Source organism: Hyperolius riggenbachi, chromosome 1 (genome assembly GCF_040937935.1).
Source record: "Hyperolius riggenbachi isolate aHypRig1 chromosome 1, aHypRig1.pri, whole genome shotgun sequence".
Taxonomy (NCBI): domain Eukaryota; kingdom Metazoa; phylum Chordata; class Amphibia; order Anura; family Hyperoliidae; genus Hyperolius; species Hyperolius riggenbachi.
In genome coordinates, this window is record NC_090646.1 from 7287698 (window position 1) to 7359786 (window position 72089).

A 72089-nucleotide genomic window follows, 5' to 3' on the forward strand; every position below is an offset into this window, starting at 1 on the left:
GCAGCAGGAGGAGGGAGATGCAGCTATTGTAGTGGTGTAATAGCTGGTGGCAGTGGCAGATTGGCAGCAGAAGATATAGTTCTGTGTGGACCCTGGTGGTGGTGGGTACCACAGACAGGAGCAGGAGGAGGAGTAGGTAGATGCAGCTATTGTAGTGGTGTAATAGCTGGTGGCACTGGCAGCAGAAGATATAGTTCTGTGTGGACCCTGGTGGTGTGGTGGGTAACACAGACAGGAGCAGCAGGAGGAGTAGGTGGATGCAGCTATTGTAGTGGTGTAATAGCTGGTGGCAGTGGCAGACTGGCAGCAGAAGATATAGTTCTGTGTGGACCTTGGTGGTGGTGGGTAACACAGACAGCAGCAGCAGGAGGAGTAGTTAGATGCAGCTATTGTAGTGGTGTAATAGCTGGTGGCAGACTGGCAGCAGAAGATATAGTTCTGTGTGGACCCTGGCGGTGGTGGGTAACACAGACAGCAGCAGCAGCAGCAGGAGGAGGGAGATGCAGCTATTGTAGTGGCGTAATAGCCAGTGGCAGTCTGGCAGCAGAAGATATAGTTCTGTGTAGACCCTGATGGTGGTGGGTAACACAGACAGGAGCAGCAGGAGGAGTAGGTAGATGCAGCTATTGTAGTGGTGTAATAGCTGGTGGCAGTGGCAGACTGGCAGTGGCAGCAGAAGATATAGTTCTGTGTGGACCCTGGTGGTGTGGTGGGTACCACAGACACGAACGAACTTCAATACACTACTGTCTGCTAGACATATAAACTTTATTAAATTACTGTATACACAACATACCCTAAACCCATTAAAAAGAGCAGTACTGCGGTGATCTGCCTAAGCTATCCACAGCCGGCTGTGTCACATACACCGATCTCCACTGCATACAAGCACCCATACACATATACTGGTCATAGTACTCCCGGGAGTTTTGTATGAAAAGTCTGCATGCAGCAAGCTTAAGTCAAGTGACTCCAGGTATGTCCATTGTTATTCATGCGGGGGCTGTAAGCGGATTGTTAGTGCAGCAGTTTCCCATAGACAGCGGGTGAATGCCCCATGAATGTGTTCATGCAGCGTTAATGGTGCTAGACAAAAGACGCCTCAAGTGCATATAGCATAGTATGGGTTGCCACTGAGGGCTCTCACCACCTCCTGTGCAATGTCCCACTTCGCTTGTGTCTGCTGTACAGTCCTCTGTTGTGCGCTCTGCGTCCTGCTCTGCCCACTCCGCGTTCATGGGCATCCATATGGCGGCATGTTCGCACTGTACTGTACGCATCTGACGAAGGCCGGTGGGCGGCCGATACTAGTGATGCGGAGAGCAGAGCGGTGACATCACATCCGGGTCTCGAGCGGCGTGACTCTACACTAGCAAGAAGGGATCCCTACAGTACAAACATGCCGACATATGGATGCCCATGAACGCGGAGTGGGCAGAGCAGGACGCAGAGCTCTTCGTGCGCCACGGCGAAAGGAGTGGGCGGGTCATGACTAGGCATGGTCGGAAAATTCCACGGAATTATTAATTCCGATTTTATTAGTCGAAACGGAATTTCTATATATATCTCAAACGGAATTCCGCGGAAATTTTATAATTCTCTAATTTTATAATCTCTCTCTCTCTCTCTCTCTCTCTCTCTCTCTCTCTCTCTCTCTCTCTCTCTCTCTCTCTCTCTCTCTCTCTCTCTCTCTCTCTCTCTCTCTCTCTCTCTCTCTCTCTCTCTCTCTCTCTCTCTCTCTCTCTCTCTCTCTCATCACCCAGTAGGGAATTGCAGATTTTCAAAACAGCTTATATACCAAAGCTGGGATTTGAACCCAAGATGCAGTGTGTAGTAGGTATCTGTCTTAACCTCTAGACCATGAACCACACTACATGGTAAAGCTGGCCTAGCATAAACCATACTACCATTATGATCAATTCAATAGAAAAAGTAGCATGATTAAGGATTGGTACTTTTTGAAAAGCACCAATCAAAAAGTACCAATCCTTAATCATGCTACTTTTTCTATTGAATTGATCATAATGGTAGTATGGTTTATGCTAGGACAGCTTTACCATGTAGTGCGGTTCATGGTCTAGAGGTTAAGACAGATACCTACTAGCTACTACACACTGCATAGTGGGTTCAAATCCCAGCTATGGTATATAAGCATGCTTTTCAAAAAGTACCAATCCTTAATCATGCTACTTTTTCTATTGAATTGAGCATAATGGTAGTATGGTTTATGCTAGGCCAGCTTTACCATGTAGTGTGGTTCATGGTCTAAAGGTTAAGGGCCGGTTCACACTTGCGGTTCCCTGCCAAACGGACCGGATCCGGATCGGAACCGTATGGTTCTGATCCGGATCCGATCTGGATCCGGTCAGGTTGCATCAGGTGTTCATCAGGATGCGATCCGGATCCGTTTGGCAAAAGATAGTAGAAACCGAATAAAAATGTTGGGGTCTGGGAGGTCAGCAGAAGGTGGACCTGTGGAATCAGGCCCTCCGCTGTTTAGCACTCACCTCCACCTCCGACATACTGCCAACATCTCCAGCACGTTTAAAGTCACTGCTGCTCCACTCCAAAATGCTTGCCCATGTGTCCCCATCCAAAATCGCCGCTACAATACGCATAGGAAGTGGGGTAGAACATCCAGATTTTTAGCCAGTGTGTTGTGCGCTCTCCGGTTCTCATTGGTTTGTATTGGCCAGATGGTGCAGTCCGGCTCCGCTCCGGATACGGCTGCCGGAGGAGCCGGACCAAAAAATAGCGCATGTTGGGTCTTATGCCGGAGTCCGGATCCGGTTCGGATCCGGTCCGGACGAAACGGACGCATGTGAACGGATGCATAGGCTTTCATTGCTATGCCGTGCGTCCGTTCCATCCGTTCTGCATGCGGTCCGGCTCCGGCACGGCGATTCTGGACGGCGACCGCTAATGTGAACCGGGCCTAAGACAGATACCTACTAGCTACTACACACTGCATACTGGGTTCAAATCCCAGCTATGGTATATAAGCATGCTTTTCAAAAAGTACCAATCCTTAATCATGCTACTTTTTCTATTGAATTGATCATAATGGTAGTATGGTTTATGCTAGGACAGCTTTACCAGGTAGTGTGGTTCATGGTCTACAGGTTAAGACAGATACCTATTAGCTACTACACACTGCATCCTGGGTTCAAATCCCAGCTATGGTATATAAGCATGCTTTTCAAAAAGTACCAATCCTTAATCATGCTACTTTTTCTATTGAATTGATCATAATGGTAGTATGGTTTATGCTAGGACAGCTTTACCATGTAGTGTGGTTCATGGTCTAGAGGTTAAGACAGATACCTACTACACACTGCATCTTAGGTTCAAATCCCAGCTATGGTATATAAGCTGTTTTGAAAATCTGCAATTCCCTACTGGATGATATAAGAGGATGGATGGATAGGAGGAGGAGGAGAGAGATTAAAAATTTTCTGACGGAATTCCGTATATCTCGGAATTCCGCGGAACAGCTTAGGAATTCTGTCGGAATGAAACGGTAGCGGAATTTCGGTAGTGGCGGTATGCGGAATTACCACGGAATCGGAAATTGGCTCTTCCGACCATGCCTGGTCATGACATCATGTGGGTGGGGCTAACTGTAATGTAGTTGTACCAGCTAATGTAGTTACATAAAACAAAAATATGAAGTAAATGCACATAATGACTGACAGCCTTTCACCAGTAAATGCATGGAATGAGAGACAGCCTTTCAATAGTAAATGCACATAATGAGAAACAGCGTTTCACTAGTAAATGCACGTAATGACAGACAGCCTTTCACCAGTAAATGCACGTAATGAGAGACAGCCTTTTAATAGTAAATGCACGTAATTAGAGACAGCGTTTCACCAGTAAATGCACGTAATGAGAGACAGCGTTTCCCCACTAAATGCACATAAGAGACAGCCTTTCACCAGTAAATGCATGTAATGAGAGACAGCCTTTTACCAGTAAATGCACATAAGAGACAGCTTTTCACCAGTAAATGCATGTAATGACAGACAGCCTTTCACCAGTAAATGCATGTAATGAGAGACAGCGTTTCCCCACTAAATGCACATAAGAGACAGCCTTTCACCAGTAAATGCATGTAATGAGAGACAGCGTTTCCCCACTAAATGCACATAAGAGACAGCCTTTCACCAGTAAATGCATGTAATGAGAGACAGCCTTTTACCAGTAAATGCACATAAGAGACAGCTTTTCACCAGTAAATGCATGTAATGACAGACAGCCTTTCACCAGTAAATGCATGTAATGAGAGACAGCGTTTCCCCACTAAATGCACATAAGAGACAGCCTTTCACCAGTAAATGCATGTAATGAGAGACAGCGTTTCCCCACTAAATGCACATAAGAGACAGCTTTTCATCAGTAAATGCACGTAATGACAGACAGCCTTTCACCAGTAAATGCATGTAATGAGAGACAGCATTTCACCACTAAATGCACATAAGAGACAGCCTTTCACCAGTAAATGCACGTAATGAGAGACAGCATTTCACCACTAAATGCACATAAGAGACAGCCTTTCACCAGTAAATGCATGTAATGAGACAGCGTTTCCCCAGTAAATGCATGTAATAATATAGATGCCCCCAGTATATGTAGCCAGGGGTATGTATGCCCAGTATATGTAGCCAGGGGTATATGTCCTAAATAGATGTAGCCAGGGGTATATGTCCTCAGTATATATAGCCAGGGGTATGTGTGCCCAATAAATGTAGCCAGGGGTATATGTCCCAGTATATGTAGCCAGGGGTATATGTCCCAGTATATGTAGCCAGGGGTATATGTCCCAGTATATGTACCCAGGGGTATATGTGCCCAGTATATGTAGCCAGATGTATATGTGCCCAGTATATGTAGCCAGGGGTATATGTCCTCAGTATATATAGCCAGGGGTATGTGTGCCCAATAAATGTAGCCAGGGGTATATGTCCCAGTATATGTAGCAAGGGGTATATGTCCCAGTATATGTAGCCAGGGGTATATGTCCCAGTATATGTAGCCAGGGGTATATGTCCCAGTTTCACCGTGCCTCACCAACCACACCACTGCTGATCCTCGCTGGCTGCTCAACTGCTGAACTCCCCACCAACTGATCCATCGCCGTCCTCCAGACAAGTTACGTCATTACCAACCAGACACCCCATCTACCAATCACACACAGCTGGATTTTTTTTTTTTTTTGCCATCATTGATGTTCTGCCAACTTCACTGCTGATCTCCTGTGGACTGCTCCTTACCAGATTGATTATTCATGCAACTTTGCTGAACCACTTCAGCCACATCATTGGTGACATGTATCTCATCTTGGTCTAACTGCTGTCCCCCTGTCTATGCTTCCACTCTCCACACCCCATCCTACCTTATCCCTTCAGTGAAAAATGTACCCCTTCCCTCCTATTCACTCCCTGACCCCTCCACAATTTCTCAGCTATCTCCCTCCCCATCTCACTCTCCCCCATCACCACATGCTCTACCTCCACCTCCTTCTACACCTTGTCCCCCTTCTGTTTCCCCGCACCCTCTCCCCTTCTGTCCTTAGACTCCCTTTTGGCCCTCAACCCCCATGCACCTCCCTTCCCTCCCCCCACACTCTACCCACACACCCCCTCGGCATAACCTTATTCCTATCCACCCTACCCCTAGGCATTCGCTCCCTGTTTCCTGTAGCCTCTGGAATGCCAGGTCCACCCACAATAAGCTGCTCTCTGGAACTCGCTCCCTCCAGCCACCAGACTTGCCCCAACCTTTAATACCTTCACACAAGCTCTCAAGACTCACCCTTTCATGCTCGCATAACCCCCCTACACCACCACCATAATATGTTCTGTTAGACACCCTCTCAACAGATGCACCTATTGTCTCCACCCCCACCCTTTAGATTGTAAGCCTCTGGCAGGGCCCTCCTCCCTTAGTGTTTCCAGCTTGATTATGCAATCTTACTGACAATCACCCCTTTTGTGGACTAGAACAATCTCTATTTTGACCTATGACACTGTATTATCAAATCATTTGCATGGTCTTGTTTTGTTGTGAGTTTCCTGTATGTCCTACCTTGTATGTTAACCCTTTTATCTATTGTGCAGCGCTGCTTAATATGTTGGCACTTTATAAATACAATAAATAATAATAATAACATGTAGCCAGGGGTATATGTCCCAGTATATGTAGCCGGGGTATATGTCCCAGTATATGTAGCCAGGGGTATATGTCCCAGTATATGTAGCCGGGGTATATGTCCCAGTATATGTAGCCGGGGTATATGTCCCAGTATATGTAGCCAGGGGTATATGTCCCAGTATATGTAGCCGGGGTATATGTCCCAGTATTTGTAGCCGGGGTATATGTCCCAGTATATGTAGCCAGGGGTATAGTTATCCCCAGTATATGTAGGTAGGACTTACCATGTCAGTATAGCCAGGTGTATAGATGTCTCCAGGAGGGCTGGAAGCAGAGAGAAGAGGAAGCCGTGTGGACAGCAGCGGAGAAAGGGGGCCGTCTCCCCCCACTCCCCTCACCTTGGGGCTCCCACTCTCAGCCTCGCTTCCCCCTCCAGATATCAGTGGCTAGCATCAGAAGACTTTCTCTCTTCCCAGCGCGGGAGAGAGAGATTGATCTGTGCACCGCTACTCTGGCCTAGACTAGACCAGAGCAGTGGCACACAGATCAGCCGCGCTGGGAAGAAACAAAGTCTTCTGCCGCAAGACGCTGATATCTGGAGGGGGGAACGAGGCAGAGAGTGGGAGCTCCAAGGTGAGGGGAGTGGGGGGAGACGGCCCCCCTTCTCCGCTGCTGTCCACCCGGCTTCCTCTTCTCTCCGCTTCCACCCCTCCTGCTGCCTCTGTTCAACCAGATGTTACAATATGGCCTGCGTGGAATTCCAGCATGTTGGAACGTGCCGTGGGTGGTTCAGCTCCAGCTGCATGGCTTACAGGAGTGCTGTAGCACCACCGAGCAGTGAAAATGACCCACAGGTTGCCTTGTCGCTCCCAAAAAAGTGTTCATCCCCTGGTAGGTGCACAGGAATTTCTGCACCACCAGGTTAAGAACGTGGGCCAGAAAGGGGATGTGGGTGAGGTTTCCCCAGTGGATGGGGGCAATCAGGTTGGCCCCATTGTCAGAGATCACCTCTCCGACTCTCAGGCCTCTGGGGGTCAGCCAACTCCTCTCTTGCTCTCGGATTTTGGCCAGGACGTGGTCTGCCGTCAGTTTATGCTTCCCCAGGCTGACCATCTCCAGCAGCGCTTGGCAGTGGCTGGCCTTCACACTGCTGCTGAGGCGGGGGTGTTTGGTGGCGGATTTGCCAGAGGGTGGAACCGAATCAGAGGAACTAGCTGCACTTCCCCTGGCCCTGCTGTGGGGTGGCACCGCCCACTGTATTGCTGCTGTGCCCAATGCTGCTGTCCTCTCCTCACCCCCTTCCACCAAACTCACCTAGTGCGCAGTTAAAGAGAGGTACCGGCCTGTCCCAAACCGGCTAGACCAGGGGCCTGATTCACAAAGTGGTGCTAACAATTAGCACGCTAGTGAAAAGCCCTTTATCACGCCTAAACTCTGTTTAGGCATGATAAGTTTAGGTGTGATAAGTTTAGGTGTGATAAGTTTAGGCATGATAAGTTTAGGTGTGATAAGTTTTTAGGCATGATAAGTTTAAGCACCAACTGGGTTAGCACCGCAGTGCACAGCTGATCAAAAGTTTTGCGCCAGCAAAGTCTGGTGCACTTTGCATATAGTTTAATGGCGCTGCTTTGCGTGCGGGACTTTGCGCGCAATATAAACTTATCATGCCTAAACTTATCATGCCTAAACTTATCATGCCTAAACTTATCATGCCTAAACTGAGTTTAGGCATGATAAAAATGGTTATCACGCCTAAAGTCTTTAACTGGGTTATCACTGCTTTGTGAATTGAGCCCCATGAGTCCGTGGTCACATGGACCTGCTCACCCACCGCATGGTCTAGGCCATGTTGCACATTGGCCATCGCAAAGCGGTGCAGTGCTGGGCAAAATAGTGCCGCATGGGAACAGGCCAATCCGGCGCTGCGCACTACAGGAGCGCAGGCATGTCACTCCCCTGCTGCACAAATGAGTACGAGAGTAGCTGGGAGGACATGGCCCATGCAAGCAGGCCGTTGAGCTGTCGGATGCGATGGCTGCTGGGAGGCTGAGCCCTGACAATAAAGAACTCGCTCAGCAGGGTCTGGTGTTGCTTTTGGCTTGCACGGGATGAGGTGGAGGGAGTAGAGGAGACACTGAGGATTGGCTGCCTGAACAGGACTCAGTATCAGCAGCAGTGGCAAAGGGGGTTCTGGTGGGGATTTTTGTCTGACCACTGCCAGCGCCAGCTTCCTTCAGCCTCTTGAACTCCTCAAGCTCCTTGTAATGTTTTTGGCCAGATGGTTGATGAAGCTGCAGGTGCCGTAGTTGGAGGGGTTACAACCTCTGCTCAGCTTCACCTGGCACACATTACAAGTCACAAACTGGCTGTCCACTGAGGGAAACTCCTCTTCTGCTGACACATCAGGCAAGGACCCCCTCCCCCAAAAATCACCGTCACTATCTCTGACTCCTCCAAATACCCCATTGTGCCCAGAGTATCCTTCTCGAAGTCAGTGGTAAGTTAACAGCCCTGATTGTGCTCGCAGTGCTTGGAGAAAAGAGCGCACTGACTGACGGTAGGCTGCCCGCTGGGGTCGACATTATGACTGACGAGCCCCCATGCACTGCTGGGCGGCTGCTGCTGCTCCTGCGAACAGGAGTGGTGGTGGAGGTCTCTGTAGAGATAGTGGTGGTGGTTTGCTCATCCACCATCAGCTGCATCACAGGCTCGACGTCTTTCTTCTCCAATTTGCGCCGCCGACACGCTGCTGCGCCTCTGCAGCATGACTCCCCTTAACAGCTGGGCGCCCATTGCATCCATGGCCAGTGGCTAGCAGCGAAATGGACACTGACGTGGCAGAACTGCTGACAGTGCCAGCAATGTTCCCTCTCTTATTGGCCTTGCTGCCCTTCCCCCGGATGTCAGTGCCCGCAGACATAGTACAAGTTAGTGTGATGATGATGATGTCACCAGATGGATGTGGGGTACTTCTACTTTATTAAGATGGGTGTTGGACTTTAATGAATCAGCACAGAGTGACAGACAGCAAAGTAGTGCACACTAACGGTCTGTCTGTCACACGGAGCAAAGCAGCACTGCAGTAATATGAGTAGTAAGGGTTAGACATGTCACATCAAACCGCCCACTTCCGGCAAAGTGACAGGTACCCCGCCCCTTTTCACACCTTTTCCCCGCCCCTTCCGGTATGTGTCCCCACCCCCTAATGTCCTTAGTGATGCTGTGTCCCGCCCTTTGCTGCCCACAGTGAAACACCGCCCACTTCCAGTCTTGGACCCGCCCCCAGTGACTCACGCCCCCATACAGGCCACCCCCACCCTTTGTTAGCCCAAAGTCATTTATTTGACGTGCATAAAAGGTTGGTTGTAAACCCAAAAATACATTGAATATGACTGACATGAAAACCACAAGCAGGCAAATGCACTCTACCAAAGAAATTTTGAGAAAGCATTATTATAATTTAAAAGCCGCCGGTTCTTATGGAGGTGTCGACAGCCTGCATAGAGTTGTTCGGAAGTATGGATTGAGCAGGAAAGCTGTCAAAAACTGGCTTAATAGACAAGACACATATACTTTGTTTAAACCTATTAAGAGAAAATGTAAAACTAACAAAATTGTTGTCTCAGATATAGACGCACAATGGCAGGCGGATCTGGCGTCTATGATAGATTTTTCAAGTTACAACGACGGTGCAAAATATATTTTATCGGTCATAGATGTTTTATCTAAATATGCATGGTGTATCGGTCTGTGCAATAAGTCTGGGAAAGCAGTTGCTAAGGCTTTTGAGCACATATTTCGCAGTAGTGATCGAATACCGAGAAAACTACAAACCGACCGCGGTCGAGAATTTATGAATAAACCGATGAAAAAGCTTTGTGCAGAGCGTGAAATAAAGCATTTTTTTACTACAAACATGGTCAAGGCAGCCATCGTAGAACGTTTTAATCGCACTTTGAAAACCAAGCTATGGCGCTATCTTACACACCAAAATACATACCGTTACAGTTATAATAACACATACCACTCCTCTATACGATGCAAACCTTCTTCCATTACAAAAAAATCAATTCTTTGTTAATCTGGAAAAACCTGTACCAAGATTATACGTGTGTTAAAAAGATTAAGCCCGCGCTTGCAGTTGGCGACCACGTGAGAATTTCCTGTTATAAAAGTGTATTTACAAAAGGTTATGAGCAAACCTACACGGAAGAGATCTTCACAATACAATCTATCAACACCAGGGGTCTTAGGCCTCTTTATAAGTTGAGAGATCTAGCTGGGGACGCCATTGAGGGGTCATTCTATGATGATGAACTACAAAAAGTGCCGCTTCATAAAAACAAAATTTATTAGATAGAAAAAATTATAAGAAAGAAACGTGTGAAGGGGAACACTTTGTACCTAGTTAAGTGGCTCGGATACCCTGAAAAATTCAGCGAGTGGATTCAGGAAAACCAGCCGATCGATATATAAAATATGCAGACCGAATCCCTTTATATTACCTTACCGTGCAACGCCTCATCAAAAATTTACCCAGAGAATACAATTTAAAACTATACAACCAAATTGGCTAAATCTGTGGAACTTCGCGGCTCGTGGGAAGTAGCGCTCACCGAAATACAGTATCCGCATTCATGGTATACCTTTGAAGGACCTGAGGGTATTTTTCACGCCGGGAAACATGGAGAACCGTTAGGAGATTATTATGTTAGAGCCGGGTATTATCACGCTATTGACGATCTTATCAAAGGCGTTAATCATAGACTCGAAAAAGCAAAGTTACCTCAAGACCAGATTAAATTGACGTATGATGAGGCTGAAAGAACCGTTAGTCTGTATAATTCACCCACACACATTTTCATACCGGGTAAAAAATTGGGACATATATTAGGTTTACCTGTACCAACATCTGAACAACTGAAACAGCTAAAAGCAGGTTACCATCCTTACTACCCACCAGATCTGAGTCAAACACCCCAAAACACCAAAATATTCTACCCTGATATCAGAGCGGGGTTTTATACTCTGTTTGTGTACACGAATATAATAGAACATCAGCTTGTAGGGGATGCCTATGTTCAATTATTGAGAACCGTTGAAGTCGGTGGTAGAGGCGGTGGGATAAACACACAAAGATACAAAAATATATTTCACACCGTCGTTGTAAGTAACTTGAAAAATCTATCATAGACACCAGGTCTGCCTGCCATTGTGCGTCTATATCTGAGACAACAATTTTGTTAGTTTTAATTTTTTTCTTAATAGGTTTAAACAAAGTACCGTATATACTTGCAAGCAAGCCGACTCGCATATAAGCTGACCCCTCAACTTTTACCTGAAAAAGCAGGAAAAATGATTGACCCTCATATAAGCCGGGGGGTAGGAAATGCTGGCCGCGTGATCCCCCCCTGTGTGTCCCAGTATAGCTAGTATAGTGCCCAGTATGGGTAGGTAGTGCCCTAGTATAGCTAGTATAGTTCCCAGTATAGCTAGTAAAGTGCCCAGTATAGCTAGTATAGTGCCCAGTATAGCTAGTATAGTGACCAGTATGGGTAGGTAGTGCCCCAGTATAGCTAGAATAGTGCCCAGTATAGCTAGTATAGTGCCCCAGTATAGCCAGTATAGTGCCCAGTATAGCTAGTATAGTGCCCCAGTATAGCTAGTATAGTGCCCAGTATGGGTAGGTAGTGCCCCAGTATAGGTAGTATAGTGCCCAGTATGGGTAGGTAGTGCCCCAGTTTAGCTAGTATAGTGCCCTGTATAGCTAGTATAGTGCCTAGTATAGGTAGGTAGTGCCCAGTATAGCGCCCAGTATAGCTAGTATAGTGTCCAGTATAGGTAGGTGGTGCCCAGTATAGCGCCCAGTATAGCTAGTAAAGTGCCCAGTATAGGTAGGTAGTGCCCAGTATAGTGCCCAGTATAGTGCCCCAGTATAGCTAGTACAGTGCCCAGTATAGGTAGTGCCCCCTCCTCTCCCCCGCCCCGCGGTCTTCTATTATTCTCCTCTCCGCTCGTAAAGTAATCCACAGCAGCGCGCCCCACGGGGCTGCTGTGTGATGACGAGGCAGGAAGCCATAGAGAGAAAGTGGTTCCAATAGTTACAGGAAGCCGCTCTCTCTCTATGGCTTCCTGCCTCGTCATCACAGCAGCCGCCGTGGGGCGCGCTGCTGGGAATTACTTTACGAGCGGAGAGGAGAATAATAGAAGATGCTGCGCCAGCTCAGGTGATAGCGGCGACCGCGGGGCAGGGGAGCGGGGGGAGCGGACCACAGGTGACTCGCAAGCAAGCCGACCCCCCAAGTTTTGACCCCCTTTTTGGGGTCAAAAATTCGGCTTGCTTGCTACGGTATATGTGTCTTGTCTATTAAGCCAGTTTTTGACAGCTTTCCTGCTCAATCCATACTTCCGAACAACTCTATGCAGGCTGTCGACACCGCCATAAGAACCGGCGGCTTTTAAATTATAATAATGCTTTCTCAAAATTTCTTTGGTAGAGGGCATTTGCTTGCTTGTGGTTTGCCTGTCAGTCATATTCAATGTATTTTTGGGTTAACAACCAACCTTTTATGCACGTCAAATAAATGACTTTGGGCTAACAAAGGGTGGGGGCGGCCTGTATGGGGGCGTGAGTCATTGGGGGCGGGTCCAAGACCAGACGTGGGCGGTGTTTCACTGTGGGCAGCAAGGGGCGGGACACAGCATCACTAAGGACATTAGGGGGCGGGGACACATACCGGAAGGGGCGGGGAAAGGTGTGGAAAGGTGTGGAAAAGGGGGCGGGGACATGGTGTGAAAAAGGGGTGGGGCACATGTCACTTTGCCGGAAGTGGGTGGTTTGATGTGACATGTCTAACCCTTACTACTAATATGTAGTAAGATAACACAGTACTACTCTAACAACTAACTAGCACTGCAGTAATCCTATCCCCTAACCTATACTGTAGCTATGGCTATTGGCTAATAGCAGGCCTGGTCTGTGTGTACAACAGCACACACAGACACAGACAGGACCTAACTAGCAGAGCTGCTGCAGCAGAGACTGTCACACACACTAACTAAAATCAAAACACAAGCTGGCTAACTAAACAACAAAAAAAGAGTGGTATAGTGCAGGAGTTTATGTGCAAAAACGCTAGATTTTATCACAGTATAAAGCACTTGCTTAGCCAAACAGCACCGGAGATGTCTCTCAGTGTGCAGTCCGACCGGATATCCGACCAGAATCCGGATTGCGGAAAAGTATCCGCATAGCACTATTCAGATTTCCGCAGATATCCCGAATCCAAGTTCGGAAAGTGGAAAAAGTTTGGATTATCCGGGTAGTTCAGATATCCGGAATTCGGATGAGCACCACTGATGGCAAGCGCTGGTTACAGCAGGGAGATAAAATAAAACAAAACTCCAAGGCAGAGAGCAGGAGGAAACAGGGGAGGAAAATGGATCCTTCCACCGTCTTTCATAGACTCTTCGAAGGAGACGCATCAGGGAAAGTAAAATCTGTTACTGCACCCCCCAGATGCTGCACCCGGGGACAGATGTATCCCTTGCCCCCCCCCCCATAGCTACTCCTCTGACCTGGCAACGCTCTCTGGAATGTTTCACTCCTTAGAAGAATTATTCATTTTCTAAAATTTTTCTTTTAATTTCTTTTGGTGAATCAGGTCATTTTGGTTCCCGTTGCTCAGTGCGCACCCACAGCAGTAGTGTCATGTTGCTCAGTGCGCACCCACAGCAGTAGTGTCATGCTGCTCAGTGGTCACCCACAGCAGTAGTGTCATGTTGCTCAGTGGGCACCCACAGCAGTAGTGTCATGTTGCTCAGTGCTCACCCACAGCAGTAGTGTCATGTTGCTCAGTGCTCACCCACAGCAGTAGTGTCATGTTGCTCAGTGCGCACCCACAGCAGTAGTGTCATGTTGCTCAGTGCGCACCCACAGCAGTAGTGTCATGCTGCTCAGTGGTCACCCACAGCAGTAGTGTCATGTTGCTCAGTGCGCACCCACAGCAGTAGAGTCATGCTGCTCAGTGGTCAACCACAGCAGTAGTGTCATGTTGCTCAGTGCTCACCCACAGCAGTAGTGTCATGTTGCTCAGTGCGCACCCACAGCAGTAGTGTCATGTTGCTCAGTGCTCACCCACAGCAGTAGTGTCATGTTGCTCAGTGCGCACCCACAGCAGTAGTGTCATGTTGCTCAGTGCTCACCCACAGCAGTAGTGTCATGTTGCTCAGTGCGCACCCACAGCAGTAGTGTCATGCTGCTCAGTGCGCACCCACAGCAGTAGTGTCATGTTGCTCAGTGCGCACCCACAGCAGTAGTGTCATGTTGCTCAGTGCTCACCCACAGCAGTAGTGTCATGTTGCTCAGTGCTCACCCACAGCAGTAGTGTCATGTTGCTCAGTGCGCACCCACAGCAGTAGTGTCATGCTGCTCAGTGGTCACCCACAGCAGTAGTGTCATGTTGCTCAGTGCGCACCCACAGCAGTAGTGTCATGTTGCTCAGTGCTCACCCACAGCAGTAGTGTCATGTTGCTCAGTGCGCACCCACAGCAGTAGTGTCATGCTGCTCAGTGGTCACCCACAGCAGTAGTGTCATGTTGCTCAGTGCGCACCCACAGCAGTAGTGTCATGTTGCTCAGTGGGCACCCACAGCAGTAGTGTCATGTTGCTCAGTGCGCACCCACAGCAGTAGTGTCATGTTGCTCAGTGCGCACCCACAGCAGTAGTGTCATGTTGCTCAGTGTGCACCCACAGCAGTAGTGTCATGTTGCTCAGTGCGCACCCACAGCAGTAGTGTCATGTTGCTCAGTGCCCACCCACAGCAGTAGTGTCATGTTGCTCAGTGCGCACCCACAGCAGTAGTGTCATGTTGCTCAGTGGGCACCCACAGCAGTAGTGTCATGTTGCTCAGTGCCCACCCACATCAGTAGTTTCATGTTCTTCAGTGCGCACCCACAGCAGTAGTGTCATGCTGCTCAGTGCGCACCCACGGCAGTAGTGTCATGTTGCTCAGTGCGCACCCACAGCAGTAGTGTCATGTTGCTCAGTGCGCACCCACGGCAGTAGTGTCATGTTGCTCAGTGCGCACCCACAGCAGTAGTGTCATGTTGCTCAGTGCGCACCCACAGCAGTAGTGTCATGTTGCTCAGTGGCCACCCACAGCAGTAGTGTCATGTTGCTCAGTGCGCACCCACAGTAGTAGTGTCGTGCTGCTCAGTGCGCACCCACGGCAGTAGTGTCATGTTGCTCAGTGCGCACCCACGGCATTAGTGTCATGTTGTTCAGTGCGCACCCACAGCAGTAGTGTCATGCTGCTCAGTGCGCACCCACGGCAGTAGTGTCATGTTGCTAAGTGCGCACCCACGGCAGTAGTGTCATGTTGCTCAGTGCTCACCCACAGCAGTAGTGTCATGTTGCTCAGTGTGCACCCACAACAGTAGTGTCATGTTTCTCAGTGCGCACCTACGGCAGTAGTGTCATGTTGCTCAGTGCGCACCCACAGCAGTAGTGTCATGTTGCTCAGTGCACACCCACAGCAGTAGTGTCATGTTGCTCAGTGCGCACCCACAGCAGTAGTGTCATGTTGCTCAGTGTGCACCCACAGCAGTAGTGTCATGTTGCTCAGTGCCCACCCACAGCAGTAGTGTCATGTTGCTCAGTGCGCACCCACAGCAGTAGTGTCATGTTACTCAGTGGGCACCCACAGCAGTAGTGTCTTGTTGCTCAGTGCCCACCCACAGCATAGTGTCATGTTGCTCAGTGCGCACCCACAGCAGTAGTGTCATGTTGCTCAGTGGCCACCCACAGCAGTAGTGTCATGTTGCTCAGTGGCCACCCACAGCAGTAGTGTCATGTTGCTCAGTGGCCACCCACAGCAGTAGTGTCATGCTGCTCAGTGTGCACCCATGGCAGTAGTGTCATGTTGCTCAGTGCGCACCCACGGCAGTAGTGTCATGTTCTTCAGTGCGCACCCACAGCAGTAGTGTCATGCTGCTCAGTGCGCACCCACGGCAGTAGTGTCATGTTGCTCAGTGCGCACCCACAGCAGTAGTGTCATGTTGCTCAGTGCGCACCCACGGCAGTAGTGTCATGTTGCTCAGTGCGCACTAGTGATGGGCGAACACCTGGATGTTCGGGTTCGGGCAATGCAAGTCAATGGGGACCCGAACATGCCGCAATATGGCCCCCCTATGGGGTCGCAGGCATAAGGGGGGAGCATGCCCCGATCGCGGAGGGGGGTCGGAAATTCCCCCCACCCCCTCCGCTAGCGCTCCCCCCTCTGCCCGCTTCCCCATAACAAAGTTGGCGTAAAGTTAAATATTACCGGTGGTGGCTGCTGCAGTGGCTGGCTGGCAGTGGTGTGAGTGAGGACTAGGAGGAGGAGTCCGAGTATGACGCGTTGAGGCCAGGCAGCGGGCGGTTCAGCGGTAGTACCCTTGTGGTACTTCCGCCCTTTCTCTGACCTCACGTCCTCTACGTGATGACGCATACGATGGTACGCGTGACGTATGATACCATAGTGTCATGTTGCTCAGTGGTCACCCACAGCAGTAGTGTCATGTTGCTCAGTGCCCACCCACAGCAGTAGTGTCATGTTGCTCAGTGCGCACCCACAGCAGTAGTGTCATGTTGCTCAGTGGGCACCCACAGCAGTAGTGTCATGTTGCTCAGTGCCCACCCACAGCATAGTGTCATGTTGCTCAGTGCGCACCCACAGCAGTAGTGTCATGTTGCTCAGTGGCCACCCACAGCAGTAGTGTCATGTTGCTCCGTGCGCACCCACAGCAGTAGTGTCATGCTGCTCAGTGCGCACCCACGGCAGTAGTGTCATGTTGCTCAGTGCGCACCCACGGCAGTAGTGTCATGTTCTTCAGTGCGCACCCACAGCAGTAGTGTCATGCTGCTCAGTGCGCACCCACGGCAGTAGTGTCATGTTGCTCAGTGCGCACCCACAGCAGTAGTGTCATGTTGCTCAGTGCGCACCCACGGCAGTAGTGTCATGTTGCTCAGTGCGCACCCACGGCAGTAGTGTCATGTTGCTCAGTGCTCACCCACGGCAGTAGTTTCATGTTGCTCAGTGCGCACCCACAGCAGTAGTGTCATGTTGCTCAGTGCGCACCCACAGCAGTAGTGTCATGTTGCTCAGTGCGCACCCACAGCAGTAGTGTCATGTTGCTCAGTGCGCACCCACAGCAGTAGTGTCATGTTGCTCAGTGGGCACCCACAGCAGTAGTGTCATGTTGCTCAGTGCGCACCCACAGCAGTAGTGTCATGTTGCTCAGTGCGCACCCACAGCAGTAGTGTCATGTTGCTCAGTGGGCACCCACAGCAGTAGTGTCATGTTGCTCAGTGCGCACCCACAGCAGTAGTGTCATGTTGCTCAGTGCGCACCCACAGCAGTAGTGTCATGTTGCTCAGTGGCCACCCACAGCAGTAGTGTCATGTTGCTCAGTGGGCACCCACAGTAGTAGTGTCATGTTGCTCAGTGCGCACCCACAGCAGTAGTGTCATGTTGTTCAGTGCGCACCCACAGCAGTAGTGTCATGTTGCTCAGTGCGCACCCACAGCAGTAGTGTCATGTTGCTCAGTGGGCACCCACAGCAGTAGTGTCATGTTGCTCAGTGCGCACCCACAGCAGTAGTGTCATGTTGCTCAGTGGGCACCCACAGCAGTAGTGTCATGTTGCTCAGTGCACACCCACAGCAGTAGTGTCATGTTGCTCAGAGCGCACCCACAGCAGTAGTGTCATGTTGCTCAGTGGGCACCCACGGCAGCAGTGTCATGTTGCTCAGTGCTCACCCACAGCAGTAGTGTCATGTTGCTCAGTGCCCACCCACAGCAGTAGTGTCATGTTGCTCAGTGCGCACCCACAGCAGTAGTGTCATGTTGCTCAGTGGGCACCCACAGCAGTAGTGTCATGTTGCTCAGTGCCCACCCACAGCATAGTGTCATGTTGCTCAGTGCGCACCCACAGCAGTAGTGTCATGTTGCTCAGTGGCCACCCACAGCAGTAGTGTCATGTTGCTCAGTGCGCACCCACAGCAGTAGTGTCGTGCTGCTCAGTGCGCACCCACGGCAGTAGTGTCATGCTGCTCAGTGCGCACCCACGGCAGTAGTGTCATGTTGCTCAGTGCTCACCCACAGCAGTAGTGTCATGTTGCTCAGTGTGCACCCACAGCAGTAGTGTCATGTTTCTCAGTGCGCACCCACAGCAGTAGTGTCATGTTGCTCAGTGGCCACCCACAGCAGTAGTGTCATGTTGCTCAGTGCGCACCCACGGCAGTAGTGTCATGTTGATCAGTGCGCACCCACAGCAGTAGTGTCATGTTGTTCAGTGCGCACTCACAGCAGTAGTGTCATGCTGCTCAGTGCGCACCCACGGCAGTAGTGTCATGTTGCTCAGTGCTCACCCACAGCAGTAGTGTCATGTTGCTCAGTGTGCACCCACAGCAGTAGTGTCATGTTTCTCAGTGCGCACCTACGGCAGTAGTGTCATGTTGCTCAGTGCGCACCCACAGCAGTAGTGTCATGTTGCTCAGTGGCCACCCACAGCAGTAGTGTCATGTTGCTCAGTGCGCACCCACAGCAGTAGTGTCGTGCTGCTCAGTGCGCACCCACGGCAGTAGTGTCATGTTGATCAGTGCGCACCCACAGCAGTAGTGTCATGTTGTTCAGTGCGCACCCACAGCAGTAGTGTCATGCTGCTCAGTGCGCACCCACGGCAGTAGTGTCATGTTGCTCAGTGCGCACCCACGGCAGTAGTGTCATGTTGCTCAGTGCTCACCCACAGCAGTAGTGTCATGTTTCTCAGTGCGCACCTACGGCAGTAGTGTCATGTTGCTCAGTGCGCACCCACAGCAGTAGTGTCATGTTGCTCAGTGCGCACCCACAGCAGTAGTGTCATGTTGCTCAGTGCGCACCCACAGCAGTAGTGTCATGTTGCTCAGTGCGCACCCACAGCAGTAGTGTCATGTTGCTCAGTGCGCACCCACAGCAGTAGTGTCATGTTGCTCAGTGCCCACCCACAGCAGTAGTGTCATGTTGCTCAGTGCCCACCCACAGCAGTAGTGTCATGTTGCTCAGTGGGCACCCACAGCAGTAGTGTCATGTTGCTCAGTGCCCACCCACAGCATAGTGTCATGTTGCTCAGTGCGCACCCACAGCAGTAGTGTCATGTTGCTCAGTGGCCACCCACAGCAGTAGTGTCATGTTGCTCAGTGGCCACCCACAGCAGTAGTGTCATGTTGCTCAGTGCGCACCCACAGCAGTAGTGTCATGCTGCTCAGTGTGCACCCACGGCAGTAGTGTCATGTTGCTCAGTGCGCACCCACGGCAGTAGTGTCATGTTCTTCAGTGCGCACCCACAGCAGTAGTGTCATGCTGCTCAGTGCTCACCCACAGCAGTAGTGTCATGTTGCTCAGTGCGCACCCACAGCAGTAGTGTCATGTTGCTCGAGTGTGTAAGAGTAATTTGGGGATAAGCTGCGGGTATCACTCATCCCATCCAGTGAGCCTGCAGTGATCAGCTGCTTCTGCCTCTCACTTCTTCCCCCTAGAGATGGTACTTCCTGGCCACATCATTGCAGACACAACCGGCACTGGGGGGAAGGAGTGAGAGGCAGAAGCAGCTGATCACAGGCTCACAGGATGGGGTGAGTGATACCTGTGGCTACCGCCAATAACTACATTTGCAGAGCGGGAGCAGAGCAGGGCACCTGGGCCATAGAAGACACACCAGGGACATGGAGGGGTACAGGAGATAATCGCCACAGGCACCCAGGATGAGGTGAGTGATAGCCGCAGCTGCTAATTACTTTCTACAGGGGGAGCGCAGGACACAGGGACAGTACGGGGGGAGTGCAGGACACAGGAATAGTACAGGGAAAGCACAGTACAGGGGGAGCACAGGACACAGGCACAGTACAGGGGGAGCACAGGACACAGGGACAGTACAGGGGGAGTGAAGGACACAGGTACAGTACAGGGTGAGAGCAGGACACAGGGACAGTACAGGGGGAGCACAAGACACAGGTACAGTACAGGGGGAGTGTAGGACATATGGACAGTACAGGGGGAGTGCAGGACACTTGGACAGTACAGGGGGAGAGCAGGACACGGGGACAGTACAGGGGGAGGGCAGGACACGGGGACAGTACAGGGGGAGCGCAGGACACGGGGACCGTACAAGGGGAGCACAGGACATGGGGACAGTATAGGGGGAGTGCAGGACACAGGGACAGTACAGGGGGAGAGCAAGACACATGTACAGTACAGGGGGAGGGCAGGACACAGGGACAGTACAGAGGGAGTGCAGGAAACAGGTACAGTACAGGGGGAGAGCAGGACACAGGGACAGTACAGGGGGAGAGCAGGACACAGGTACAGTACAGGGGTAGTGCATGACACAGTGACAGTACAGGGGGAGCACAGGACATGGGGGCAGTACAGGAGGTGGGCAGGACATGGGGACAGTACAGGGGGAGGGCAGGACACAGGGACAGTACAGGAGAAGGGCAGGACACAGGGACAGTACAGAGGGAGGGCAGCACACAGGTACAGTACAGGGGGAGTGCAGGACACAGGGACAGTACAGGGGGAGCACAGGACACAGGGACAGTACAGGTGGAGGACAGGACACAGGGACAGTACAGGGGGAGTGCAGGACACAGGGACAGTACAGGGGGAGCACAGGACACAGGGACAGTACAGGTGGAGGACAGGACACAGGGACAGTACAGGGGGAGAGCAGGACACAGGCACAGTACAGGGGTAGTGCATGACACAGTGACAGTACAGGGGGAGCACAGGACATGGGGGCAGTACAGGGGGAGGGCAGGACATGGGGACAGTACAGGGGGAGGGCATGACATGGGGACAGTACAGGGGGAGAGCAGGACACAGGGACAGTACAGGGGAAGGGCAGGACACAGGGACAGTACAGAGGGAGGGCAGCACACAGGTACAGTACAGGGGGAGTGCAGGACACAGGGACAGTACATGGGAAGGGCAGTACACAGGGACAGTACAGAGGGAGGGCAGCACACAGGGACAGTACAGGGGGAGCACAGGACACGGGGACAGTACAGGGGGAGTGCAGGACACAGGGACAGTACAGGGGGAGCACAGAACACAGGTATAGTACAGGGGGAGTGCTGGACACTGGGACAGTACAGGGGAGCACAGGGACAGTACAGGGGGAGCACAGGACACGGAGACAGCACAGGGGGAGCACAGGACAAAGGTACAGTACAGGGGGAGTGCAGGACACAGGGACAGTACAGGGGAAGGGCAGGACACAGGGACAGTACAGGGGAAGGGTAGGACACAGGGACAGTACAGAGGGAGGGCAGCACACAGGTACAGTACAGGGGGAGTGCAGGACACAGGGACAGTACAGGGGGAGTGCAGGACACAGGGACAGTACAGGGGAAGGGCAGTACACAGGGACAGTACAGAGGGAGGGCAGCACACAGGGACAGTACAGGGGGAGCACAGGACACGGGGACAGTACAGGGGGAGTGCAGGACACAGGGACAGTACAGGGGGAGCACAGAACACAGGTATAGTACAGGGGGAGTGCTGGACACTGGGACAGTACAGGGGGAGCACAGGGACAGTACAGGGGGAGCACAGGACACGGGGATAGTACAGGGGGAGCACAGGACACAGGTACAGTACAGGGGGAGTGCAGGACACAGGTACAGTACAGGGGGAGCACAGGACACATGTACAGTACAGGGGGAGTGCAGGACACAGGGACAGTACAGGGGGAGTGCAGGACACAGGGACAGTACAGGGGGAGAGCAGGTGCGTTGGTTCATATTGGTGGGCGATCATATTTCGGGGACTTCCTGTATTCAGACTATAAGACGCAGGGACTTTTCTCACCTCTTTTGGTGGAGAAAAAGTGTGTCTTACAGTCTGAAAAATATGGTAAATACTTTTCCATGGAATAATGCTGATTATCACACCCGATTCCTGCCGCGTTAAGCTCATTTTTGATTGGAAATCGGAACTTCAGAGACATTTTGTAACCATCCCTAATCACTAGAAAACATTTATATACATAGTCTGTTTATAATGTATAAACTTTATACACTGTATAATATCCTTAAAGGACACCTGAACTGGAAATAAACTAATTAGATAAATGACTGTATCTATCTTCCTTCTCCTAAAAATGACTTTTAAGATATTCCACCGTTTTATTTTATGTTTAAATCTAGTTTTTAAGTTTTAACTGTTTTATTGTTTTTGCTCAATGACACATTCATTGAAGTATACCAGAGCTAAAATCTATGAACTATTGACCTGTTTTATCTCTTTCCTGTTCTTAGAAGACATTTTCTGCAAGGAAAGTGTTTTATAGTTGGAATTTCTTATCAGTGAGGGTCCCACTGTAGTCACTTCCTGTCTGAGTCAGGACTGAGTCAGCCAATTACATACCTGATATTTAACTCTTTTAGGCAGAGAAAGAAAAAAAGGAACACAGCATAGTTATTAGTGTGCTAGGCACTGTACATACACATGTCTATCTCATCATGTCACATGTCACTTCGGGTATCCTTTAAAAATAAGCCACAGCATCACAGCTGATAGAGTCCTTCCTGTCATGTGTTTAGTGTGATTGTATCTCCTGCTTTTGTTCTGCAGACAGTGAGAGCTGCCAGCGATGTCCTGCGATGGAATGGCCCAATAATAATAACACTCTTTGTATTGCCAAGACTGTGGAGTATTTGGAATATGGGAAGGATGTTTTAGTTTTAGTGGTTTCAGTATCTTCTATCTTACTTTCTGCTGCATCACTCTTCATATTTGGGCTATTTGTTTGCTATGGTAATACTCCCCTAGTCAGAGCTAATAATAGAAACCTCAGCTTCATTCTGATTTCCTCTCTCATGCTGAGCTTCCTCTGTGTGTTCCTGTTCCTCGGTCATCCCACACAAATCACTTGTATGCTGCAACACATTGCCTCTGGAGTTTTCTTTACCGTCTCCTTATCTTCAATCCTGGCCAAAACCATCATGGTGTTCATCGCTTTCAAAGCCACCAGGCCTGGTAGTTCCTGCAGGAAATGGGTGGGAGTGACACTCTCTAATGCCGTCATGCTGATCTGCTCATCCATTCAGGTCATGAATGGTGCACTTTGGTTGTCCATCTCTCCACCATTTCAGGAGTCTGACATAGAATCTTATGAAGGGAAGATCCTCCTTCGCTGCAATGAAGGTTCCACTTTGGCCTTTTATTTCATGCTCAGCTACATGGGGCTTCTGGCCGGTGTGAGTTTTGTTGTGGCTTTCATGGTGAGGACATTACCGGACAGCTTTAATGAGGCCAAGTACATCACGTTCAGCATGCTGGTGTTCTGCAGTGTCTGGATTGCCATGATCCCGGCCTATGTGAGCACCAGAGGGAAGTACACAGTGGCTGTGGAGGTATTTGCCATACTGGCCTCCAGTGCTGGAATATTAGGCTGTATATTTCTTCCCAAACTCTACATTCTGCTGATGAGACCGGAGCTGAACACCAAGAAACGTCTGATGGGAAAATAATGAGATAACTTACTTCCTGAATATTAGTGTGAATAATCATAGCAAATAAACCTAAAACTGGCAGCTCGTTTAGTCTGTTTATTTCTGTCACAGGAGAACAGTAAACTTCAGTCAGGGTGTCATATTAATTAATAAATGATGATAATATGATATTATTATTGTTATTAATTACAGCCATACACCCTTTTCCTTTTTTTTTTTTTTTAAATAAAAGTACAGATAGTATCTGCTAACAGTAATTGTGAATGTTACACAAGATAATGGATATCCTGATGTAAGAAATAAGTGTGATTGCTCGCAGGGGAATTTAGTGTTTTCATTTCCCAAAATGATGTTTCTGGAAAATGTATTAGATTGAAATAAATATGACCAGAATAAAGTAGTGTTAGGAACCATGTACTGTTATTTCCTGCCTGCTAGTGGCAGTATTGGCTTCCGCTGCCCTGGACTTCCACTATCCACCAGCAGGTGGCAATTTCTTGACTCAGGCAACCCTGGACTTCCACCATCCACCAGCAGGTGGCTACTTCCTCACCCAGGCAACCCTGGGCTTCCACTATCCACCAGCAGGTAGGGATGGTCGGAATGCCAATTTCCGATTCCGCGGTAAATCCGCATTCCGTCATGTACCGATTACCGATTCCGCCTTCCGCTACCAATTTCCGCATTCCAATGCGGAATTTCCGCCGGAAATCGCGGAAATTCCGCCCGACTTTAACATCGATTTTCTCAAAAACTATAAGGTCTTTTTGAAAACTTTTTTTTGCATCTTGTTCAGAAGATTCTGTTTAATAAACCCTGGTGTTTCTAGGACTTACGGTGGCTTTGCTATTAACTGCTAAAGTCGGCGGATTTTTACTGTAATATAAAATGCAGAAAATAGGCAGATGCAGATTTTCTGCATTTTACATTACAGTAAAAATCCACCGACTTTAATGGTTAATAACAAAGCCCCCTTAAGTCCTAGAAACACCAAATTTTCAGGGTTTATTAAACCGAATCTTGTGAACAAGATGCAAAAAAAAGTTTTCAAAAAGACCTTATAGTTTTTGAGAAAATCGATGTTAAATTCGGGTGGAATTTCCGCGATTTCCGGCGGAAATTTCCGCGATTTCCAACGGAAATCCGCCTACGGCACTTACATTACCGATTTCCGCATTCCGATGCGGAAATGCAATTTCCGATCGGAATTTCGCGGAATCCGAATGAGCATCCCTACCAGCAGGTGGCTATTTCTTGATCCAGGCAACCCTGGACTTCCACTATCCACCAGCAGGTGGCTACTTCCTGACCCAGGCAACCCTGGGCTTCCACTATCCACCAGCAGGTGGCTATTTCCTGATCCAGACAACCCTGGACTTCCACTATCCACCAGCAGGTGGCTACTTCCTGACCCAGACAACCCTGAGCTTCCACTATCCACCAGCAGGTGGCTATTTCCTGATCCAGGCAACCCTGAGCTTCCACTATCCACCAGCAGGGGGCTATTTCCTGATCCAGACAACCCTGGGCTTCCACTATCCACCAGCAGGTGGCTATTTCCTGACCCAGGCAACCCTGGGCTTCCACTATCCACCAGCAGGTGGCTATTTCCTGACCCAGACAACCCTGGACTTCCACTATCCACCAGCAGGTGGCTATTTCTTGACTCAGGCAACCCTGGACTTCCACCATCCACCAGCAGGTGGCTATTTCTTGATCCAGGCAACCCTGGACTTCCACTATCCACCAGCAGGTGGCTACTTCCTGACCCAGGCAACCCTGGGCTTCCACTATCCACCAGCAGGTGGCTATTTCCTGATCCAGGCAACCCTGGGCTCCCACTATCCACCAGCAGGTGGCTATTTCCTCATCCAGACAACCCTGGACTTCCACTATCCACCAGCGGGTGGCTACTTCCTGACCCAGACAACCCTGGGCTTCCACTATCCACCAGCAGGTGGCTATTTCCTGATCCAGGCAACCCTGAGCTTCCACTATCCACCAGCAGGGGGCTATTTCCTGATCCAGACAACCCTGGGCTTCCACTATCCACCAGCAGGTGGCTATTTTCTGACCCAGGCAACCCTGGGCTTCCACTATGCACCAGCAGGTGGCTATTTCCTGATCCAGACAACCCTGGACTTCCACTATCCACCAGCAGATGGCATTTCCTGACTCAGGCAACCCTGGGCTTCCACTATCCACCAGCAGATGGCATTTCCTGATCAAGAGAACCCTGCACTTCCACCATCCACCAGCAGGTAGCTATTTCCTGACCCAGGCAACCCTGGGCTTCCACTATCCACCAGCAGGTGGCTATTTCCTGACCCAGACAACCCTGGACTTCCACTATCCACCAGCAGGTGGCTATTTCCTGACCCAGACAACCCTGTACTTCCACTATCCACCAGCAGGTGGCATTTCCTGATCCAGGCAACCCTGGGCTTCCACTATCCACCAGCAGGTGGCTATTTCCTGACCCAGACAACCCTGGGCTTCCACTATCCACCAGCAGGTGGCATTTCCTGATCCAGGCAAACCTGGGCTTCCACTATCCACCAGCAGGTGGCTATTTCCTGATCCAGACAACCCCTGGGCTTCCACTATCCACCAGCAGGGGGCTATTTCCTGACCCAGACAACCCTGAGCTTCCACTATCCACCAGCAGGTGGCTATTTCCTGACCCAGACAACCCTGAGCTTCCACTTTCCACCAGCAGGTGGCTATTTCTTGATCCAGACAACCCTGGACTTCCACTATCCACCAGCAGGTGGCTATTTCTTGATCCAGGCAACCCTGGACTTCCACTATCCACCAGCAGGTGGCTATCTCCTGATCCAGGCAACCCTGGGCTTCCACTATCCACCAGCAGGTGGCTATTTCCTGATCCAGGCAACCCTGGGCTCCCACTATCCACCAGCAGGGGGCGATTTCCTGATCCAGGCAACCCTGGGCTTCCACTATCCACCAGCAGGGGGCTTTTTCCTGATCCAGGCAACCCTGGGCTCCCACAATCCACCAGCAGGTGGCTATTTCTTCATTCAGACAACCCTGGACTTCCACTATCCACCAGCAGGGGGCTATTTCCTGATCCAGGCAACCCTGGGCTCCCACTATCCACCAGCAGGTGGCTATTTCCTAATCCAGACAACCCTGGGCTCCCACTATCCACTAGCAGGGGGCTTTTTCCTGATCCAGGCAACCCTGGGCTCACACAATCCACCAGCAGGTGGCTATTTCTTCATTCAGACAACCCTGGTCTTCCACTATCCACCAGCAGGTGGCTATTTCTTGACTCAGGCAACCCTGGGCTTCCACTATCCACCAGCAGGTGGCTATTTCCTGATCCAGGCAACCCTGGGCTTCCACTATCCACCAGCAAGTGGCTATTTCTTGACTCAGACAACCCTGGGCTCCCACTATCCACCAGCAAGTGGCTATTTCTTGACTCAGACAACCCTGGGCTTCCACTATCCACCAGCAGGTGGCTATTTTCTGACCCAGACAACCCTGGACTTCCACTATCCACCAGCAGGTGGCTATTTCCTGACCCAGGCAACCCTGGACTTCCACCATCCACCAGCAGGTGGCTATTTCCTGATCCAGGCAACCCTGGACTTCCACCATCCACCAGCAGGTGGCTACTTCCTCACCCAGGCAACCCTGGGCTTCCACTATCCACCAGCAGGTGGCTATTTCTTGATCCAGGCAACCCTGGACTTCCACTATCCACCAGCAGGTGGCTACTTCCTGACCCAGGCAACCCTGGACTTCCACTATCCACCAGCAGGTGGCTATTTCCTGACCCAGACAACCCTGGACTTCCACTATCCACCAGAAGGTGGCTATTTCCTGATCCAGACAACCCTGGGCTTCCACTATCCACCAGCAGGTGGCTATTTCCTGATCCAGACAACCCTGGGCTTCCACTATCCACCAGCAGGTGGCTATTTCTTGACTCAGGCAACCCTGGGCTTCCACCATCCACCAGCAGGTGGCTATTTCCTGATCCAGGCAACCCTGGGCTTCCACTATCCACCAGCAGGTGGCTATTTCCTGATCCAGGCAACCCTGGACTTCCACTATCCACCAGCAGGTGGCTATTTCCTGACCCAGACAACCCTGGGCTTCCACTATCCACCAGCAGGGGGCTATTTCCTGATCCAGACAACCCTGGGCTTCCACTATCCACCAGCAGGTGGCTATTTCTTGATCCAGGCAACCCTGGGCTTCCACTATCCACCAGCAGGTGGCTATTTCCTGACCCAGACAACCCTGGGCTTCCACTATCCACCAGCAGGTGGCTATTTCCTGACCCAGACAACCCTGGACTTCAACTATCCATCAGCAGGTGGCTATTTCTTGACTCAGGCAACCCTGGACTTCCACCATCCACCAGCAGGTGGCTACTTCCTCACCCAGGCAACCCTGGGCTTCCACTATCCACCAGCAGGGGGCTATTTCCTGATCCAGACAACCCTGGGCTTCCACTATCCACCAGCAGGTGGCTATTTCTTGATCCAGGCAACCCTGGGCTTCCACTATCCACCAGCAGGTGGCTATTTCCTGACCCAGACAACCCTGGGCTTCCACTATCCACCAGCAGGTGGCTATTTCCTGACCCAGGCAACCCTGGACTTCCACTATCCACCAGCAGGTGGCTATTTCCTGACCCAGACAACCCTGGACTTCCACTATCCACCAGAAGGTGGCTATTTCCTGATCCAGACAACCCTGGGCTTCCACTATCCACCAGCAGTTGGCTATTTCCTGATCCAGACAACCCTGGGCTTCCACTATCCACCAGCAGGTGGCTATTTCTTGACTCAGGCAACCCTGGGCTTCCACCATCCACCAGCAGGTGGCTATTTCCTGATCCAGGCAACCCTGGGCTTCCACCATCCACCAGCAGGTGGCTATTTCCTGATCCAGGCAACCCTGGACTTCCACTATCCACCAGCAGGTGGCTATTTCCTGACCCAGACAACCCTGGGCTTCCACTATCCACCAGCAGGGGGCTATTTCCTGACCCAGACAACCCTGGGCTTCCACTATCCACCAGCAGGTGGCTATTTCCTGACCCAGACAACCCTGGACTTCAACTATCCATCAGCAGGTGGCTATTTCTTGACTCAGGCAACCCTGGACTTCCACTATCCACCAGCAGGTGGCTATTTCTTGATCCAGGCAACCCTGGACTTCCACTATCCACCAGCAGGTGGCTACTTCCTGACCCAGGAAACCCTGGGCTTCCACTATCCACCAGCAGGTAGCTATTTCCTGATCCAGACAACCCTGGACTTCCACTATCCACCAGCAGGTGGCTACTTCCTGACCCAGACAACCCTGAGCTTCCACTATCCACCAGCAGGTGGCTATTTCCTGATCCAGGCAACCCTGAGCTTCCACTATCCACCAGCAGGTGGCTATTTCCTGATCCAGACAACCCTGGGCCTCCACTATCCACCAGCAGGTGGCTATTTCCTGATCCAGACAACCCCTGGGCTTCCACTATCCACCAGCAGGGGGCTATTTCCTGACCCAGACAACCCTGAGCTTCCACTATCCACCAGCAGGTGGCTATTTCCTGACCCAGACAACACTGAGCTTCCACTATCCACCAGCAGGTGGCTATTTCTTGATCCAGACAACCCTGGACTTCCACTATCCACCAGCAGGTAGCTATTTCTTGATCCAGGCAACCCTGGACTTCCACTATCCACCAGCAGGTGGCTATTTCCTGATCCAGGCAACCCTGGGCTTCCACTATCCACCAGCAGGTGGCTATTTCCTGATCCAGGCAACCCTGGGCTCCCACTATCCACCAGCAGGGGGCGATTTCCTGATCCAGGCAACCCTGGGCTTCCACTATCCACCAGCAGGGAGCTTTTTCCTGATCCAGGCAACCCTGGGCTCCCACAATCCACCAGCAGGTGGCTATTTCTTCATTCAGACAACCCTGGACTTCCACTATCCACCAGCAGGGGGCTATTTCCTGATCCAGGCAACCCTGGGCTCCCACTATCCACCAGCAGGTGGCTATTTCCTGATCCAGACAACCCTGCGCTCCCACTATCCACTAGCAGGGGGCTTTTTCCTGATCCAGGCAACCCTGGGCTCCCACAATCCACCAGCAGGTGGCTATTTCTTCATTCAGACAACCCTGGGCTTCCACTATCCACCAGCAGGTGGCTATTTCCTGACCCAGACAACCCTGGGCTTCCACTATCCACCAGCAGGTGGCTATTTCCTTATCCAGGCAACCCTGGACTTCCACTATCCACCAGCAGGTGGCTATTTCCTGACCCAGACAACCCTGGGCTTCCACTATCCACCAGCAGGGGGCTATTTCCTGATCCGGACAACCCTGGGCTTCCACTATCCACCAGCAGGTGGCTATTTCTTGATCCAGGCAACCCTGGGCTTCCACTATCCACCAGCAGGTGGCTATTTCCTGACCCAGACAACCCTGGACATCCACTATCCACTATTTCCTGATCCAGGCAACCCTGCACTTCCACTATCCACCAGCAGGGGGCTATTTCCTGAACCAGACAACCCTGGGCTTCCACTATCCACCAGCAGGTGGCTATTTCCTGATCCAGAAAACCCTGGGCTCCCACTATCCACCAGCAAGTGGCTATTTCTTGACTCAGACAACCCTGGGCTTCCACTATCCACCAGCAGGTGGCTATTTCCTGACCCAGACAACCCTGGGCTTCCACCATCCACCAGCAGGTGGCTATTTCCTGATCCAGGCAACCCTGGGCTTCCACCATCCACCAGCAGGTGGCTATTTCCTGATCCAGGCAACCCTGGGCTTCCACTATCCACCAGCAGGGGGCTATTTCCTGACACAGACAACTCTGGACTTCCACTATCCACCAGCAGGTGGCTATTTCCTGACCCAGACAACCCTGGACTTCCACTATCCACCAGCAGGTGGCTATTTCCTGACCCAGACAAACCTGGACATCCACTATCCACCAGCAGGTGGCTATTTCCTGATCCAGGCAACCCTGCACTTCCACTATCCACCAGCAGGGGGCTATTTCCTGATCCAGACAACCCTGGGTTTCCACCATCCACCAGCAGGTGGCTATTTCCTGATCCAGACAACCCTGGGCTTCCACTATCCACCAGCAGATGGCATTTCCTGACTCAGGCAATCCTGGGCTTCCACTATCCACCAGCAGGTGGCTATTTCCTGATCCAGGCAACCCTGGGCTTCCACTATCCACCAGCAGATGGCATTTCCTGATCCAGGCAACCCTGGGCTTCCACTATCCACCAGCAGGTGGCTATTTCCTGATCCAGACAACCCTGGGCTCCCACTATCCACCAGCAAGTGGCTATTTCTTGACTCAGACAACCCTGGGCTTCCACTATCCACCAGCAGGTGGCTATTTCCTGACCCAGACAACCCTGAACTTCCACTATCCACCAGCAGGTGGCTATTTCCTGACCCAGACAACCCTGGACTTCCACCATCCACCAGCAGGTGGCTATTTCCTGATCCAGGCAACCCTGGGCTTCCACTATCCACCAGCAGGTGGCTATTTCCTGATCCAGGCAACCCTGGACTTCCACTATCCACCAGCAGGTGGCTATTTCCTGACACAGACAACCCTGGGCTTCCACTATCCACCAGCAGGGGGCTATTTCCTGTTCCAGACAATCCTGGGCTTCCACTATCCACCAGCAGGTGGCTATTTCTTGATCCAGGCAACCCTGGGCTTCCACTATCCACCAGCAGGTGGCTATTTCCTGACCCAGACAACCCTGGACATCCACTATCCACCAGCAGGTGGCTATTTCCTGATCCAGACAACCCTGGGCTTCCACTATCCACCAGCAGGGGGCTATTTCCTGATCCAGACAATCCTGGGCTTCCACTATCCACCAGCAGGTGGCTATTTCCTGACCCAGGCAACCCTGGACTTCCACTATCCACCAGCAGGTGGCTATTTCCTGACCCAGACAACCCTGGACTTCCACTATCCACCAGAAGGTGGCTATTTCCTGATCCAGACAACCCTGGGCTTCCACTATCCACCAGCAGTTGGCTATTTCCTGATCCAGACAACCCTGGGCTTCCACTATCCACCAGCAGGTGGCTATTTCTTGACTCAGGCAACCCTGGGCTTCCACCATCCACCAGCAGGTGGCTATTTCCTGATCCAGGCAACCCTGGGCTTCCACCATCCACCAGCAGGTGGCTATTTCCTGATCCAGGCAACCCTGGACTTCCACTATCCACCAGCAGGTGGCTATTTCCTGACCCAGACAACCCTGGGCTTCCACTATCCACCAGCAGGGGGCTATTTCCTGACCCAGACAACCCTGGGCTTCCACTATCCACCAGCAGGTGGCTATTTCCTGACCCAGACAACCCTGGACTTCAACTATCCATCAGCAGGTGGCTATTTCTTGACTCAGGCAACCCTGGACTTCCACTATCCACCAGCAGGTGGCTATTTCTTGATCCAGGCAACCCTGGACTTCCACTATCCACCAGCAGGTGGCTACTTCCTGACCCAGGAAACCCTGGGCTTCCACTATCCACCAGCAGGTGGCTATTTCCTGATCCAGACAACCCTGGACTTCCACTATCCACCAGCAGGTGGCTACTTCCTGACCCAGACAACCCTGAGCTTCCACTATCCACCAGCAGGTGGCTATTTCCTGATCCAGGCAACCCTGAGCTTCCACTATCCACCAGCAGGTGGCTATTTCCTGATCCAGACAACCCTGGGCCTCCACTATCCACCAGCAGGTGGCTATTTCCTGATCCAGACAACCCCTGGGCTTCCACTATCCACCAGCAGGGGGCTATTTCCTGACCCAGACAACCCTGAGCTTCCACTATCCACCAGCAGGTGGCTATTTCCTGACCCAGACAACACTGAGCTTCCACTATCCACCAGCAGGTGGCTATTTCTTGATCCAGACAACCCTGGACTTCCACTATCCACCAGCAGGTAGCTATTTCTTGATCCAGGCAACCCTGGACTTCCACTATCCACCAGCAGGTGGCTATTTCCTGATCCAGGCAACCCTGGGCTTCCACTATCCACCAGCAGGTGGCTATTTCCTGATCCAGGCAACCCTGGGCTCCCACTATCCACCAGCAGGGGGCGATTTCCTGATCCAGGCAACCCTGGGCTTCCACTATCCACCAGCAGGGAGCTTTTTCCTGATCCAGGCAACCCTGGGCTCCCACAATCCACCAGCAGGTGGCTATTTCTTCATTCAGACAACCCTGGACTTCCACTATCCACCAGCAGGGGGCTATTTCCTGATCCAGGCAACCCTGGGCTCCCACTATCCACCAGCAGGTGGCTATTTCCTGATCCAGACAACCCTGCGCTCCCACTATCCACTAGCAGGGGGCTTTTTCCTGATCCAGGCAACCCTGGGCTCCCACAATCCACCAGCAGGTGGCTATTTCTTCATTCAGACAACCCTGGGCTTCCACTATCCACCAGCAGGTGGCTATTTCCTGACCCAGACAACCCTGGGCTTCCACTATCCACCAGCAGGTGGCTATTTCCTTATCCAGGCAACCCTGGACTTCCACTATCCACCAGCAGGTGGCTATTTCCTGACCCAGACAACCCTGGGCTTCCACTATCCACCAGCAGGGGGCTATTTCCTGATCCGGACAACCCTGGGCTTCCACTATCCACCAGCAGGTGGCTATTTCTTGATCCAGGCAACCCTGGGCTTCCACTATCCACCAGCAGGTGGCTATTTCCTGACCCAGACAACCCTGGACATCCACTATCCACTATTTCCTGATCCAGGCAACCCTGCACTTCCACTATCCACCAGCAGGGGGCTATTTCCTGAACCAGACAACCCTGGGCTTCCACTATCCACCAGCAGGTGGCTATTTCCTGATCCAGAAAACCCTGGGCTCCCACTATCCACCAGCAAGTGGCTATTTCTTGACTCAGACAACCCTGGGCTTCCACTATCCACCAGCAGGTGGCTATTTCCTGACCCAGACAACCCTGGGCTTCCACCATCCACCAGCAGGTGGCTATTTCCTGATCCAGGCAACCCTGGGCTTCCACCATCCACCAGCAGGTGGCTATTTCCTGATCCAGGCAACCCTGGGCTTCCACTATCCACCAGCAGGGGGCTATTTCCTGACACAGACAACTCTGGACTTCCACTATCCACCAGCAGGTGGCTATTTCCTGACCCAGACAACCCTGGACTTCCACTATCCACCAGCAGGTGGCTATTTCCTGACCCAGACAAACCTGGACATCCACTATCCACCAGCAGGTGGCTATTTCCTGATCCAGGCAACCCTGCACTTCCACTATCCACCAGCAGGGGGCTATTTCCTGATCCAGACAACCCTGGGTTTCCACCATCCACCAGCAGGTGGCTATTTCCTGATCCAGACAACCCTGGGCTTCCACTATCCACCAGCAGATGGCATTTCCTGACTCAGGCAATCCTGGGCTTCCACTATCCACCAGCAGGTGGCTATTTCCTGATCCAGGCAACCCTGGGCTTCCACTATCCACCAGCAGATGGCATTTCCTGATCCAGGCAACCCTGGGCTTCCACTATCCACCAGCAGGTGGCTATTTCCTGATCCAGACAACCCTGGGCTCCCACTATCCACCAGCAAGTGGCTATTTCTTGACTCAGACAACCCTGGGCTTCCACTATCCACCAGCAGGTGGCTATTTCCTGACCCAGACAACCCTGAACTTCCACTATCCACCAGCAGGTGGCTATTTCCTGACCCAGACAACCCTGGACTTCCACCATCCACCAGCAGGTGGCTATTTCCTGATCCAGGCAACCCTGGGCTTCCACTATCCACCAGCAGGTGGCTATTTCCTGATCCAGGCAACCCTGGACTTCCACTATCCACCAGCAGGTGGCTATTTCCTGACACAGACAACCCTGGGCTTCCACTATCCACCAGCAGGGGGCTATTTCCTGTTCCAGACAATCCTGGGCTTCCACTATCCACCAGCAGGTGGCTATTTCTTGATCCAGGCAACCCTGGGCTTCCACTATCCACCAGCAGGTGGCTATTTCCTGACCCAGACAACCCTGGACATCCACTATCCACCAGCAGGTGGCTATTTCCTGATCCAGACAACCCTGGGCTTCCACTATCCACCAGCAGGGGGCTATTTCCTGATCCAGACAATCCTGGGCTTCCACTATCCACCAGCAGGTGGCTATTTCTTGATCCAGGCAACCCTGGGCTTCCACTATCCACCAGCAGGTGGCTATTTCCTGACCCAGACAACCCTGGACATCCACTATCCACCAGCAGGTGGCTATTTCCTGATCCAGGCAACCCTGCACTTCCACTATCCACCAGCAGGGGGCTATTTCCTGATCCAGACAACCCTGGGCTTCCACTATCCACCAGCAGGTGGCTATTTCCTGATCCAGAAAACCCTGGGCTCCCACTATCCACCAGCAAGTGGCTATTTCTTGACTCAGACAACCCTGGGCTTCCACTATCCACCAGCAGGTGGCTATTTCCTGACCCAGACAACCCTGGACTTCCACTATCCACCAGCAGGTGGCTATTTCCTGATCCAGGCAACCCTGCACTTCCACTATCCACCAGCAGGGGGCTATTTCCTGATCCAGACAACCCTGGGCTTCCACTATCCACCAGCAGGTGGCTATTTCCTGATCCAGAAAACCCTGGGCTCCCACTATCCACCAGCAAGTGGCTATTTCTTGACTCAGACAACCCTGGGCTTCCACTATCCACCAGCAGGTGGCTATTTCCTTATCCAGGCAACCCTGGACTTCCACTATCCACCAGCAGGTGGCTATTTCCTGACCCAGACAACCCTGGGCTTCCACTATCCACCAGCAGGGGGCTATTTCCTGATCCGGACAACCCTGGGCTTCCACTATCCACCAGCAGGTGGCTATTTCTTGATCCAGGCAACCCTGGGCTTCCACTATCCACCAGCAGGTGGCTATTTCCTGACCCAGACAACCCTGGACATCCACTATCCACTATTTCCTGATCCAGGCAACCCTGCACTTCCACTATCCACCAGCAGGGGGCTATTTCCTGAACCAGACAACCCTGGGCTTCCACTATCCACCAGCAGGTGGCTATTTCCTGATCCAGAAAACCCTGGGCTCCCACTATCCACCAGCAAGTGGCTATTTCTTGACTCAGACAACCCTGGGCTTCCACTATCCACCAGCAGGTGGCTATTTCCTGACCCAGACAACCCTGGGCTTCCACCATCCACCAGCAGGTGGCTATTTCCTGATCCAGGCAACCCTGGGCTTCCACCATCCACCAGCAGGTGGCTATTTCCTGATCCAGGCAACCCTGGGCTTCCACTATCCACCAGCAGGGGGCTATTTCCTGACACAGACAACTCTGGACTTCCACTATCCACCAGCAGGTGGCTATTTCCTGACCCAGACAACCCTGGACTTAAACTATCCACCAGCAGGTGGCTATTTCCTGACCCAGACAAACCTGGACATCCACTATCCACCAGCAGGTGGCTATTTCCTGATCCAGGCAACCCTGCACTTCCACTATCCACCAGCAGGGGGCTATTTCCTGATCCAGACAACCCTGGGTTTCCACCATCCACCAGCAGGTGGCTATTTCCTGATCCAGACAACCCTGGGCTTCCACTATCCACCAGCAGATGGCATTTCCTGACTCAGGCAATCCTGGGCTTCCACTATCCACCAGCAGGTGGCTATTTCCTGATCCAGGCAACCCTGGGCTTCCACTATCCACCAGCAGATGGCATTTCCTGATCCAGGCAACCCTGGGCTTCCACTATCCACCAGCAGGTGGCTATTTCCTGATCCAGACAACCCTGGGCTCCCACTATCCACCAGCAAGTGGCTATTTCTTGACTCAGACAACCCTGGGCTTCCACTATCCACCAGCAGGTGGCTATTTCCTGATCCAGACAACCCTGGGCCTCCACTATCCACCAGCAGGTGGCTATTTCCTGATCCAGACAACCCCTGGGCTTCCACTATCCACCAGCAGGGGGCTATTTCCTGACCCAGACAACCCTGAGCTTCCACTATCCACCAGCAGGTGGCTATTTCCTGACCCAGACAACACTGAGCTTCCACTATCCACCAGCAGGTGGCTATTTCTTGATCCAGACAACCCTGGACTTCCACTATCCACCAGCAGGTAGCTATTTCTTGATCCAGGCAACCCTGGACTTCCACTATCCACCAGCAGGTGGCTATTTCCTGATCCAGGCAACCCTGGGCTTCCACTATCCACCAGCAGGTGGCTATTTCCTGATCCAGGCAACCCTGGGCTCCCACTATCCACCAGCAGGGGGCGATTTCCTGATCCAGGCAACCCTGGGCTTCCACTATCCACCAGCAGGGAGCTTTTTCCTGATCCAGGCAACCCTGGGCTCCCACAATCCACCAGCAGGTGGCTATTTCTTCATTCAGACAACCCTGGACTTCCACTATCCACCAGCAGGGGGCTATTTCCTGATCCAGGCAACCCTGGGCTCCCACTATCCACCAGCAGGTGGCTATTTCCTGATCCAGACAACCCTGCGCTCCCACTATCCACTAGCAGGGGGCTTTTTCCTGATCCAGGCAACCCTGGGCTCCCACAATCCACCAGCAGGTGGCTATTTCTTCATTCAGACAACCCTGGGCTTCCACTATCCACCAGCAGGTGGCTATTTCCTGACCCAGACAACCCTGGGCTTCCACTATCCACCAGCAGGTGGCTATTTCCTTATCCAGGCAACCCTGGACTTCCACTATCCACCAGCAGGTGGCTATTTCCTGACCCAGACAACCCTGGGCTTCCACTATCCACCAGCAGGGGGCTATTTCCTGATCCGGACAACCCTGGGCTTCCACTATCCACCAGCAGGTGGCTATTTCTTGATCCAGGCAACCCTGGGCTTCCACTATCCACCAGCAGGTGGCTATTTCCTGACCCAGACAACCCTGGACATCCACTATCCACTATTTCCTGATCCAGGCAACCCTGCACTTCCACTATCCACCAGCAGGGGGCTATTTCCTGAACCAGACAACCCTGGGCTTCCACTATCCACCAGCAGGTGGCTATTTCCTGATCCAGAAAACCCTGGGCTCCCACTATCCACCAGCAAGTGGCTATTTCTTGACTCAGACAACCCTGGGCTTCCACTATCCACCAGCAGGTGGCTATTTCCTGACCCAGACAACCCTGGGCTTCCACCATCCACCAGCAGGTGGCTATTTCCTGATCCAGGCAACCCTGGGCTTCCACCATCCACCAGCAGGTGGCTATTTCCTGATCCAGGCAACCCTGGGCTTCCACTATCCACCAGCAGGGGGCTATTTCCTGACACAGACAACTCTGGACTTCCACTATCCACCAGCAGGTGGCTATTTCCTGACCCAGACAACCCTGGACTTCCACTATCCACCAGCAGGTGGCTATTTCCTGACCCAGACAAACCTGGACATCCACTATCCACCAGCAGGTGGCTATTTCCTGATCCAGGCAACCCTGCACTTCCACTATCCACCAGCAGGGGGCTATTTCCTGATCCAGACAACCCTGGGTTTCCACCATCCACCAGCAGGTGGCTATTTCCTGATCCAGACAACCCTGGGCTTCCACTATCCACCAGCAGATGGCATTTCCTGACTCAGGCAATCCTGGGCTTCCACTATCCACCAGCAGGTGGCTATTTCCTGATCCAGGCAACCCTGGGCTTCCACTATCCACCAGCAGATGGCATTTCCTGATCCAGGCAACCCTGGGCTTCCACTATCCACCAGCAGGTGGCTATTTCCTGATCCAGACAACCCTGGGCTCCCACTATCCACCAGCAAGTGGCTATTTCTTGACTCAGACAACCCTGGGCTTCCACTATCCACCAGCAGGTGGCTATTTCCTGACCCAGACAACCCTGAACTTCCACTATCCACCAGCAGGTGGCTATTTCCTGACCCAGACAACCCTGGACTTCCACCATCCACCAGCAGGTGGCTATTTCCTGATCCAGGCAACCCTGGGCTTCCACTATCCACCAGCAGGTGGCTATTTCCTGATCCAGGCAACCCTGGACTTCCACTATCCACCAGCAGGTGGCTATTTCCTGACACAGACAACCCTGGGCTTCCACTATCCACCAGCAGGGGGCTATTTCCTGTTCCAGACAATCCTGGGCTTCCACTATCCACCAGCAGGTGGCTATTTCTTGATCCAGGCAACCCTGGGCTTCCACTATCCACCAGCAGGTGGCTATTTCCTGACCCAGACAACCCTGGACATCCACTATCCACCAGCAGGTGGCTATTTCCTGATCCAGACAACCCTGGGCTTCCACTATCCACCAGCAGGGGGCTATTTCCTGATCCAGACAATCCTGGGCTTCCACTATCCACCAGCAGGTGGCTATTTCCTGACCCAGGCAACCCTGGACTTCCACTATCCACCAGCAGGTGGCTATTTCCTGACCCAGACAACCCTGGACTTCCACTATCCACCAGAAGGTGGCTATTTCCTGATCCAGACAACCCTGGGCTTCCACTATCCACCAGCAGTTGGCTATTTCCTGATCCAGACAACCCTGGGCTTCCACTATCCACCAGCAGGTGGCTATTTCTTGACTCAGGCAACCCTGGGCTTCCACCATCCACCAGCAGGTGGCTATTTCCTGATCCAGGCAACCCTGGGCTTCCACCATCCACCAGCAGGTGGCTATTTCCTGATCCAGGCAACCCTGGACTTCCACTATCCACCAGCAGGTGGCTATTTCCTGACCCAGACAACCCTGGGCTTCCACTATCCACCAGCAGGGGGCTATTTCCTGACCCAGACAACCCTGGGCTTCCACTATCCACCAGCAGGTGGCTATTTCCTGACCCAGACAACCCTGGACTTCAACTATCCATCAGCAGGTGGCTATTTCTTGACTCAGGCAACCCTGGACTTCCACTATCCACCAGCAGGTGGCTATTTCTTGATCCAGGCAACCCTGGACTTCCACTATCCACCAGCAGGTGGCTACTTCCTGACCCAGGAAACCCTGGGCTTCCACTATCCACCAGCAGGTGGCTATTTCCTGATCCAGACAACCCTGGACTTCCACTATCCACCAGCAGGTGGCTACTTCCTGACCCAGACAACCCTGAGCTTCCACTATCCACCAGCAGGTGGCTATTTCCTGATCCAGGCAACCCTGAGCTTCCACTATCCACCAGCAGGTGGCTATTTCCTGATCCAGACAACCCTGGGCCTCCACTATCCACCAGCAGGTGGCTATTTCCTGATCCAGACAACCCCTGGGCTTCCACTATCCACCAGCAGGGGGCTATTTCCTGACCCAGACAACCCTGAGCTTCCACTATCCACCAGCAGGTGGCTATTTCCTGACCCAGACAACACTGAGCTTCCACTATCCACCAGCAGGTGGCTATTTCTTGATCCAGACAACCCTGGACTTCCACTATCCACCAGCAGGTAGCTATTTCTTGATCCAGGCAACCCTGGACTTCCACTATCCACCAGCAGGTGGCTATTTCCTGATCCAGGCAACCCTGGGCTTCCACTATCCACCAGCAGGTGGCTATTTCCTGATCCAGGCAACCCTGGGCTCCCACTATCCACCAGCAGGGGGCGATTTCCTGATCCAGGCAACCCTGGGCTTCCACTATCCACCAGCAGGGAGCTTTTTCCTGATCCAGGCAACCCTGGGCTCCCACAATCCACCAGCAGGTGGCTATTTCTTCATTCAGACAACCCTGGACTTCCACTATCCACCAGCAGGGGGCTATTTCCTGATCCAGGCAACCCTGGGCTCCCACTATCCACCAGCAGGTGGCTATTTCCTGATCCAGACAACCCTGCGCTCCCACTATCCACTAGCAGGGGGCTTTTTCCTGATCCAGGCAACCCTGGGCTCCCACAATCCACCAGCAGGTGGCTATTTCTTCATTCAGACAACCCTGGGCTTCCACTATCCACCAGCAGGTGGCTATTTCCTGACCCAGACAACCCTGGGCTTCCACTATCCACCAGCAGGTGGCTATTTCCTTATCCAGGCAACCCTGGACTTCCACTATCCACCAGCAGGTGGCTATTTCCTGACCCAGACAACCCTGGGCTTCCACTATCCACCAGCAGGGGGCTATTTCCTGATCCGGACAACCCTGGGCTTCCACTATCCACCAGCAGGTGGCTATTTCTTGATCCAGGCAACCCTGGGCTTCCACTATCCACCAGCAGGTGGCTATTTCCTGACCCAGACAACCCTGGACATCCACTATCCACTATTTCCTGATCCAGGCAACCCTGCACTTCCACTATCCACCAGCAGGGGGCTATTTCCTGAACCAGACAACCCTGGGCTTCCACTATCCACCAGCAGGTGGCTATTTCCTGATCCAGAAAACCCTGGGCTCCCACTATCCACCAGCAAGTGGCTATTTCTTGACTCAGACAACCCTGGGCTTCCACTATCCACCAGCAGGTGGCTATTTCCTGACCCAGACAACCCTGGGCTTCCACCATCCACCAGCAGGTGGCTATTTCCTGATCCAGGCAACCCTGGGCTTCCACCATCCACCAGCAGGTGGCTATTTCCTGATCCAGGCAACCCTGGGCTTCCACTATCCACCAGCAGGGGGCTATTTCCTGACACAGACAACTCTGGACTTCCACTATCCACCAGCAGGTGGCTATTTCCTGACCCAGACAACCCTGGACTTCCACTATCCACCAGCAGGTGGCTATTTCCTGACCCAGACAAACCTGGACATCCACTATCCACCAGCAGGTGGCTATTTCCTGATCCAGGCAACCCTGCACTTCCACTATCCACCAGCAGGGGGCTATTTCCTGATCCAGACAACCCTGGGTTTCCACCATCCACCAGCAGGTGGCTATTTCCTGATCCAGACAACCCTGGGCTTCCACTATCCACCAGCAGATGGCATTTCCTGACTCAGGCAATCCTGGGCTTCCACTATCCACCAGCAGGTGGCTATTTCCTGATCCAGGCAACCCTGGGCTTCCACTATCCACCAGCAGATGGCATTTCCTGATCCAGGCAACCCTGGGCTTCCACTATCCACCAGCAGGTGGCTATTTCCTGATCCAGACAACCCTGGGCTCCCACTATCCACCAGCAAGTGGCTATTTCTTGACTCAGACAACCCTGGGCTTCCACTATCCACCAGCAGGTGGCTATTTCCTGACCCAGACAACCCTGAACTTCCACTATCCACCAGCAGGTGGCTATTTCCTGACCCAGACAACCCTGGACTTCCACCATCCACCAGCAGGTGGCTATTTCCTGATCCAGGCAACCCTGGGCTTCCACTATCCACCAGCAGGTGGCTATTTCCTGATCCAGGCAACCCTGGACTTCCACTATCCACCAGCAGGTGGCTATTTCCTGACACAGACAACCCTGGGCTTCCACTATCCACCAGCAGGGGGCTATTTCCTGTTCCAGACAATCCTGGGCTTCCACTATCCACCAGCAGGTGGCTATTTCTTGATCCAGGCAACCCTGGGCTTCCACTATCCACCAGCAGGTGGCTATTTCCTGACCCAGACAACCCTGGACATCCACTATCCACCAGCAGGTGGCTATTTCCTGATCCAGACAACCCTGGGCTTCCACTATCCACCAGCAGGGGGCTATTTCCTGATCCAGACAATCCTGGGCTTCCACTATCCACCAGCAGGTGGCTATTTCTTGATCCAGGCAACCCTGGGCTTCCACTATCCACCAGCAGGTGGCTATTTCCTGACCCAGACAACCCTGGACATCCACTATCCACCAGCAGGTGGCTATTTCCTGATCCAGGCAACCCTGCACTTCCACTATCCACCAGCAGGGGGCTATTTCCTGATCCAGACAACCCTGGGCTTCCACTATCCACCAGCAGGTGGCTATTTCCTGATCCAGAAAACCCTGGGCTCCCACTATCCACCAGCAAGTGGCTATTTCTTGACTCAGACAACCCTGGGCTTCCACTATCCACCAGCAGGTGGCTATTTCCTGACCCAGACAACCCTGGACTTCCACTATCCACCAGCAGGTGGCTATTTCCTGATCCAGGCAACCCTGCACTTCCACTATCCACCAGCAGGGGGCTATTTCCTGATCCAGACAACCCTGGGCTTCCACTATCCACCAGCAGGTGGCTATTTCCTGATCCAGAAAACCCTGGGCTCCCACTATCCACCAGCAAGTGGCTATTTCTTGACTCAGACAACCCTGGGCTTCCACTATCCACCAGCAGGTGGCTATTTCCTTATCCAGGCAACCCTGGACTTCCACTATCCACCAGCAGGTGGCTATTTCCTGACCCAGACAACCCTGGGCTTCCACTATCCACCAGCAGGGGGCTATTTCCTGATCCGGACAACCCTGGGCTTCCACTATCCACCAGCAGGTGGCTATTTCTTGATCCAGGCAACCCTGGGCTTCCACTATCCACCAGCAGGTGGCTATTTCCTGACCCAGACAACCCTGGACATCCACTATCCACTATTTCCTGATCCAGGCAACCCTGCACTTCCACTATCCACCAGCAGGGGGCTATTTCCTGAACCAGACAACCCTGGGCTTCCACTATCCACCAGCAGGTGGCTATTTCCTGATCCAGAAAACCCTGGGCTCCCACTATCCACCAGCAAGTGGCTATTTCTTGACTCAGACAACCCTGGGCTTCCACTATCCACCAGCAGGTGGCTATTTCCTGACCCAGACAACCCTGGGCTTCCACCATCCACCAGCAGGTGGCTATTTCCTGATCCAGGCAACCCTGGGCTTCCACCATCCACCAGCAGGTGGCTATTTCCTGATCCAGGCAACCCTGGGCTTCCACTATCCACCAGCAGGGGGCTATTTCCTGACACAGACAACTCTGGACTTCCACTATCCACCAGCAGGTGGCTATTTCCTGACCCAGACAACCCTGGACTTAAACTATCCACCAGCAGGTGGCTATTTCCTGACCCAGACAAACCTGGACATCCACTATCCACCAGCAGGTGGCTATTTCCTGATCCAGGCAACCCTGCACTTCCACTATCCACCAGCAGGGGGCTATTTCCTGATCCAGACAACCCTGGGTTTCCACCATCCACCAGCAGGTGGCTATTTCCTGATCCAGACAACCCTGGGCTTCCACTATCCACCAGCAGATGGCATTTCCTGACTCAGGCAATCCTGGGCTTCCACTATCCACCAGCAGGTGGCTATTTCCTGATCCAGGCAACCCTGGGCTTCCACTATCCACCAGCAGATGGCATTTCCTGATCCAGGCAACCCTGGGCTTCCACTATCCACCAGCAGGTGGCTATTTCCTGATCCAGACAACCCTGGGCTCCCACTATCCACCAGCAAGTGGCTATTTCTTGACTCAGACAACCCTGGGCTTCCACTATCCACCAGCAGGTGGCTATTTCCTGACCCAGACAACCCTGAACTTCCACTATCCACCAGCAGGTGGCTATTTCCTGACCCAGACAACCCTGGACTTCCACCATCCACCAGCAGGTGGCTATTTCCTGATCCAGGCAACCCTGGGCTTCCACTATCCACCAGCAGGTGGCTATTTCCTGATCCAGGCAACCCTGGACTTCCACTATCCACCAGCAGGTGGCTATTTCCTGACACAGACAACCCTGGGCTTCCACTATCCACCAGCAGGGGGCTATTTCCTGTTCCAGACAATCCTGGGCTTCCACTATCCACCAGCAGGTGGCTATTTCTTGATCCAGGCAACCCTGGGCTTCCACTATCCACCAGCAGGTGGCTATTTCCTGACCCAGACAACCCTGGACATCCACTATCCACCAGCAGGTGGCTATTTCCTGATCCAGACAACCCTGGGCTTCCACTATCCACCAGCAGGGGGCTATTTCCTGATCCAGACAATCCTGGGCTTCCACTATCCACCAGCAGGTGGCTATTTCTTGATCCAGGCAACCCTGGGCTTCCACTATCCACCAGCAGGTGGCTATTTCCTGACCCAGACAACCCTGGACATCCACTATCCACCAGCAGGTGGCTATTTCCTGATCCAGGCAACCCTGCACTTCCACTATCCACCAGCAGGGGGCTATTTCCTGATCCAGACAACCCTGGGCTTCCACTATCCACCAGCAGGTGGCTATTTCCTGATCCAGAAAACCCTGGGCTCCCACTATCCACCAGCAAGTGGCTATTTCTTGACTCAGACAACCCTGGGCTTCCACTATCCACCAGCAGGTGGCTATTTCCTGACCCAGACAACCCTGGACTTCCACTATCCACCAGCAGGTGGCTATTTCCTGATCCAGGCAACCCTGCACTTCCACTATCCACCAGCAGGGGGCTATTTCCTGATCCAGACAACCCTGGGCTTCCACTATCCACCAGCAGGTGGCTATTTCCTGATCCAGAAAACCCTGGGCTCCCACTATCCACCAGCAAGTGGCTATTTCTTGACTCAGACAACCCTGGGCTTCCACTATCCACCAGCAGGTGGCTATTTCCTGACCCAGACAACCCTGGACTTCCACTATCCACCAGCAGGTGGCTATTTCCTGATCCAGGCAACCCTGGGCTTCCACTATCCACCAGCAGGGGGCTATTTCCTGACCCAGACAACCCTGGACTTCCACTATCCACCAGCAGGTGGCTATTTCCTGACCCAGACTAGTGTTGGGCGAACATCTAGATGTTCGGGTTCGGGCCGAACAGGCCGAACATGGCCGCGATGTTCGGGTGTTCGACCCGAACTCCGAACATAATGGAAGTCAATGGGGACCCGAACTTTTGTGGTTTGTAAAGCCTCCTTACATGCTACATACCCCAAATTTACAGGGTATGTGCACCTTGGGAGTGGGTACAAGAGGAAAAAAAAATTTAGCAAAAAGAGCTTATAGTTTTTGAGAAAATCGATTTTAAAGTTTCAAAGGGAAAACTGTCTTTTAAATGCGGGAAATGTCTGTTTTCTTTGCACAGGTAACATGCTTTTTGTCGGCATGCAGTCATAAATGTAATACATATAAGAGGTTCCAGGAAAAGGGACCGGTAATGCTAACCCAGCAGCAGCACACGTGATGGAACAGGAGGAGGGTGGCGCAGGAGGAGAAGGCCACGCTTTGAGACACAACAACCCAGGCCTTGCATGAGGACAAGAAGCGTGCGGATAGCATGCTTTGTACCACCATGCAGTCATAAATGTAATAAAGATAAGTGGTTCAATAAACAGGGACCACGCAGCAACGCTAACCCAGCAGCAGCACACGTGATGGAACAGGAGGAGGCGCAGGAGGAGAAGGCCACGCTTTGTGAGACACAACAACCCAGGCCTTGCATGAGGACAAAAAGCGTGCGGATAGCATGCTTTGTACCGCCATGTAGTCATAAATGTAATAAAGATAAGAGGTTCAATAAACAGGGACCACGCGGCAACGCTAACCCAGCAGCAGCAGCAGCAGCAGCACACGTGATGGAACAGGAGGAGGCGCAGGAGGAGAAGGCCATGCTTTGTGAGACACAACAACCCAGGCCTTGCATGAGGACAAAAAGCGTGCGGATAGCATGCTTTGTACCGCCATGTAGTCATAAATGTAATAAAGATAAGAGGTTCCATAAACAGGGACCGGCAACGGTAACCCAGCAGCAGCAGCAGCAGCACACGTGATGGAACAGGAGGAGGCGCAGGAGGAGAAGGCCACGCTTTGTGAGACACAACAACCCAGGCCTTGCATGAGGACAAAAAGCGTGCGGATAGCATGCTTTGTACCGCCATGTAGTCATAAATGTAATAAAGATAAGAGGTTCCATAAACAGGGACCGGCAACGGTAACCCAGCAGCAGCAGCAGCAGCACACGTGATGGAACAGGAGGAGGCGCAGGAGGAGAAGGCCACGCTTTGTGAGACACAACAACCCAGGCCTTGCATGGGGACAAAAAGCGTGCGGATATAGCAGCAATGCTTTTTGCCGCCATGCAGTCATAAATGTAATACAGATGAGAGGTTCAATAAACAGGGACCGGAAACGCTAAACCATCCCAGATGTTCATCGGTCATGTTACTTGGTTGGGGTCCAGGAGTGTTGCGTAGTCGTTTCCAATCCAGGATTGATTCATTTTAATTTGAGTCAGATGGTCTGCATTTTCTGTGGAGAGGCGGATACGCCGATCTGTGATGATGCCTCCGGCAGCACTGAAACAGCGTTCCGACATAACGCTGGCTGCCGGGCAAGCCAGCACCTCTATTGCGTACATTGCCAGTTCGTGCCAGGTGTCTAGCTTCATGCCCGGTTTCAGGTCCAGCGGTGCCAGCCACAAATCCGTCTGTTCCTTTATTCCCCTCCAAATTTCCTCCCCTGTGTGCTGCTTATCCCCAAGGCAGATCAGCTTCAGCAACGCTTGCTGACGCATGCCAACAGCTGTGCTGCACTGCTTCCACGATCCTACTGCTGCTGGTGCTGGGTTAGCATTTCCGGATGAGGTACAGCTTTGAGATGCGTTGGAGGAGAAGGAGTCAGAGAGGTAGGTGCTGCTGTTGTTATCCAGCTGTTTGCGGCGTGGGCAACACCCGCGCCGTAGCAGGTGAGGAATCGCTGCCAGGCTCCACAAGGTTCACCCAGTGCGCGGTAAGGGAGATGTATCGACCCTGGCCGAACGCACTCGTCCAGGTGTCAGTGGTGAGGTGAACCTTGCAGGCAACGGCATTCTTCAAGCTTCGGGTTATTTAGCTGACCACGTGCTCATGCAACTCAGGCACTGCAGAGCGCGCAAAGTGGTAGCGGCTGGGAACCACGTAACGTGGGATGGCCACTGACATCATGCCCTTGAAGCTGTTTGTCTCCACCACTCGATATGGCAGCATTTCGCAGGCCAGAAGCTTGGCTATGCTGGCTGGCTGTTACTGCCACGGCCCGGGGGTCATTTGCTGGCAATTTCCTCTTGTGCTCAAACATCTCAGAGACAGACAACTCAACCGTAGCGCTGCACACCGAAGGGCTGTTGGTTGTTGTGTTTGATGAACACTGGGAGACCTCAAGAGCACTAGTCCGGAAAGTGACAGTGTCAGCATCGTCTGATGTTTGTGAATGTTGTGAACCACGCAATGGCTGGGCTACTGCTGCTGCTGAGGCGGGTCTGGTGGTGAGTCTGGTGAACCCAAGGGAGGCAGTGTTGCTGGTGGTACCCTGTCCTGCCGCGTTTGCCCACAGAGTGGGATGTTTGGATAGAATGTGGCGGCTCATGCTGGTGGTGGAGAGGTTGTTAATACTTTTCCCCCTGCTCAGGCGGGTCTTGCACACCTTGCAAATCGCCATGGTAACATCCTCAGTGCAGTCTTCAAAGAAAGCCCAGACTTTAACTGGCTGAGGACTCGGACCTCGTGCGTGATGTGCTGGTGCTGCTTAACCCACTGCTGGACGCTTGAGAGGTCATCCAAGTAATTATCTGGTCCTGTTCTTTTGGATCTGTGAGGGTTGTTGTCCTGGACAACATGGGCAGTATTGAGTGGGTTTTCTTGGGTGCTCCCCTGTGGCCTGTACGTGAACCGTCAGGGGAAACACCTCTTCCCTTGCCCCTCCCTCTTTCACCGGATTTCTTCCTCATTTCACTTATCCTTAAAGTACACGCTGACTGGCAGCAGTACAGTGGCAGTACAGAAATGCTATACAGTGGTGGGTGAGCGGTGTACCACTATTGTCAGCAGTGACACAGAGCACAATGCTATACAGTGGCGGGTGAGCGGTGTACTACTGTTCCCAGCAGACACAGAGTGGAAGTAAACACAATGCTATATAGTGTGGCTGAGCCGTGTACACAGAGTGGCATTAAACACAATGCTATATAGTCTGCTATATAGTCACCCCGAACAGGGTGATGTTCTGCAGAACCCGAACAGTGGCAAACACTGTTCGCCCAACACTACTGGGAGGGAACGCAGATTTTAGTACCTAAACACACGATACAACATGTTTTCCGGGGTCGGACTCTGAGGCACATACAGATGGTCCCGATCATCATCCTCATCATACAACTCTTCTCCTGAGTCTGACCCACCCACCACCTCTGCCACCCCAACATCCCCAGACACAGACCCCTCATCGTCCTCAATATTAACTTGGGATGCTGGCCTGAGCCAGACCTCCTCCTCCACATCAGGCCCCATCATCTCCTCAATGGCAGCCCTCATTAATCGCTCTGGCGACGGACTGATGGACACAACGTTCTCCTCCGGGGAGGGCTGCTGCTGACCACTGGCTGCTGGGGTGGATGTTATAGCTTGCGTGGGGCGTTGGCTGTTGCTGTTGTTGGGAGTGCTGCTCACAGCGGAGGTCTCTGGGGAACTCATGTTGAGCTCATATAGTGGTTGACGGTGAGTGGAGTATTACTGATCCCAGCAATATACACACTGACTGGCAGAGTACGCAATGCTATATAGTGTGGCTGAGCGGTGTACACAGAGTGGCAGTAAACACAATGCTATATAGTCTGGCTGAGCGAGCGGTGTACTACTGTTCCCAGCAGAATCAGAGTGGCAGTAAACAATGGTATATAGTCTGGCTGAGCGGTGTACACAGAGTGTCAGTAAACAATGGTATATAGTCTGGCTGAGCGAGCGGTGTACTACTGTTCCCAGCAGAATCAGAGTGGCAGTAAACAATGGTATATAGTCTGGCTGAGCGGTGTACACAGAGTGTCAGTAAACAATGGTATATAGTCTGGCTGAGCGGTGTACACACAATGCTATATAGTCTGCTATATAGTGTCAGTAAACAATGGTATATAGTCTGGCTGAGCGAGCGGTGTACTACTGTTCCCAGCAGAATCAGAGTGGCAGTAAACAATGGTATATAGTCTGGCTGAGCGGTGTACACAGAGTGTCAGTAAACAATGGTATATAGTCTGGCTGAGCGAGCGGTGTACTACTGTTCCCAGCAGAATCAGAGTGGCAGTAAACAATGGTATATAGTCTGGCTGAGCGGTGTACACAGAGTGTCAGTAAACAATGGTATATAGTCTGGCTGAGCGGTGTACACACAATGCTATATAGTCTGCTATATAGTGTCAGTAAACAATGGTATATAGTCTGGCTGAGCGAGCGGTGTACTACTGTTCCCAGCAGAATCAGAGTGGCAGTAAACAATGGTATATAGTCTGGCTGAGCGGTGTACACAGAGTTTCAGTAAACAATGGTATATAGTCTGGCTGAGCGGTGTACACAGAGTGTCAGTAAACAATGGTATATAGTCTGGCTGAGCGGTGTACACAGAGTGGCAGTAAACACAATGCTATATAGTCTGGCTGAGCGGTGTACACAGAGTGGCAGTAAACACAATGCTATATACTCTGGCTGAGCGAGCGGTGTACTACTGTTCCCAGCAGACACAGAACAGTAAACAGAATGCTATATAGTGTGGCTGAGCGAGCGGTGTACCACTATTCCCAGCAGACACAGAACAGTAAACAGAATGCTATATAGTGTGGCTGAGCGAGCGGTGTACCACTATTCCCAGCAGACACAGAACAGTAAACAGAATGCTATATAGTGTGGCTGAGCGAGCGGTGTACCACTATTCCCAGCAGACACAGAACAGTGAACAGAATGCTATATAGTGTGGCTGAGCGAGCGGTGTACCACTATTCCCAGCAGACACAGAACAGTGAACAGAATGCTATATAGTGTGGCTGAGCGAGCGGTGTACCACTATTCCCAGCAGACACAGAACAGTGAACAGAATGCTATATAGTGTGGATGAGCGAGCGGTGTACCACTATTCCCAGCAGAGCAGACACAGAACAGTAAACAGAATGCTATATAGTGTGGCTGAGCGAGCGGTGTACCACTATTCCCAGCAGACACAGAACAGTGAACAGAATGCTATATAGTGTGGCTGAGCGAGCGGTGTACCACTATTCCCAGCAGACACAGAACAGTGAACAGAATGCTATATAGTGTGGCTGAGCGAGCGGTGTACCACTATTCCCAGCAGACACAGAACAGTAAACAGAATGCTATATAGTGTGGCTGAGCGAGCGGTGTACCACTATTCCCAGCAGACACAGAACAGTAAACAGAATGCTATATAGTGTGGCTGAGCGAGCGGTGTACCACTATTCCAAGCAGACACAGAACAGTGAACAGAATGCTATATAGTGTGGCTGAGCGAGCGGTGTACCACTATTCCCAGCAGACACAGAGTGGCAGTAAACAGAATGCTATATAGTGTGGCTGAGCGAGGTACACAGAGTGGCAGTAAACAGAATGCTATATAGTGTGGCTGAGCAAGCGGTGTACTACTATTCCCAGCAGACACAGAGTGGCAGTAAACAGAATGCTATATAGTGTGGCTGAGCGAGGTACACAGAGTGGCAGTAAACAGAATGCTATATAGTGTGGCTGAGCAAGCGGTGTACTACTGTTCCCAGCAGTGACACAATGACAGGGGGGACCCTGGCTAGCGTGGCTGGAGCGCGAACTACCCTGCCTGCCTACCCAAAGCTAAACCCACAGACAAATGGCGGAGATATGACGTGGTTCGGGTATTTATTTACCCGAACCACGTGACCGTTCGGCCAATCAGAGCGCGTTCGGGTCCGAACCACGTGACCCGTTCGGCCAATCACAGCGCTAGCCGAACGTTCGGGGAACGTTCGGCCATGCGCTCTTAGTTCGGCCATATGGCCGAACGGTTTGGCCGAGCACCGTCAGGTGTTCGGCCGAACTCGAACATCACCCGAACAGGGTGATGTTCTGCAGAACCCGAACAGTGGCGAACACTGTTCGCCCAACACTAACCCAGACAACCCTGGACTTCCACTATCCACCAGCAGGTGGCTATTTCCTGACCCAGACAACCCTGGACATCCACTATCCACCAGCAGGTGGCTATTTCCTGATCCAGGCAACCCTGCACTTCCACTATCCACCAGCAGGGGGCTATTTCCTGATCCAGACAACCCTGGGTTTCCACCATCCACCAGCAGGTGGCTATTTCCTGATCCAGACAACCCTGGGCTTCCACTATCCACCAGCAGATGGCATTTCCTGACTCAGGCAACCCTGGGCTTCCACTATCCACCAGCAGGTGGCTATTTCCTGATCCAGGCAACCCTGGGCTTCCACTATCCACCAGCAGATGGCATTTCCTGATCCAGGCAACCCTGGGCTTCCACTATCCACCAGCAGGTGGCTATTTCCTGATCCAGACAACCCTGGGCTCCCACTATCCACCAGCAAGTGGCTATTTCTTGACTCAGACAACCCTGGGCTTCCACTATCCACCAGCAGGTGGCTATTTCCTGACCCAGACAACCCTGAACTTCCACTATCCACCAGCAGGTGGCTATTTCCTGACCCAGGCAACCCTGGACTTCCACCATCCACCAGCAGGTGGCTATTTCCTGATCCAGGCAACCCTGGGCTTCCACTATCCACCAGCAGGGGGCTATTTCCTGACCCAGACAACCCTGGACTTCCACTATCCACCAGCAGGTGGCTATTTCCTGACCCAGACAACCCTGGACTTCCACTATCCACCAGCAGGTGGCTATTTCCTCACCCAGACAACCCTGGACATCCACTATCCACCAGCAGGTGGCTATTTCCTAATCCAGGCAACCCTGCACTTCCACTATCCACCAGCAGGGGGCTATTTCCTGATCCAGACAACCCTGGGCTTCCACTATCCACCAGCAGGTGGCTATTTCCTGATCCAGACAACCCTGGGCTTCCACTATCCACCAGCAGATGGCATTTCCTGACTCAGGCAACCCTGGGCTTCCACTATCCACTAGCAGGTGGCTATTTCCTGATCCAGGCAACCCTGGGCTTCCACTATCCACCAGCAGATGGCATTTCCTGATCCAGGCAACCCTGGGCTTCCACTATCCACCAGCAGGAGGCTATTTCCTGATCCAGATAACCCTGGGCTTCCACTATCCACCAGCAGGTGGCATTTCCTGACCCAGACAACCCTGGGCTTCCACTATCCACCAGCAGGGGGCGATTTCCTGACCCAGACAACCCTGGACTTCCACTATCCACCAGCAGGTGGCTATTTCCTGACCCAGACAACCCTGGGCTTCCACCATCCACCAGCAGGTGGCTATTTCCTGACCCAGACAACCCTGGACTTCCACCATCCACCAGCAGGTGGCATTTCCTGATCCAGGCAACCCTGGGCTTCCACTATCCACCAGCAGGTGGCTATTTCCTGATCCAGGCAACCCTGGGCTTCCACTATCCACCAGCAGGTGGCATTTCCTGACCCAGACAACCCTGAGCTTCCACTATCCACCAGCAGGTGGCTATTTCCTGATCCAGACAACCCTGGACTTCCACTATCCACCAGCAGGTGGCTATTTCCTGATCCAGACAACCCTGGGCTTCCACTATCCACCAGCAGGGGGCTATTTCCTGACCCAGGCAACCCTGAGCTTCCACTATCCACCAGCAGGGGGCTATTTCCTGACCCAGGCAACCCTGAGCTTCCACTATCCACCAGCAGGTGGCATTTCCTGATCCAGGCAACCCTGGACTTCCACCATCCACCAGCAGGTGGCTATTTCCTGACCCAGACAACCCTGAGCTTCCACTATCCACAGCAGGTGGCTATTTCCTGACCCAGGCAACGCTGAGCTTCCACTATCCACCAGCAGGGGGCATTTCCTGATCCAGACAACCATGGGCTTCCACTATCCACCAGCAGGTGGCATTTCCTGATCCAGACAACCCTGAGCTTCCACTATCCACCAGCAGGTGGCTATTTCCTGACCCAGGCAACCCTGGGCTTCCACTATCCACCAGCAGGTGGCTATTTCCTGATCCAGGCAACCCTGGGCTTCCACTATCCACCAGCAGGTGGCTATTTCCTGACCCAGGCAACCCTGGGCTTCCACTATCCACCAGCAGATGGCATTTCCTGATCCAGGCAACCCTACACTTCCACTATCCACCAGCAGGTGGCTATTTCTTGACTCAGGCAACCCTGGGCTTCCACCATCCACCAGCAGGTGGCTATTTCCTGATCCAGGCAACCCTGCACTTCCACTATCCACCAGCAGGTGGCTATTTCCTGATCCAGACAACCCTGGGCTCCCACTATCCACCAGCAGGTGGCTATTTCTTGACTCAGGCAACCCTGGGCTTCCACAATCCACCAGCAGGTGCCCTTTCAGTGACTGTACAAAGGACTTGCAGTTCCCATTCTGGCCAGCGGGTGATTCAGGAGCACTGTTTGCAGAAACACACCTCCAGCTTCTTCCTGATTCTAATTACATCATAGCTCCCAACTGTCCCTTTTTCGGAGGGACAGTCCCTTTTTGGGAGCCCTGTCCCTCTCTCCCTCTTTCACCCTTATTTGTCCCTCTTTCAGGACTTTGTCCCTCTTTCTATATAAATATATACATTTCTATACTAAAAATATGTTTGATTGACTCTAAACTTTATTCCCATCCTTTAAATTGATATATTACTAATTTTAAAATGTTACTATGAAGGAAAATGATCCAGGATAGAAAGGACCAGTGTGGTTTGAATTATAAAACATCATATGTTTCTTATGGAATCTCTATGGTATGCGTGACTAGAGGCGTGGTGGGTGAGTGGCCAGGGGTGTGGCAGGGGCGTGGCTTACGTGTCCATTTTTCTCATCTCAAAAAGTTGGGAGGTATGTTACATCTATATATATAAAATCGGATGTGTGTGTGTGTGTGTGTGTGTGTGTGTGTGTGTGTGTGTGTGTGTGTGTGTGTGTGTGTGTGTGTGTGTGTGTGTGTGTGTGTGTGTGTGTGTGTGTGTGTGTGTGTGTGTGTGTGTGTGTGTGTGTGTGTGTGTGTGTGTGTGTGTGTGTGTGTGTGTGTGTATGTGCCGCGATCACGCGAAAACGGCTTGACCGATTTGAACGAAGCTTGGTATACAGATCCCTTACTACCTGGGCTGATATGTTCTGGGGGTCTCGGGTCCCCCCTGCACACGTGGGCGGAGCTATAAACAGAAAATCAGATTTCACCCATTCAAGTCAATGGAAAAAATGTAAAAGGCTGCCATTCTGGCAGTAATCAAGCCAGAGTCCCCACACTTGGCACAGTTGGTCACTTGGTGACCGAGGTTACAAATCCAGGAAAAGTGGGTGGAGCATAAAACAACCAATCAAATTTTAGCCGTTCATTTTAAATGGGAAAATGTAAACTGCAGCCATTCTTAGACGGTTAATCGCAGGGTTCTCAAACTTGCCACAGTTGGTCACTGGGTGAATGCGATTAAGATTCAAGAAAATGGGTGGAGCCTACAACAGCCAATCAAAATTCACCTATTGATTTTCAAGGGGAATATTTAAACTGCTGCTATTCTTACACTTTTAATGGCAGAGGCTTCAAACTTGCTACAGTCGGTCATTGGGTGACCGGGGTCCAAATTCACTAAAGGGGCGGGGCCACATACAGCCAATCTGATTTCCATGGTGGATAAACTGCTTTCATTCACACATTTTTTATGCCAGGCACCTGAAAGCTCACAAACTTGGTCATTGAGTGACTGTGTGTCAAGGTTACAAAAAGTGGGCGGAGCCAAAACAACTTTTACTGGGAAAATATAAACTGCAGCCATTCTTACACCGTTAATGGCAGGGTTCTCAAACTTTGCACAGTTGGTCATTGGGTGACTGAGATTAAGATTTTGGAAGGTGGGTGGAGCCTACAACAGCCAATAAAAATTCACCTTTTGATTTTCAAAGGGAATATTTAATCTGCTACCATTCTTTTATACTGTTAAAAGCAGATGCCTCTAACCTGGTACAGTTGGTGACTAGGGTCCAAATTCAGAAAGGGGGCAGAGCCTCAAACAGCCAGATTTGTTTATTTTTCAATGGGAATATACAAAGTATTGATACCAAGGACCCCAAAGCTGATAAACTTGATAATTGAGTGACTGTATGTCAAGGTTAGAAAAAGTGGGTGGTGCCAACAATTACATTTTTAACATGGCAGGATTCCCAAACTTTACACAATTGGCCACTGGGTGACTGGGATGAATATTCAGAAATGTGGGTTGAGCCTACAACAGCCAATCAAAATGTACCTATTGATTTTCATGGGGAATATTCACATTGCTACCATTCTTACACTGTTAGTGGCAGAGGCCTCAAACCTGATACAGTCAGTCATTGGGTGACTGGGGTCCAAATTCTCTAAAGGGGTGGAGCCACAAACAGCCAATCAGATTTGTTAGATGGATTTCAGCCATTCTGTTATTGGCAGGGTTCTCAAACGTGACACAGTTGGCCACTGGGTGACTGGGACTAATATTCAGAAAAGTGGGTGGAGCCTACAGTAGCCAATCAAAATTCACCTATTGATTTTCAAGGGGATTATTTACATTGCTGCCATTCATACACTCTTAATGACAGAGACCTAAAATCTGCTACAGTCAGTCACTGGGAGACTGGGGTTTTAATTCTGAAGGGAGCGGGCCAAAAACAGCCAATCAGATTTGTTTAATTTCAATAGTAAAATGCAACTTATTGATGCCAAGGACCCCAAAGCTCATAAACTTGGTCATTAAGTGACTGTATGTCAAGATTAGAAATAGTGGGCAAAGCCAAAAACAACTACCTTTTTACATGGGAAAATGTAAACTGCAGCTTTTCTTACACTATAATGGCAGGGTTCTCAAACTTCACACAGTTGGTCACTGGGTGACTGGGATTAATATTCGGAAAAGTAGGTGGAGCCTACAAGAGCCAAACAAAATTCACCTATTGATTTTCAAGGGGAATATTGAAACTGCAGCCATTCTCACACTGTTAAAAGCAGAGGCCTCAAACCTGCTACAGTCGGTCGTTAAGTGTCTGGGGTTCAAATTCAGTAAAGGGGCGGAGCCAAAAACAGCCAGATTTATTTGCTGGATAAACTGCTTCCATTAGCACAATTTTGATGCCAGGAACCCAAAAGCTCACAAACTTGGTCATTAAGTAGTGACTGTGTGTCCAGGTTACAAAAAGTGGGTGGAGTTAAAAACAGATTTTTCTGGCAAATTGTAAACTGAAGCCCTTCTTCACTGTTAATGGCAGGGTTCTCAAACTTAGCATAGTTAGTTACTGGGTGACTGGGATTAATATTCAGAAAAGTGGGTGGAGCCTAAAAATGCCAATCAAAAATCACATGTCACTTTTCAAGGAGAATATTAAAATTGCTGCCATTCTTGCACTGTTAATGGCACAAGCCTCAAACCTGGTACAGTTGGTCACTGGGGCTCAAATTCAGAAAAGGGGACAGAGCCACAAACAGTGAATCAGATTTGTTTCATTTCATGGAAAATACAAATTATTGATGCCAAGGACCCCAAAGCTCACAAACTTGGGCATTGAGTAGTGACTTTGTGTCCAGGTTACAAAAAGTGGGCGGAGCCAAAAATAAATTTCACTGGGAAAGCGTAAACTGCAGCCCTTCTTACACTGTTTATGGCAGGGTTCCCAAACTTTGCCCAGATGGTCACTGAGTGACTGAGATTAATATTTAGGGAAGTGGGTGGAGCCTATAATGCGTACATCAAAAAAGGGCGTCGAGAAAAAAGGGCGCGTGGTGTAAACGATAAACAGTATTATCGTTTATTGAAATATTGTGTAGAATTTCGTTTACAAATAGTGTTTTAAGAATTTATAAATCACTAAATAATGTGTATGAGATCGGCAATTCTTAAAACGTTAATCTTCCCTATTTGTAAACTGAAACTTATATTTACGTTTGTTAAAAACCCTCCCTGTACCTATCCCTAACCCCTAGACCCCCTATTGGTGCCTAAACCTAAGACCCCCTGGTGGTGCCTAAACCTAAGACCCCCCTGTTGGTGCCTAAACCTAAGACCCCCCTGGTGGTGCCTAAACCTAAGACCCCCTGTTGGTGCCTAAACCTAAGACCCCCCCTGGTGGTGCCTAAACCTAAGACCCCCTATGGATAATAATGTTTTACAGACATTAATAAATAAAAAAATGTAATTAAAAAATGTAATTAATTTTTTTGGGTGGATAATAATGTTTTAGAAATGTTTTAGAAATAGTGATTTAGTATCTTTATAAACGTTATTCGTCACGGGCTCATTTTGTAAAGTTAAATCATCACAAACATAGTTATAAATCCTTAAAAATCTCCGGGCGCCGTTTGTTAAAACGTAAATAATCTCCGGCGCCTTTTTTTCCCTGTTCGGCGCCCATTAAACGATATTTATAATGGGAGTGAATGGGGCGCCCTTTTTGTCTACTTGTCTCATGCGCCCAAATCTCCTGCTTCCGCCTATAATATCCAATCAAAATTCATCTGTTGATTTTCAAGTGGAATATTTAAATTGCTGCCATTTTTACACTGTTAATAGCAGATGACTCAAACCTGCTACAGTTGGTCATTGGGTGACTGGGGTTCAAATGCTGGAGAGGGGCGGAGCCACAAACAGCCCATCAGATTTGTTTAATTTCAATGGGAATATACAAATTATTGATGCCAAGGACCCCAAAGCTCACACACTTGGTTATTGAGTGTTTGTGTGTTAGGGTTAGAAAGTGGGCGGAGCCAACACCAGTCAAATACATACCCGGGCAATGCCGGGTCATCAGTGGGTGGAGACAAATACAAATTTCACTGAGAAAATGTAAACTGCAGCCATTCTTACACTGTTAGTGGCAGGGTTTTTAAACTTTGCACAGTTGGCCACTGGGTGACTGGGATTAATATTCAGAAAAGTGAGTGGAGCCTACAAAAGTGAATCAAACTTCACCTATTGCTTTTCAAGGGAAATATTTAATTTCTACCATTCTTGAACTGTTGATGGCACAGGCCTCAAACCTGGTACAGTTGGTTATTGGGTGACTGGGGTTCCAATTCAGAAAAAGGGTGTGGAGCCACAAACAGACAATCAGATTTTTTCATTTCAATGCAAATGATTGATACCAAAGACCGCAAAGCTCACAAACTTAGTCAGTGAGTAATTGTGTGTTAGGGTTAGAAAAAGTATGCAGAGCCAACACCAGACAAATAATTACCCGGGCAACGCCGGGCAATCAGCTAGTGGACTATATAAGAGAAACTGAGACGGGAAATTTTCATTAAAAATACCACTGCCGTATCCCAGGGCTAGCCCAATTAGGTAGCCACAATTCCCGCTACTCTCTGCTGCTCCTGTTGCTAGATATCAGCCACTTTAACTTTCAGTGACCCCTGGGGTCATGACAATGCAAGTTCTGCTCCGTGTGTCTCGTCACAGAGCAGAGTGCAGGGAGGCGGGGAGTGGCAGGGAATGGGCGGAGGAGAGGCAGAACTGGGCAGAATTGCCCAATGACAACTGGGAAAGCTGGTTAGTAATGCCCACAGTGGGCATCTTGCAAAAGTGCCTCTCCTGCAATGGACTCCTCTTCTCCTTAAGGAGGGGAGGCAGCATGAGGGGAAAGTTTTCACCGTATTGGTGCGCTCAGTCCTCAGTAATAGAGCGGGCTGCTGGCTACACACAGAGACAAGTCCCAGTTTCAAAATAATCAGTTATACTTAATAGCCGCGCCAAAAGTCCATGTACACAAGCTTCGCTCTGTGACCTTAAAAATAAAAACACAGCAGAGCAGATCTCCTCATGGTGAGTAACTCCTTAAAGGACTTACGAGGCCAAGTCCATAAAAAAAAAAATGAAAAAGTTAGCTACCTTGCTCAGCTTGTTAGGCACGGAGGACGCCGTCCGCGCCCTCCGTGCCGTTCCGCCTGGTCCCCGCCGCTGCACAGCCCCACGAACGGTCCCCGACCGCGCGGCCCGGGTCGGGCTCCCCAGCCTGTACCAAGATGGCCGGCGGAGCTGGCCGCGGCTGCGCAGTCCGCATAGCCGCAAGTGCGGCTGCGCAGCTCTAAGGCCAACCCCCGATCCACGCTACTGTTGCGTGGATCGGGGGGTTGGCCTTAGAGCTGCGCAGCCGCACTCGCGGCCACCGACCCGGGCCACGCGGTCGGGGACCGTTCGGGGGGCTGTGCAGCGGCGGGGACCAGGCGGAACGGCACGGAGGGCGCGGACGGCGTCCTCCGTGCCTAACAAGCTGAGCAAGGTAGCTAACTTTTTTCATTTTTTTTTATGGACTTGGCCTCGTAAGTCCTTTAACAGTATACCCTTGTGCATACACACACTGTATAGGGAAGTGAAAACTGTCACCAGGGAGTAGTGTTAATGGGGAGCACACACCCCCCTTTCTGCCCTTGCTCACCGGATCTATTGTTTCAATTCAGCATAGAACAAGTCTCCATATGTATGGCCTAAAAACATCAATGAGACCTCTCATCGCATAAAACCATTTTAATAGGCTCCCAATAGCCCCCAAGTAAAAACTGCGTACAAGATAGTTGCTGGCATCAGTGCATATAACAATACCACATCTCCGCCGGCTCCAGTCACCGCTCACATGCGCAGGCTGCATCTCTCTCTGTCGATGCTCCAAACAGCGTGCGTATTCCAAGCTCCGCATAGCATGAGGGGAAAGCCATGGTCACAGTCCCTCACCTCGGGGCGCTCCCCTCTGCGCTCCCCTCCAGCTTAAAATAGTATGTGTGGGCAGCGGTGGGCAGATACATACCTTCCGTCTGTTCCACGGATACTCCTCGCTCTAGCATCTGACGTCACTTCCTGTGTAACCGGAAGTTGTGTCAGACGCTCACGGACGGTATGTATCTGCCCGCTGCCCACTGCTGCCCACCCACAGTATTTTAAGCTGGAGGGGAGCGCAGAGGGGAGAGCCCCGAGGTGAGGGAGGGGGGGACCGTCCCCCCTCCCCGCCTATTGTGGCCATGGCTTTTCTCCTCAGGCAAGCTGCTCGGGTCCCCATTGACTTGCATTGGGCTCAGTGTTCGGCCGAATATGCCAAACATCTGGACGATGTTCGGCCGAGCTGACCTGAGCCCGAATATCTGGGTGTTCGATCAACACTAATCATAATGGAATGGAAAGGAATAAAGGACAATGATCACAAACAGTAAAACACATACATTAACACATAAGAAATCAACCAAATCCAGAGAGAACATCATGCCATATTTTAAGGTGGCCAACTGGCCATACACTCGCTAGATTAGCAGCAGATAGATCATCAGATAGATTTCTGATCTATCTGACGTGTTTAGGAATTTTTTTTTTTACTAGGAACAGATTTTCAAAAGATTTCAGTTTGAAATCTATTGAAAATTGATCTGAAGGCATTTTTTTTGCCATCAGATTTCCATTAGGGCCAATGCAAAATGATAAGCAATCTCAAAAGACCGACCTACATTTTCCACCCTGCCAGATCGATCGAAATCGATCGAAATCAGCTGCAAATCGATCAATTTGGGAATTTGAAAGAATCGATTTCTGATCGATCAATCAATTCTATACAATTGATCAATCAATTGATGGCTGAAATCGACCAGTGTATGGGCCCCTTTAATGTGGTTAGGTTATTCAACAGTTAGATTCAACCACCATTAATTTTGCAAGAGTATAATGATTACTATGGTTGGCTGCTGCCAAATCAACCCGGGTGCGTAGGGATAGCGCAAAGGCATGAGTTCTAAAGTAAGATGGATAGTTAGGAGGGGTGGGGGAGGTAGTGGGTTTAGGCTAGTGGGCCACGGTTAATGAGTGACCAAGACATAACTTTGCCATTCTTTTGGTCAAATATATGCAAGAGGTTACCTAATATCATGGAAGAGTTTGGATTCGGGAAAGAGGATAGGCTAGAATTTTATTTTATGGTTGAAGGTTCTTAATGAGGAAATTGTTCCCAGGTTTCTGCATGTAAACAAAAATCCACTTTCCTTAACATTTCATTAAAGGGAAGGTTCAGGGAGGGGATTAAAAAAATAAAAATACATTTCCACGTACCTGGGGCTTCCTCCAGCCCGTGGCAGGCAGGAGGTGCCCTCGCCGCCGCTCCGCATGCGCAGTACAGCCCAGCGGACGTCCAATGACGTCAGCGCGCCGGCGTGGGACGCAGAAGTCCCAGGAAATGGAGCGCAGAAGAGCCCGACCTGGCAGCCGGCCTGGCCAGGTCAGGTCGGGCACCGGAGACCACCGAGAGCCTGCGGAGCGGCGGCGAGGGCACCTCCTGCCTGCCACAGGCTGGAGGAAGCCCCAGGTAAGTGGAAATTTATTTTTATTTTTTTAATCCCCTCCCTGAACCTTCCCTTTAAGCTTACGTATATCTGCAGACTTCCATCGCTCAACAATGGATAACCTCGTTGCTATTAATAAGTGGGAAACTAATGTCTTAATCTGAGCTGGGGTATGGTGGCTATGTAGGTGAAGTACCACTAATTGTGGTGGAAAAGGTCCTAATTTTACGGGAAGTGTATTAATACAATCATTGAGTTGTTGCCAGATTGATTGAATTCTGGGACAGAAACAGAAGATGTGTGGAACCGTACCAACTTGTCCGCAATTACTCCAGAATAATTGAGAACTGTTTTTCTGAAATCTGTATATTTTATCAGGGGTTAGATAATTAGATAACTGCCATAAGATTTTCAATAAGTTTTCCCAGTGTGATACACAGTGGGAGGTTGTATTATAATTTCTATAGTCGCTTCGTACCTATCCGAGAGTTGAAAAAAGGGAGTGTTTTTTAATATGTTGCTGATGGCCTTTTAATTTTAATAAGTGCTGATGGCTAAAAAAAACACTCAAAAAAAGCTCTGATAGTGTGCCTGAGCCCTCAATGATATTGAGATCAGGGCTTTGTGGGGGCCATACCATTACTTCCAGGACAACGTCTTCTTTACAATAAAATAGTTCTCTATACTTTGGCTGTATTTTTGGGGTCATTGTCCTGCTACAGAATACATTTGGTGCCAAACATATGCCTCCCTGATGGTATTGCAATGGATAAGTATCTGCCTGTATTTCTCAGCACTGGGAACACCATTAATCCTTATTAAATCTCCAAATCCATTTGTAGAAATGTAGCCCCAAACATTTAAGGAACCTCCACCATGCTTCACTGTTGCCTGCAGACTCATTATTGTTCCACTTTCCAGCCTTTTGATGCACAAACTGCCTTCTGCTACAGCCAAATATTTCACATTTTGACTCATTAGTCTAGAGTACCTTCCTGAGGTGGTAAAATTATTCAGTGATTGGCCAATCATAATTTAAAGTGTGTACCAGGCTTTAGATAACCTGTGATTACTTAACACTACACAATAGCTATGCAATTGAAGCTACAATTAATTTGTTTGAGGATGATAGGGAATGTTTCCTTGATTATTACTCAACGATAAACAGACTTTGCAAACTTGCATCAATTCCCTCCAGTCGCTGATCAATCAGGAATTGTGTTCATTTAAGAAGGTCCTTTTCTTGTTATCTGCCTGGCAGAGGATTGTCTCTTCTGTTCCACAGCTCCTGCTTTACCTGGTAAAGATACAGTTTATGTTATTTCACGCCTGAATAAAGTATATATGTATTACAGTTATTTGAAAAGGCACAAACATTTTTTTTTTATAAAGTTTATTTCAAACAAAGTTATGAGTTTGTATCTGGTTGTAAGAATGCTGTATAATTATTGATGTATAAAAGGTGTTGCAATCCTGAATCAGCATCTGCCTTAATTGCTGCTTATTCATAAATCCTTCCCTTATTTAGCTCCTCTGTTAAAATTTGAATGTCTCCCACCCAGTCGAGAACTCCCAGCCCACAGCAGTTAATGTCCCATCAAAGGCAATTTGATTTGATTTTCAACTCTGATCAGATTGAATAACCTTCTGGGGACAGGCTGCCTAACCCTCCTTAAGGACCAGGCCATTTTACATGCGGGAGGGGGCACCTTTGGGGGGAAAGTCAGGCAGCTGGAGCCCCAGTATAGTTAGCTAGGCATGGTGTCCCGAGTGTAACCAATTGTCCCCCGTATTACCAGCAGCCTTTACTCAACTCGCCCCCTCCACTCTGGCTGACATCCCTGCTCCTACTGCCGCTAAGTTCCGAGTCGTGGCTTGATGACATTATCAAGCTGGGACCCAACACTTAAGGCAAAGCAAATAGGGATGCTGGCCAGAGTGGAGGGGAGTAACGGTCTCCGAGGGAACGTTAGGAAGGTGAGTCCGTGTTCTCTTCTTCCCCTCAGACCGCCACTGCCAAAAGTGATCACTACAATCGGCCAAACATCGCGATTGGCTCCTGATCACTGAGGAGAGATGTCAGCTGCCATATGACAATTTAATCTCCCCTCTCTGGTGTGCACAATCGCATTGGGAGTGGAAATGGCAGGTGACGTAAATCCTACGCCGCATCAGAGTTAGGAAGCCCCAAGTGTGGCGTAGGATTTACTACATGTGGTCCTCACAAGGTTGAGGTATTTCAGAGAGACAAACAAGGATTTTTTTTTTCCTATGAGAATTGTGAAGCACGTGCGTCCTCCTGTATATGTGCAACTGAATCATTGAGTGTGCATCAGCTTTCCAAGCATGAGTCAGCCTCTGCTCTAACTGACACTTGGGCCCACACGCAATTTCATTGTTCACCTAGGAGATCATTTTCATTTTCTCTTTAAACTAATTTTTCATAATTTTACAAATGAAAAAGTACCCAAAGGTTGGTGAAAAAGTACTATCAGATTTATTTGGAGTATATTCTTACTTACTGGTGGCTTAAAAGGCATGTTATGACAAGTTATGAAAATGTCACCTAGGAGAAATCTCAGGTGAAAAATGTAATTGCATATGGGCCCTATTCTTGCTTCCACTCTCCTCCTTCGGCTCATCCACTATATGCCTCTTGCCACGTCCTGAACCCAGAACATGTAACAGGGAAACAGCCTCTGATTTCTGCTCCATTACAAACTGCTGTCAGATCCACGCCTGGTCCGAGCAGTGTCCAGTCCCACAAGAACCTGCTCCACAAAATGAAATGCAAATAATTTCCTACAACCTCCATTACTCCAGCCAGCTCCTGTCTGCTCCAGCCTCCAGCCATGTCGCCTTTCATACAGCCTTCAGCCAACGCCTGTCCAGTGCAGCCTCCAGCTGTCTCGTCTCCAGTACAGCTTCCAGTCAACTCCTGTCTGGTGCAGCCTGCAGCCTGCAGCCATCTTGCCTCCCATGCAGCCTCCAGTCATCTTGCCTCCTATGCAGCCTACAGCAATCTTGCCTCCCTTGCAGTCAATCCCTGTATAGTGCAGCTTCCAGTCAATTTTTTTCTTGTACAGCCTCTTCAGACTGTAGTCTTTCTTTTCTCAGTTATTGAAGATTATTCATGCACCAGATCCACTCAGCCTGAGGTCCAACCAACCACACAATAGAATTATAAAGACCAGCGCTAGGATGTATCAATGAGTCCCTGTAGCAAAAGATCCTAATGTTCTAGATTAATAGTCAATGTCCACCAGTTCATGCAAAGTACATGTTAGATCAGACTGAAATCTGAAATGTCATCTGCACCCTATATGTGCCTTGGTAAGTCCCCTTAAAACTTGAATTGTAAATAGACAGCTCTCCACTGGTAGATTGTAACAATTCACTCCCATAGGAGTTGCACTCACCCCGCCTGTTTGACCACTGCAAGATTGGTCAAAGATCACTCATTGATGTCCAGTTCCCTCCTGCAGGGTGGCAGTTATCCGGAAGTTCTTCCTCCTGTACTTGCCCAGACGCCGCTATTCCTAGATGCAGTTGGCTCCAGTGCCTGCCCAGATGCTGCTACTCCTATATGTAGTAGGCTCAGAGAAGAGGAACAGAACCTCACTGTGAGGAAACGCGGAAAAGCCGCCGCTAGTGCTCAGAGTGAGGCGGCTGTTTCCACGTCCAACATGGCGGCACAACGCGAAGAAACCACCGCGTGCCGCATGGGCAGAGTGGTGGAGTCCACGTTGGATGCGGCGGATTGCGCGCATGGCAATACCACTGACATTGTGGTTGGACGCGGGGAAGCCGCCGCTGGCTTGGAGAGCGGTGCGGCGATCCCCGTGCCCGAATTGGCAGATACATTGCAAGACATGTCTGGTGTGGCTGGAACTGCTAGTCCACACAGGTTCAGAAGGACGCGCGCGTGCGCTGAGAGGCAGAGCTTATATGACAGCCAGAGAAGAGTCAGCTGACCAAGCTGGTCAGCTGACATTTTTACCACCTTCCATTGGTCCAGCACTTAGGGGTGGCGCTGGTGAGCGCTATGGTATATATACTGGGTGCTGGTCATTTCTCTGGTGTCTGGCGTTGCGATCACTACGTGGTAGCACTCAGACCTTGTCTGTATCTGTGTTCTAGCATAGTTTCCAACGGTGTTGACGATCAAGGACCTCACACCTTAGCATTAGGAATATTGATCTGTATTATTTGTTATGACCTTTTGCCTGCCTGACTACTCCTCTGAACTCTGATTCTGTACCTTGCTATTTCTGATATCCTGTTGCCTAACTCTGCTCGTTCCTGAACTCTGTATTTGCCTCCTGACTCTGTACCTCGCTATTCTGATACCCGTTGCCAAACTCTGCCTGTCCATTGGATTACGAATCTGTCTCCTGAATCTGTACCTTATCTGTCTGTGTGTTAACGACCTGGCTTGCCCGACCCCGAGAACTGGCCTTACTGTTAGAGGCAGTTCCCAGACCTGTTAGTGACACCCCCTCACTGGTGTCACTCACGCTCTGTCCTTCCTACTCTTGGCCTAGCTCCTCCCCCGGGAGAGTCTAGGCCTACGGAGGGAACTTACTTCTGTGCAGTACTCCTTACTGCTCCTGTACCTCCTCCTGAGGTGCAGTACTCAAAGTATTATTGTTGCACCTAACACTCTCATCTCTCAGGTGTCCAGAGGTTAGTAGATATATCTGATTATCGGTGATACTGCAGATCATCAATAATCGGGTATATTCTGCATTCTCGGTGATACTGCAGATCACCGGTAATCAGACCCTCTCTGTGTTACACCGATCGTTACACTCACAAATTCCGTATGATAAAAAGACCTTTATTTTAAAATTGCACTTACAAAATTGGTGCAGGGTAACAGCGCTCAGAAATTAATGGGCTCCCCCCCCCCCCCCGTGCCTCTCCGGATAGGCTCGTCGGTGGCCGCGTTTCTCTTGCCCGTCTATTGCCGCTCGCTCCGTAGTAGTGCGCACTTCCTGGGCGTCCTTTGGCTCTGCCCTACGCGTTTCGTCACCGCGCGTGACTCATCAGGGGCGTGGTTAGCCTCTGGACGCCAGGGTTATTTGTATCGCCGCTATGTTGCCGCCTACTTCTACGCCCACCCCCTCATGGCTAGATATTAGCCATCGAGCGTGGCGTATATGCGTACATGCGTCATTCTGTGGCTCAGAATGGAACGCATGTGGTGTCTGCCCGGACGCTAAAGCTCCATGTTCTTGAAGCCCAGCCTCACAGTGCTTGCCCTTCTTACAGAGTGACATAAACCCGGGGGGTTCCCGTTTTACATCAATAAAACCTATTGCCTCAATAATCTTATATATAATAAAATTACATATTGTAAATATAAATGCATGGAATAATTCATAAATAAAAAGTTTCTATCTATTGCATTCAAATTGCCTAGACTGTTTCTTTCATATTAATTATACCGCCATCATGTGGTTAAAAACCATAATGTCCACCTGTTATAAAATCTAGGTTATAAATTCATTTTCTATGCACATAAAAGGTTTAACTCAAAATTGTGTCATTTTAAACTAATATCATATTACTCCCTACAGAGACCCCTATTGTTCTAACTGTTTGCAATATAGCAATTTAAGTCTATGTCTATATTGTGACCTTTTGGCTGTAAAGTTCCCATCTCGTAGATCCATTTTGTTTCTCTTGACAAGTCAAACAACATTTATATCGTGCTATTCTCCTGGCAGACTCAAAGCACCAGAGCAGCAGCCACTAGGCAGTAGCAGTGTTAGGGAGACTTGCCAAAGGTCTCCTACTGAATAGGTGCTGGCTTACTGAACAGGCAGAGCTGAGATTTGAACCCTGGTCTCCTGTGTCAGAGGCAAAGCCCTTAACCAATAAACCATCCAGCCATGGATATATCTCTGGTTTTGTTGCATCCCCTCCACGAGTAGTTTGCTTTTTCAACTCCACAAAATTTTAGTGAGCTAGGGTCAGAGTTATGTAGTATTCTACATAATACAACTCTGATTCTGATTCTGATTCTGATTCTGAGCATTCTGTAATGTTCTGAGACACTGTGTCCAGAATAACCTCTTCTAATATTTCCTATATGTTCTACGATCCTCTTTTTTAATTGCCTCGTTGTCCTCCCTATATATTGTATGTTGCATGGACACCATACCATATATACAACTCCTCTCACATTGCACGTTATATTTTGCTTGATTTTAAAAGTTTTTCCTCTCGATGTTGATACTACTTCTTTACACGGTACAGCTATGGCTTCCCTGCATCCTATGCATCCTCTGCAAGGAAAAAAGCCATTTTGCTGCCAGAATGGGAATACTTCCTTTGGGGGGTTCACACAGCTTGGGGCTAGGTAATTTCTTAAATTCTGTGCTTTTCTATAAATAAAGCTGGGTGCTTTAGGGAGAATTTTCTGCAGTGAGTTATCCTCCATCAGGACCGGCCAGTGCTTTCTAAAGATATGTTCTACTTATCTAAATTGAGTTGAAAAATGTGTAATGAATGGTGCATCACTTCTCTGTTTTGATGGTTGTCGCCTTGGGCCATCTCTTAAGAGTTCTTCTCTGCTAATCCTACCAACCTCCATTATCTCCTTCTGTATATGTTCCTCTTTGTATCCTTTGTCGACAAAGCGTTCCAACAAGAGTTGTGATTGATGCAAATAATCCTCCATATAACTACAATTTCTCCGTAGTCGTATTAGTTGGCCTTTAGGGATCGCTTTAATCCATCGGGGATGATGGCAGCTTTTTGTTGGTAAATATCCATTTCTGTCTGTTGGTTTGAAATATGTCTTCATTACTAATTTGTTACCCTCCTTTTCAGTTCCATTCTGAGCCGCAGAATGACGCATGTACGCATATACGCCACACTCGACGGCTAATATCTAGCCATGAGGGGGTGGGTGTAGAAGTAGGCGGCAACATAGCGGCGATACAAATAACCCTGGCGTCCAGAGGCTAACCACGCCCCTGATGAGTCACTAGGGATGCTCATTCGGATTCCGCGGAAATGCAATTTCCGAAATTCCGATCAGAAATTGCATTTCCGCATCGGAATGCGGAAATCGGTAATGCAAGTGCGTTAGGCGGATTTCCGCCAGAAATCGCGGAAATTTCCGCCGGAAATTGCGGAAATTCCGCCTGACTTTAACATTGATTTTCTCAAAAACTATAAGGTCTTTTTGAAAACTTTTTTTTTGCATCTTGTTCACAAGATTCAGTTTAATAACCCCTGAAAATTTGGTGCTTCTAGACCTTACGGGGGCTTTGCTATTAACCGCTAAAGTTGGGGTGATCAGAGCTCTGTTGGTGGGGGGAAAAGGGGGGGGGTCACTCTTATGCTGTGTTGTGAGGTCCTGCAGCTTGGCCTTAAAGCTGCAGTGGCCATTTTACTAAAAATGTGCCTGGTCTTTAGGGGGATTTACCACTGTGGTCCTCAAGTGGTTAATCACAGCAAACGCTATAACACTCAAATTCTGTAAATGTAAAACCAACTGGCAAATGATGAGGACAATTTTATACAGATGGTATTTGTCGCCCAGGAGAGTGTCATCTTATTCCAAAAATGCCTCGCCCTTATGCTGGAAATGTGGTACAGATGTGGGAACTTATGTCCACATGTTTTGGGACTGTCCATTAGTAGCTAAATTATGGCAAAACATGGAGAGGCTAATTAAATCTTTAATATTCCCAGACTTTCAACTGAATCCTCAACTTGCATTGTTAATGCTTGATTTCCCATATATCCCATACAAGTTCAACCTATTATCTGGCACGCAATTCTAGCAGGATTACATCTTATAACCTCAAATTGGAAATCCACTAAAGAATTTGCAATTCTCCACTTATTGGCATTAGTTAAAGGGAACCTGAACTGAGTAAAATGTTTTAAAATAAACACATTAAAATTAAAAACAATGGTGCATGAGCCAGCCTGGGGCCCCGGGAACTCTCACTGCCCAGGGCCCCAGAACCAGCATCTAACACCATATGTGAGCGCAGCCAAATCCTTGGAGCTGCCACCCCCAAGGCCTGTTTCCTGCTGCTCTAAAACTTACCAAACACACAAATGGAGAAACTCACTCCCAAACAGTTCTCTGCTGCTTTATAAAGCCTGCAGGCTGCTTATAAGCCAATGAGAAGTGCATACATATATTACACCTAGCTTGCAGTGATTAATCAAACAGAAGCTGAGCAAGTCAGCCAGTCAGTTGGAGAGGGCTTCAGTTGCATATAGACAATGGCTATATGACCAGCAGGGGGCACCAGCGTGCAGGATATTGCCTCTCATCTGCCCCTCTCCTAACTAAACTGCATGGGATACTACAATAAAATTAAAAACAATGGTGCATGAGCCAGCCGGGGGCCCCGGGAACTCTCACTGCCCGGGGCCACAAATGGAGAAACTCACTCCCAAACAGTTCTCTGCAGCAGAGAACTGTTTGGAAGTGGGTTTCTCCATTTGTGTGTTTGGTAAGTTTTAGAGCAGCAGGAGACAGGCCTTGGGGGTGGCAGCTCCAAGGATTTGGCTGCGCTCACATATGGTGTTAGATGCTGGTTCTGGGGCCCCGGGCAGTGAGAGTTCCCGGGGCCCCCGGCTGGCTCATGCACCATTGTTTTTAATTTTATTGTAGTATCCCATGCAGTTTAGTTAGGAGGGGGGCAGATGAGAGGGAATATCCTGCACGCTGGTGCCCCCTGCTGGTCATATAGCCATTGTCTATATGCAACTGAAGCCCTCTCCAACTGACTGGCTGACTTGCTCAGCTTCTGTTTGATTAATCACTGCAAGCTAGGTGTAATATATGTATGCACTTCTCATTGGCTTATAAGCAGCCTGCAGGCTTTATAAAGCAGCAGAGACCTGTTTGGGAGTGAGTTTCTCCATTCGTGTGTTTGGTAAGTTAAAATAAACACATGACATAGCTGCAAATTAATATTAGACACTTACCTCACCATCAGTTCCTCTCAGAAGCTCACCATTTTCTTCTTACAGTGATCCCTTCCAATCCTGACAACATTTTGTCAGAACTGAAATGTACCAGTTGCTGTCAGTTATATATCAGCTGCTGTCAGTTACAACTGAATGTGCAAGGTAATGTCCATGTTTCCCTAGGGCTCCAGTGGGCGATATTACAGTGTAACAGTGTGCTGACCAGGAAGCTGTTATGGGGTAATGGCCATGTTCAAAATGGAGGACGGAGAATTCCATTGATCACAGTGGACAAACAGGACACAGGAGAGGAGAAAGAGTTCGAGGAGTAGACTGCATGGGAGGTAAGTATGACATGTTTATGTATATTTTGACTTTTAATTTTCAGTTCAAGTTCTCTAACAATGGAGGTCAGGATTAGGATCAGAACTTCTAACAATACTCATTTGTATGTTCTCCTAAGGAAATGGGCCTCTTTCGCCTTTGCATATATCTTAGATACCTATCTTATTGCACCGACATAAGATGCATCGTGGGAAATACCCGCCATATACAGTTTTTCCCTTCCTTTTTGAAGTTGTCCCGTTAAGTTAAATTTTTTTTTAATTTTTATTTTTGAAGCTCATAGTACCTTAAACACTACCACCTGTTCGAAGGCCCTAACTTTAGGTCCAGCTGGTATGAATGGGGTAGGTAACTTCTATCTATTACCTTTGTATCTGTCAGTCTTTTGCTCTTAAAGGACTTACGAGGCCAAGAATAGAAAAAAAAAATAGAAAAAAGTTAGATACTTGCATCAGCTTGTAAGGCACGGAGGACGCCGCCCGCGCCCTCGGTGCCGTTCCGCCGGGTACCCGCTGCTCAATAGCCCCCCGAACGGCCCCCGACCACGCGGCTCGGGTCGGGCTCTCCAGCCTTTACAAAGATGGCTGCCGGTGCTGGCTGCGGCTGCGCAGTCCGCATAGCCACGAGTGCGGCTGCGCAGCTCTAAGGCCAACCCCCCGATCCATGTAACAGGCTGTTTCCTGTAACGTGGACCGGGAGGTTGGCCTTAGAGCTGCGCAGCTGCACTCGTGGCTATGGAAACAGTAAATTCGGGCGCCTGAGGCTAGTGGACAAATCGGGCGCCGCCATTCACTTCTATAATAAATATCGTTTAATGGGCGCCCGGTAGGAAAAAAGGGCGCCGGAGAAAACTAACGTTTTAAAAGCGGCGCCCGGAGACTTAATGTTTTATTACTGTTTCTCATGATTACACATTATTTAATGATTTATACATGTTTAAATATTATTTTTAAACGAAAACCAGTACAATATTTTTCCCAAACATTATTT